The following is a 72,089-nucleotide window of genomic DNA, read 5'->3' as shown; positions in this document are numbered from 1 at the left end:
AAATAATTCTTTTTATTCATAAATAACACTTTAATCACGTTGAAATATCTAAAAATAAATTTAAGAAAATAAAATAAAGAAAATATAAAAAAATATTGAAAATTAATCCGAGACCAGGACCGAAACCCTGACCACCGAGTCAAAAAACTTCTTTACCCACAGCGCTAACAACCACACCACGACTCACACGTTGCTTCCACGAATATACTGCTTAAAGAACTTCCTTCCGGTTAATTAACAAAATCTGTTTTGGCCCTTTATGTGCCCCCTAATTAGTGTATAAAAATTCTCTTTGGTACGATTGTTTGGTATATAGCACTCTAATTTCTGGCAGAGTTTGAAAATTATAAGTTAATATTAGAGGGAGTTATGAAGTGAGTGGTGTGCGTAGCTCCGGAGTCGAAATTTATCCGTTTTTCAGCTATTAATCCCTCTTTCCCGAAGAAAAATAATTCTTTTTATTCATAAATAACACTTTAATCACGTTGAAATATCTAAAAATAAATTTTAAAAAATAAAATAATGTAAATAGAAAAAAAAAATTGAAAATTAATCCGAGACCAGGACCGAAACCCTGACCACACAGTCAAAAAACTTCGTTACCCACAGCGCTAACAACCACACCACGACTCACACGTTACTTCCACGAATATACTGCTTAAAGAACTTCCTTCCGGTGAATAACCAAAATCTGTTTTGGCCCTCTATGTGCCCCCTAATTAGTGTATAAAAATTCTCTTTGATACGATTGTTTGGAATATAACACTCTAATTTCTGGCAGAGTTTGAAAATTATAAGTTAATATTAGAGGGAGTTACGGAGTGAGTGGTGTGCGTAGCTCCGGAGTCGAAATTAATCCGTTTTTCAGCTATTAATCCCTCTTTCCCGAAGAAAAATAATTCTTTTTATATATGTATAACACTTTAATCACGTTGAAATATCTAAAAAAATTTTTTAAAAAACAAAATAAAGTAAATAGAAAAAAAAATTTAAAATTAATCCGAGACCAGGACCGAAACCCTGACCACCGAGTCAAAAAACTTCTTTACCCATGTAGCTAACAACCACATCACGACTCGCACGTTGCTTCCACGAATATATAGCTTAAAGCACTTCCTTCCGGTTAATTAACAATATCTATTTTGGCCCTTTATGTGCCCCCTAATTAGTGCATAAAAATTCTCTTTGGTACGATTGTTTGGAATATAACACTCTAATTTCTGGCAGAGTTTGAAAATTATAAGTTAATATTAAAGGGAGTTACGGAGTGAATGGTGCGCGTAGCTCCGGAGTCGAAATTTATCCGTTTTTCAGCTATTAATCCCTCTTTCCCGATGAAAAATAATTCTTTTTATGTATATATAACACTTTAATCACGTTGAAATATCGAAAAATAAATTTAAAAAAATAAAATAAGTAAAAAGAAAAAAAAATTAAAAAATAATCCGTGACCAGGACCGAACCCCTGACCACCGAATCTACAAACTTCTTTACCCATTGCGCTAACAACCACACTACGACTCACACGTTGCTTCCACGAATATATAGCTTAAAGAACTTCTTTCCGGTTAATTAACAAAATCTGTTTTGGCCCTTTATGTACCCCCTAATTAGTGTATAAAAATTCTCTTTGGTACGATTGTTTGGTATATAACACTCTAATTTCTGGCAGAGTTTGAAAATTATAAGTTAATATTAAAGGGAGTTACAGAGTGAATAGTGTGCGTAGCTCCGGAGTCGAAATTTATCCGTTTTTCAGCTATTAATCCCTCTTTCCCGAAGAAAAATAATTCTTTTTATTCATAAATAACACTTTAATCACGTTTAAATATCGAAAAATAAATTTAAAAAAATAAAATAAGTAAAAAGAAAAAAAAATTAAAAGTTAAACCGTGACCAGGACTGAACCCTGACCACCGAGTCTACAAACTTCTTTTCCCACAGCGCTAACAACCACACCACGACTCACACGTTGCTTCCACGAATATACTGCTTAAAGAACTTCCTTCCGGTTAATTAACAAAATTAGTTTTAGCCCTTTATGTGCCTCCTAATTAATGTATAAAAATTCTCTTTGGTACGATTGCTTGGTATATAGCACTCTAATTTCTGGCAGAGTTTGAAAATTATAAGTTAATATAAAAGGGAGTTACAGAGTGAATTGTGTGCGTAGCTCCGGAGTCGAAATTTATCCGTTTTTTCAGCTATTAATCCCTCTTTCCCGCTGAAAAATAATTCTTTTTATTCATAAATAACACTTTAATCACGTTTAAATATCGAAAAATAAATTTAAAAAAATAAAATAAGTAAAAAGAAAAAAAAATTAAAAATTAATCCGAGACCAGGACCGAAACCCTGACCACCGAGTCAAAAAACTTCTTTACCCACAGCGCTAACAACCACACCACGACTCACACGCTGCTTCCACGAATATACTGCTTAAAGAACTTCCTTCCGGTTAATTAACAAAATCTGTTTTGGCCCTTTATGTACCCCCTAATTAGTGTATAAAAATTCTCTTTGGTACGATTGTTTGGTATATAACACTCTAATTTCTGGCAGAGTTTGAAAATTATAAGTTAATATTAAAGGGAGTTAGGAGTGAATGGTGTGCGTAGCTCCGGAGTCGAAATTTATCCGTTTTTTAGCTATTAATCCCTCTTTCCCGATGGAAAATAATTCTTTTTATATATATATAACACTTTAATCACGTTGAAATATCGAAAAATAAATTTAAAAAAATAAAATAAGTAAAAAGAAAAAAAAATTAAAAATTAATCCGTTACCAGGACCGAACCCCTGACAACCGAATCTACAATCTTCTTTACCCATTGCGCTAACAACCACACCACGACTCACACGTTGCTTCCACGAATATATAGCTTAAAGAAATTCCTTCCGGTTAATTAACAAAATCTATTTTGGCCCTTTATGTGCCTCCTAATTAGTGTATAAAAATTCTCTTTGGTACGATTGTTTAGTATATAGCACTCTAATTTCTGGCAGAGTTTGAAAATTATAAGTTTATATTAGAGGGAGTTACGGAGTGTGTGGTGTGCGTAGCTCCGGAGACGAAATTTATCCATTTTTTAGCTATTAATCCCTCTTTCCCGAAGAAAAATAATTCTTTTTATTCATAAATAACACTTTAATCACGTTGAAATATCTAAAAATAAATTTAAAAAAATAAAATAAAGAAAATAGAAAAAAATATTGAAAATTAATCCGAGACCGGGACCGAAATCCTGACCACCGAGTCAAAAAACTTCTTTACCCACAGCGCTAACAACCACACCACGACTCACACGTTGCTTCCACGAATATACTGCTTAAAGAACTTCCTTCCGGTTAATTAACAAAATCTGTTTTGGCCCTTTATGTGCCTCCTAATTAGTGTATAAAAATTCTCTTTGGTACGATTGTTTGTTATATAGCACTCTAATTTCTGGCAGAGTTTGAAAATTATAAGTTAATATTAGAGGGAGTTACGGAGTGAGTGGTGTGCGTAGCTCCGGAGTCGAAATTTATCCATTTTTCAGCTATTAATCCCTCTTTCCCGAAGAAAAATAATTCTTTTTATTCATAAATAACACTTTAATCACGTTGAAATATCTAAAAATAAATTTAAAAAAATAAAATAAAGAAAATATAAAAAAATATTGAAAATTAATCCGAGACCAGGACCGAAACCCTGACCACACAGTCAAAAAACTTCTTTACCCACAGCGCTAACAACCACACCACGACTCACACGCTGCTTCCACGAATATACTGCTTAAAGAACTTCCTTCCGGTTAATTAATAAAATCTGTTTTGGCCCTTTATGTGCCCCCTAATTAGTGTATAAAAATTCTCTTTGGTACGATTGTTTGGTATATAACACTCTAATTTCTGGCAGAGTTTGAAAATTATAAGTTAATATTAGAGGGAGTTACGGAGTGAGTGGTGTGCGTAGCTCCGGAGTCGAAATTTATCCATTTTTCAGCTATTAATCCCTCTTTCCCGAAGAAAAATAATTCTTTTTATTCATAAATAACACTTTAATCGCGTTGAAATATCTAAAAATAAATTTAAAAAAATAAAATAAAGTAAGTAGGAAAAAATATTGAAAATTAATCCGAGACCAGGACCGAAACCCTGACCACCGAATCTACAATCTTCTTTACCCATTGCGCTAACAACCACACCACGACTCACACGTTGCTTCCACGAATATATAGCTTAAAGAACTTCCTTCCGGTTAATTAACAAAATCTATTTTGGCCCTTTATGTGCCTCCTAATTAGTGTATAAAATTTCTCTTTGGTACGATTGTTTAGTATATAGCACTCTAATTTCTGGCAGAGTTTGAAAATTATAAGTTTATATTAGAGGGAGTTACGGAGTGTGTGGTGTGCGTAGCTCCGGAAACGAAATTTATCCATTTTTTAGCTATTAATCCCTCTTTCCCGAAGAAAAATAATTCTTTTTATTCATAAATAACACTTTAATCACGTTGAAATATCTAAAAATAAATTTAAAAAAATAAAATAAAGAAAATAGAAAAAAATATTGAAAATTAATCCGAGACCGGGACCGAAACCCTGACCACCGAGTCAAAAAACTTCTTTACCCACAGCGCTAACAACCACACCACGACTCACACGTTGCTTCCACGAATATACTGCTTAAAGAACTTCCTTCCGGTTAAATAACAAAATCTGTTTTGGCCCTTTATGTACCCCCTAATTAGTGTATAAAAATTCTCTTTGGTACGATTGTTCGGTATATAACACTCTAATTTCTGGCAGAGTTTGAAAATTATAAGTTAATATTAAAGGGAGTTACGGAGTGAATGGTGCGCGTAGCTCCGGAGTCGAAATTTATCCGTTTTTCAGCTATTAATCCCTCTTTCCCGATGAAAAATAATTCTTTTTATGTATATATAACACTTTAATCACGTTGAAATATCGAAAAATAAATTTAAGAAAATAAAATAAAGAAAATATAAAAAAATATTGAAAATTAATCCGAGACCAGGACCGAAACCCTGACCACCGAGTCAAAAAACTTCTTTACCCATGTAGCTAACAACCACATCACGACTCGCACGTTGCTTCCACGAATATATAGCTTAAAGCACTTCCTTCCGGTTAATTAACAATATCTATTTTGGCCCTTTATGTGCCCCCTAATTAGTGCATAAAAATTCTCTTTGGTACGATTGTTTGGAATATAACACTCTAATTTCTGGCAGAGTTTGAAAATTATAAGTTAATATTAAAGGGAGTTACGGAGTGAATGGTGCGCGTAGCTCCGGAGTCGAAATTTATCCGTTTTTCAGCTATTAATCCCTCTTTCCCGATGAAAAATAATTCTTTTTATGTATATATAACACTTTAATCACGTTGAAATATCGAAAAATAAATTTAAAAAAATAAAATAAGTAAAAAGAAAAAAAAATTAAAAAATAATCCGTGACCAAGACCGAACCCCTGACCACCGAATCTACAAACTTCTTTACCCATTGCGCTAACAACCACACTACGACTCACACGTTGCTTCCACGAATATATAGCTTAAAGAACTTCCTTCCGGTTAATTAACAAAATCTGTTTTGGCCCTTTATGTACCCCCTAATTAGTGTATAAAAATTCTCTTTGGTACGATTGTTTGGTATATAACACTCTAATTTCTGGCAGAGTTTGAAAATTATAAGTTAATATTAAAGGGAGTTACAGAGTGAATAGTGTGCGTAGCTCCGGAGTCGAAATTTATCCGTTTTTCAGCTATTAATCCCTCTTTCCCGAAGAAAAATAATTCTTTTTATTCATAAATAACACTTTAATCACGTTTAAATATCGAAAAATAAATTTAAAAAAATAAAATAAGTAAAAAGAAAAAAAAATTAAAAGTTAAACCGTGACCAGGACTGAACCCTGACCACCGAGTCTACAAACTTCTTTTCCCACAGCGCTAACAACCACACCACGACTCACACGTTGCTTCCACGAATATACTGCTTAAAGAACTTCCTTCCGGTTAATTAACAAAATTAGTTTTAGCCCTTTATGTGCCTCCTAATTAATGTATAAAAATTCTCTTTGGTACGATTGCTTGGTATATAGCACTCTAATTTCTGGCAGAGTTTGAAAATTATAAGTTAATATAAAAGGGAGTTACAGAGTGAATTGTGTGCGTAGCTCCGGAGTCGAAATTTATCCGTTTTTTCAGCTATTAATCCCTCTTTCCCGCTGAAAAATAATTCTTTTTATTCATAAATAACACTTTAATCACGTTTAAATATCGAAAAATAAATTTAAAAAAATAAAATAAGTAAAAAGAAAAAAAAATTAAAAATTAATCCGAGACCAGGACCGAAACCCTGACCACCGAGTCAAAAAACTTCTTTACCCACAGCGCTAACAACCACACCACGACTCACACGCTGCTTCCACGAATATACTGCTTAAAGAACTTCCTTCCGGTTAATTAACAAAATCTGTTTTGGCCCTTTATGTACCCCCTAATTAGTGTATAAAAATTCTCTTTGGTACGATTGTTTGGTATATAACACTCTAATTTCTGGCAGAGTTTGAAAATTATAAGTTAATATTAAAGGGAGTTAGGAGTGAATGGTGTGCGTAGCTCCGGAGTCGAAATTTATCCGTTTTTTAGCTATTAATCCCTCTTTCCCGATGGAAAATAATTCTTTTTATATATATATAACACTTTAATCACGTTGAAATATCGAAAAATAAATTTAAAAAAATAAAATAAGTAAAAAGAAAAAAAAATTAAAAATTAATCCGTTACCAGGACCGAACCCCTGACAACCGAATCTACAATCTTCTTTACCCATTGCGCTAACAACCACACCACGACTCACACGTTGCTTCCACGAATATATAGCTTAAAGAAATTCCTTCCGGTTAATTAACAAAATCTATTTTGGCCCTTTATGTGCCTCCTAATTAGTGTATAAAAATTCTCTTTGGTACGATTGTTTAGTATATAGCACTCTAATTTCTGGCAGAGTTTGAAAATTATAAGTTTATATTAGAGGGAGTTACGGAGTGTGTGGTGTGCGTAGCTCCGGAGACGAAATTTATCCATTTTTTAGCTATTAATCCCTCTTTCCCGAAGAAAAATAATTCTTTTTATTCATAAATAACACTTTAATCACGTTGAAATATCTAAAAATAAATTTAAAAAAATAAAATAAAGAAAATAGAAAAAAATATTGAAAATTAATCCGAGACCGGGACCGAAATCCTGACCACCGAGTCAAAAAACTTCTTTACCCACAGCGCTAACAACCACACCACGACTCACACGTTGCTTCCACGAATATACTGCTTAAAGAACTTCCTTCCGGTTAATTAACAAAATCTGTTTTGGCCCTTTATGTGCCTCCTAATTAGTGTATAAAAATTCTCTTTGGTACGATTGTTTGTTATATAGCACTCTAATTTCTGGCAGAGTTTGAAAATTATAAGTTAATATTAAAGTGAGTTACGGAGTGAATGGTGTGCGTAGCTCCGGAGTCGAAATTTATCCGTTTTTCAGCTATTAATCCCTCTTTCCCGATGAAAAATAATTCTTTTTATATATATATATCACTTTAATCACGTTGAAATATCGAAAAATAAATTTAAAGAAATAAAATAAGTAAAAAGAAAAAAAAATTAAAAATTAATCCGTGACCAGGACCGAACCCCTGACCACCGAGTCTACAAACTTCTTTACCCACAGCGCTAACAACCATACCACGACTCACACGTTGCTTCCACGAATATACTGCTTAAAGAACTTCCTCCCGGTTAATTAACAAAATCTGTTTTGGCCCTTTATGTGCCTCCTAATTAGTGTATAAAAATTCTCTTTGGTACGATTGTTTGGTATATAGCACTCTAATTTCTGGCAGAGATTGAAAATTATAAGTTAATATTAGAGGGAGTTACGGAGTGAGTGGTGTGCGTAGCTCCGGAGTCGAAATTTATCCATTTTTCAGCTATTAATCCCTCTTTCCCGAAGAAAAATAATTCTTTTTATTCATAAATAACACTTTAATCACGTTGAAATATCTAAAAATAAATTTAAGAAAATAAAATAAAGAAAATATAAAAAAATATTGAAAATTAATCCGAGACCAGGACCGAAACCCTGACCACCGAGTCAAAAAACTTCTTTACCCACAGCGCTAACAACCACACCACGACTCACACGTTGCTTCCACGAATATACTGCTTAAAGAACTTCCTTCCGGTTAATTAACAAAATCTGTTTTGGCCCTTTATGTGCCCCCTAATTAGTGTATAAAAATTCTCTTTGGTACGATTGTTTGGTATATAGCACTCTAATTTCTGGCAGAGTTTGAAAATTATAAGTTAATATTAGAGGGAGTTATGAAGTGAGTGGTGTGCGTAGCTCCGGAGTCGAAATTTATCCGTTTTTCAGCTATTAATCCCTCTTTCCCGAAGAAAAATAATTCTTTTTATTCATAAATAACACTTTAATCACGTTGAAATATCTAAAAATAAATTTTAAAAAATAAAATAATGTAAATAGAAAAAAAAATTGAAAATTAATCCGAGACCAGGACCGAAACCCTGACCACACAGTCAAAAAACTTCGTTACCCACAGCGCTAACAACCACACCACGACTCACACGTTACTTCCACGAATATACTGCTTAAAGAACTTCCTTCCGGTGAATAACCAAAATCTGTTTTGGCCCTCTATGTGCCCCCTAATTAGTGTATAAAAATTCTCTTTGATACGATTGTTTGGAATATAACACTCTAATTTCTGGCAGAGTTTGAAAATTATAAGTTAATATTAGAGGGAGTTACGGAGTGAGTGGTGTGCGTAGCTCCGGAGTCGAAATTAATCCGTTTTTCAGCTATTAATCCCTCTTTCCCGAAGAAAAATAATTCTTTTTATATATGTATAACACTTTAATCACGTTGAAATATCTAAAAAAAATTTTTAAAAAACAAAATAAAGTAAATAGAAAAAAAAATTTAAAATTAATCCGAGACCAGGACCGAAACCCTGACCACCGAGTCAAAAAACTTCTTTACCCATGTAGCTAACAACCACATCACGACTCGCACGTTGCTTCCACGAATATATAGCTTAAAGCACTTCCTTCCGGTTAATTAACAATATCTATTTTTGCCCTTTATGTGCCCCCTAATTAGTGCATAAAAATTCTCTTTGGTACGATTGTTTGGAATATAACACTCTAATTTCTGGCAGAGTTTGAAAATTATAAGTTAATATTAAAGGGAGTTACGGAGTGAATGGTGCGCGTAGCTCCGGAGTCGAAATTTATCCGTTTTTCAGCTATTAATCCCTCTTTCCCGATGAAAAATAATTCTTTTTATGTATATATAACACTTTAATCACGTTGAAATATCGAAAAATAAATTTAAAAAAATAAAATAAGTAAAAAGAAAAAAAAAATTAAAAAATAATCCGTGACCAGGACCGAACCCCTGACCACCGAATCTACAAACTTCTTTACCCATTGCGCTAACAACCACACTACGACTCACACGTTGCTTCCACGAATATATAGCTTAAAGAACTTCCTTCCGGTTAATTAACAAAATCTGTTTTGGCCCTTTATGTACCCCCTAATTAGTGTATAAAAATTCTCTTTGGTACGATTGTTTGGTATATAACACTCTAATTTCTGGCAGAGTTTGAAAATTATAAGTTAATATAAAAGGGAGTTACAGAGTGAATTGTGTGCGTAGCTCCGGAGTCGAAATTTATCCGTTTTTTCAGCTATTAATCCCTCTTTCCCGCTGAAAAATAATTCTTTTTATTCATAAATAACACTTTAATCACGTTTAAATATCGAAAAATAAATTTAAAAAAATAAAATAAGTAAAAAGAAAAAAAAAATTAAAAATTAATCCGAGACCAGGACCGAAACCCTGACCACCGAGTCAAAAAACTTCTTTACCCATAGCGCTAACAACCACACCACGACTAACACGTTGCTTCCACGAATATACTGCTTAAAGAACTTACTTCCGGTTAATTAACAAAATCTGTTTTGGCCCTTTATGTGCCCCCTAATAAGTGTATAAAAATTCTCTTTGGTACGATTGTTTGGTATATAACACTCTAATTTCTGGCAGAGTTTGAAAATTATAAGTTAATATTAAAGGGAGTTACAGAGTGAATGGTGTGCGTAGCTCCGGAGTCGAAATTTATCCGTTTTTTCAGCTATTAATCCCTCTTTCCCGCTGAAAAATAATTCTTTTTATTCATAAATAACACTTTAATCACGTTTAAATATCGAAAAATAAATTTAAAAAAATAAAATAAGTAAAAAGAAAAAAAAATTAAAAATTAATCCGAGACCAGGACCGAAACCCTGACCACCGAGTCAAAAAACTTCTTTACCCACAGCGCTAACAACCACACCACGACTCACACGTTGCTTCCACGAATATACTGCTTAAAGAACTTCCTTCCGGTTAATTAACAAAATCTGTTTTGGCCCTTTATGTACCCCCTAATTAGTGTATAAAAATTCTCTTTGGTACGATTGTTCGGTATATAACACTCTAATTTCTGGCAGAGTTTGAAAATTATAAGTTAATATTAAAGTGAGTTACGGATTGAATGGTGTGCGTAGCTCCGGAGTCGAAATTTATCCGTTTTTCAGCTATTAATCCCTCTTTCCCGATGAAAAATAATTCTTTTTATATATATATATCACTTTAATCACGTTGAAATATCGAAAAATAAATTTAAAGAAATAAAATAAGTAAAAAGAAAAAAAATTAAAAATTAATCCGTGACCAGGACCGAACCCCTGACCACCAAGTCTACAAACTTCTTTACCCACAGCGCTAACAACCATACCACGACTCACACGTTGCTTCCACGAATATACTGCTTAAAGAACTTCCTCCCGGTTAATTAACAAAATCTGTTTTGGCCCTTTATGTGCCTCCTAATTAGTGTATAAAAATTCTCTTTGGTACGATTGTTTGGTATATAGCACTCTAATTTCTGGCAGAGATTGAAAATTATAAGTTAATATTAGAGGGAGTTACGGAGTGAGTGGTGTGCGTAGCTCCGGAGTCGAAATTTATCCATTTTTCAGCTATTAATCCCTCTTTCCCGAAGAAAAATAATTCTTTTTATTCATAAATAACACTTTAATCACGTTGAAATATCTAAAAATAAATTTAAGAAAATAAAATAAAGAAAATATAAAAAAATATTGAAAATTAATCCGAGACCAGGACCGAAACCCTGACCACCGAGTCAAAAAACTTCTTTACCCACAGCGCTAACAACCACACCACCACTCACACGTTGCTTCCACGAATATACTGCTTAAAGAACTTCCTTCCGGTTAATTAACAAAATCTGTTTTGGCCCTTTATGTGCCCCCTAATTAGTGTATAAAAATTCTCTTTGGTACGATTGTTTGGTATATAGCACTCTAATTTCTGGCAGAGTTTGAAAATTATAAGTTAATATTAGAGGGAGTTATGAAGTGAGTGGTGTGCGTAGCTCCGGAGTCGAAATGTATCCGTTTTTCAGCTATTAATCCCTCTTTCCCGAAGAAAAATAATTCTTTTTATTCATAAATAACACTTTAATCACGTTGAAATATCTAAAAATAAATTTTAAAAAATAAAATAATGTAAATAGAAAAAAAAAATTGAAAATTAATCCGAGACCAGGACCGAAACCCTGACCACACAGTCAAAAAACTTCGTTACCCACAGCGCTAACAACCACACCACGACTCACACGTTACTTCCACGAATATACTGCTTAAAGAACTTCCTTCCGGTGAATAACCAAAATCTGTTTTGGCCCTCTATGTGCCCCCTAATTAGTGTATAAAAATTCTCTTTGATACGATTGTTTGGAATATAACACTCTAATTTCTGGCAGAGTTTGAAAATTATAAGTTAATATTAGAGGGAGTTACGGAGTGAGTGGTGTGCGTAGCTCCGGAGTCGAAATTAATCCGTTTTTCAGCTATTAATCCCTCTTTCCCGAAGAAAAATAATTCTTTTTATATATGTATAACACTTTAATCACGTTGAAATATCTAAAAAAATTTTTTAAAAAACAAAATAAAGTAAATAGAAAAAAAAATTTAAAATTAATCCGAGACCAGGACCGAAACCCTGACCACCGAGTCAAAAAACTTCTTTACCCATGTAGCTAACAACCACATCACGACTCGCACGTTGCTTCCACGAATATATAGCTTAAAGCACTGCCTTCCGGTTAATTAACAATATCTATTTTGGCCCTTTATGTGCCCCCAAATTAGTGCATAAAAATTCTCTTTGGTACGATTGTTTGGAATATAACACTCTAATTTCTGGCAGAGTTTGAAAATTATAAGTTAATATTAAAGGGAGTTACGGAGTGAATGGTGCGCGTAGCTCCGGAGTCGAAATTTATCCGTTTTTCAGCTATTAATCCCTCTTTCCCGATGAAAAATAATTCTTTTTATGTATATATAACACTTTAATCACGTTGAAATATCGAAAAATAAATTTAAAAAAATAAAATAAGTAAAAAGAAAAAAAAATTAAAAAATAATCCGTGACCAGGACCGAACCCCTGACCACCGAATCTACAAACTTCTTTACCCATTGCGCTAACAACCACACTACGACTCACACGTTGCTTCCACGAATATATAGCTTAAAGAACTTCCTTCCGGTTAATTAACAAAATCTGTTTTGGCCCTTTATGTACCCCCTAATTAGTGTATAAAAATTCTCTTTGGTACGATTGTTTGGTATATAACACTCTAATTTCTGGCAGAGTTTGAAAATTATAAGTTAATATTAAAGGGAGTTACAGAGTGAATAGTGTGCGTAGCTCCGGAGTCGAAATTTATCCGTTTTTCAGCTATTAATCCCTCTTTCCCGAAGAAAAATAATTCTTTTTATTCATAAATAACACTTTAATCACGTTTAAATATCGAAAAATAAATTTAAAAAAATAAAATAAGTAAAAAGAAAAAAAAATTAAAAGTTAAACCGTGACCCGGACTGAACCCTGACCACCGAGTCTACAAACTTCTTTTCCCACAGCGCTAACAACCACACCACGACTCACACGTTGCTTCCACGAATATACTGCTTAAAGAACTTCCTTCCGGTTAATTAACAAAATTAGTTTTAGCCCTTTATGTGCCTCCTAATTAATGTATAAAAATTCTCTTTGGTACGATTGCTTGGTATATAGCACTCTAATTTCTGGCAGAGTTTGAAAATTATAAGTTAATATAAAAGGGAGTTACAGAGTGAATTGTGTGCGTAGCTCCGGAGTCGAAATTTATCCGTTTTTTCAGCTATTAATCCCTCTTTCCCGCTGAAAAATAATTCTTTTTATTCATAAATAACACTTTAATCACGTTTAAATATCGAAAAATAAATTTAAAAAAATAAAATAAGTAAAAAGAAAAAAAAATTAAAAATTAATCCGAGACCAGGACCGAAACCCTGACCACCGAGTCAAAAAACTTCTTTACCCATAGCGCTAACAACCACACCACGACTAACACGTTGCTTCCACGAATATACTGCTTAAAGAACTTACTTCCGGTTAATTAACAAAATCTGTTTTGGCCCTTTATGTGCCCCCTAATAAGTGTATAAAAATTCTCTTTGGTACGATTGTTTGGTATATAACACTCTAATTTCTGGCAGAGTTTGAAAATTATAAGTTAATATTAAAGGGAGTTACAGAGTGAATGGTGTGCGTAGCTCCGGAGTCGAAATTTATCCGTTTTTTCAGCTATTAATCCCTCTTTCCCGCTGAAAAATAATTCTTTTTATTCATAAATAACACTTTAATCACGTTTAAATATCGAAAAATAAATTTAAAAAAATAAAATAAGTAAAAAGAAAAAAAAATTAAAAATTAATCCGAGACCAGGACCGAAACCCTGACCACCGAGTCAAAAAACTTCTTTACCCATAGCGCTAACAACCACACGACGACTAACACGTTGCTTCCACGAATATACTGCTTAAAGAACTTCCTTCCGGTTAATTAACAAAATCTGTTTTGGCCCTTTATGTGCCCCCTAATACGTGTATAAAAATTCTCTTTGGTACGATTGTTTGGTATATAACACTCTAACTTCCGGCAGAGTTTGAAAATTATAAGTTAATATTAAAGGGAGTTACGGAGGGAATGGTGTGCGTAGCTCCGGAGTTGAAAGTTATCCGTTTTTCAGCTATTAATCCCTTTTTCCCGAAGAAAAATAATTCTTTTTATATATATATATAACACTTTAATCACGTTGAAATATCGAAAAATAAATTTAAAAAATAAAATAAGTAAAAAGAAAAAAAAAGAAAAAATTAATCCGTGACCAGGACCGAACCCCTGACCACCGAGTCTACAAACTTCTTAACCCACAGCGCTAACAACCTCACCGCGACTCACACGTTGCTTCCACGAATATTCTGCTTAAAGAACTTCCTTCCGGTTAATTAACAAAATCTATTTTGGCCCTTTATGAGCCGCCTAATTAGTGTATAAAAATTCTCTTTGGTACGATTGTTTGGTATATAACACTCTAATTTCTGGCAGAGTTTGAAAATTATAAGTTAATATTAGAGGGAGTTATGGAGTGAGTGGTGTGCGTAGCTCCGGAGTCGAAATTTATCCGTTTTTCAGCTATTAATCCCTCTTTCCCGAAGAAAGATAATTCTTTTTATTCATAAATAACACTTTAATCACGTTGAAATATCTAAAAATAAATTTAAAAAAATAAAATAAAGTGAATAGAAAAAAAAATTTAAAATTAATCCGAGACCAGGACCGAAACCCTGACCACCGAGTCAAAAAACTTCTTTACCCACAGCGCTAACAACCACACCACGACTCACACGTTGCTTCCACGAATATACTGCTTAAAGAACTTCCTTCCGGTTAATTAACAAAATCTGTTTTGGCCCTTTATGTGCCCCCTAATTAGTGTATAAAAATTCTCTTTGGTACGATTGTTTGGTATATAACACTCTAATTTCTGGCAGAGTTTGAAAATTATAAGTTAATATTAAAGAGAGTTAGGGAGTGAATGGTGTGCGTACCTCCGGAGTCGAAATTTATCCGTTTTTCAGCTATTAATCCCTCTTTCCCGATGAAAAATAATTCTTTTTATATATATATAACACTTTAATCACGTTGAAATATCGAAAAATAAATTTAAAAAAATAAAATAAGTAAAAAGAAAAAAAAATAAAAATTAATCCGTGACCAGGACCGAACCCCTGACCACCTAATCTACAAACTTCTTCACCCATTGCGCTAACAACCACACCACGACTCACACGTTGCTTCCACGAATATATAGCTTAAAGAACTTCCTTCCGGTTAATTAACAAAATCTATTTTGGCCCTTTATGTGCCTCCTAATTAGTGTATAAAAATTCTCTTTGGTACGAGTGTTTGGTATATAGCACTCTAATTTCTGGCAGAGTTTGAAAATTATAAGTTAATATTAGAGGGAGTTACGGAGTGTGTGGTGTGCGTAGCTCCGGAGACGAAATTTATCCATTTTTCAGCTATTAATCCCTCTTTCCCGATGAAAAATAATTCTTTTTATATATATATAACACTTTAATCACGTTGAAATATCGAAAAATAAATTTAAAGAAATAAAATAAGTAAAAAGAAAAAAAAATTAAAAATTAATCCGTGACCAGGACCGAACCCCTGACCACCGAGTCTACAAACTTCTTTACCCACAGCGCTAACAACCACACCACGACTCACACGTTGCTTCCACGAATATACTGCTTAAAGAACTTTCTCCCGGTTAATTAACAAAATCTGTTTTGGCCCTTTATGTGCCTCCTAATTAGTGTATAAAAATTCTCTTTGGTACGATTGTTTTGTATATAGCACTCTAATTTCTGGCAGAGTTTGAAAATTATAAGTTAATATTAGAGGGAGTTACGGAGTGAGTGGTGTGCGTAGCTCCGGAGTCCAAATTTATCCATTTTTCAGCTATTAATCCCTCTTTCCCGAAGAAAAATAATTCTTTTTATTCATAAATAACACTTTAATCACGTTGAAATATCTAAAAATAAATTTAAAAAAATAAAATAAAGAAAATATAAAAAAATATTGAAAATTAATCCGAGACCAGGACCGAAACCCTGACCACCGAGTCAAAAAACTTCTTTACCCACAGCGCTAACAACCACACCACGACTCACACGTTGCTTCCACGAATATACTGCTTAAAGAACTTCCTTCCGGTTCATTAACAAAATCTGTTTTGGCCCTTTATGTGCCCCCTAATTAGTGTATAAAAATTCTTTTTGGTACGATTGTTTGGTATATAACACTCTAATTTCTGGCAGAGTTTGAAAATTATAAGTTAATATTAGAGGGAGTTATGGAGTGAGTGGTGTGCGTAGCTCCGGAGTCGAAATTTATCCGTTTTTCAGCTATTAATCCCTCTTTCCCGAAGAAAGATAATTCTTTTTATTCATAAATAACACTTTAATCACGTTGAAATATCTAAAAATAAATTTAAAAAATAAAATAAAGTGAATAGAAAAAAAATTTAAAATTAGTCCGAGACCAGGACCGAAACCCTGACCACCGAGTCAAAAAACTTCTTTACCCACAGCGCTAACAACCACACCACGACTCACACGTTGCTTCCACGAATATACTGCTTAAAGAACTTTCTCCCGGTTAATTAACAAAATCTGTTTTGGCCCTTTATGTGCCTCCTAATTAGTGTATAAAAATTCTCTTTGGTACGATTGTTTGGTATATAGCACTCTAATTTCTGGCAGAGTATGAAAATTATAAGTTAATATTAGAGGGAGTTACGGAGTGAGTGGTGTGCGTAGCTCCGGAGTCGAAACTTATCCATTTTTCAGCTATTAATCCCTCTTTCCCGAAAAAAAATAATTCTTTTTATTCATAAATAACACTTTAATCACGTTGAAATATCTAAAAATAAATTTAAAAAAATAAAATAAAGAAAATATAAAAAAATATTGAAAATTAATCCGAGACCAGGACCGAAACCCTGACCACCGAGTCAAAAAACTTCTTTACCCACAGCGCTAACAACCACTCCACGACTCACACGTTGCTTCCACGAATATACTGCTTAAAGAACTTCCTTCCGGTTAATTAACAAAATCTGTTTTGGCCCTTTATGTGCCCCCTAATTAGTGTATAAAAATTCTTTTTGGTACGATTGTTTGGTATATAACACTCTAATTTTTGGCAGAGTTTGAAAATTATAAGTTAATATTAGAGGGAGTTATGGAGTGAGTGGTGTGCGTAGCTCCGGAGTCGAAATTTATCCGTTTTTCAGCTATTAATCCCTCTTTCCCGAAGAAAGATAATTCTTTTTATTCATAAATAACACTTTAATCACGTTGAAATATCTAAAAATAAATTTAAAAAAATAAAATAAAGTGAATAGAAAAAAAAATTTAAAATTAGTCCGAGACCAGGACCGAAACCCTGACCACCGAGTCAAAAAACTTCTTTACCCACAGCGCTAACAACCACACCACGACTCACACGTTGCTTCCACGAATATACTGCTTAAAGAACTTCCTTCCGGCTAATTAACAAAATCTGTTTTGGCCCTTTATGTGCCCCCTAATTAGTGTATAAAAATTCTCTTTGGTACGATTGTTTGGTATATAACACTCTAATTTCTGGCAGAGTTTGAAAATTATAAGTTAATATTAAAGAGAGTTAGGGAGTGAATGGTGTGCGTACCTCCGGAGTCGAAATTTATACGTTTTTCAGCTATTAATCCCTCTTTCCCGATGAAAAATAATTCTTTTTATATATATATAACACTTTAATCACGTTGAAATATCGAAAAATAAATTTAAAAAAATAAAATAAGTAAAAAGAAAAAAAAATTAAAAATTAATCCGTGACCAGGAACGAACCCCTGACCACCTAATCTACAAACTTCTTCACCCATTGCGCTAACAACCTCACCACGACTCACACGTTGCTTCCACGAATATATAGCTTAAAGAACTTCCTTCCGGTTAATTAACAAAATCTATTTTGGCCCTTTATGTGCCTCCTAATTAGTGTATAAAAATTCTCTTTGGTACGAGTGTTTGGTATATAGCACTCTAATTTCTGGCAGAGTTTGAAAATTATAAGTTAATATTAGAGGGAGTTACGGAGTGTGTGGTGTGCGTAGCTCCGGAGACGAAATTTATCCATTTTTCAGCTATTAATCCCTCTTTCCCGATGAAAAATAATTCTTTTTATATATATATATAACACTTTAATCACGTTGAAATATCGAAAAATAAATTTAAAGAAATAAAATAAGTAAAAAGAAAAAAAAATTAAAAATTAATCCGTGACCAGGACCGAACCCCTGACCACCGAGTCTACAAACTTCTTTACCCACAGCGCTAACAACCACACCACGACTCACACGTTGCTTTCACGAATATACTGCTTAAAGAACTTCCTTCCGGTTAATTAACAAAATCTGTTTTGGCCCTTTATGTGCCCCCTAATTAGTGTATAAAAATTCTCTTTGGTACGATTGTTTGGTATATAGCACTCTAATTTCTGGCAGAGTTTGAAAATTATAAGTTAATATTAAAGTGAGTTACGGAGTGAATGGTGTGCGTAGCTCCGGAGTCGAAATTTATCCGTTTTTCAGCTATTAATCCCTCTTTCCCGAAGAAAAATAATTCTTTTTATTCATAAATAACACTTTAATCACGTTGAAATATCTATAAATAAATTTAAAAAAATAAAATAAAGTAAATAGAAAAAAAATTGAAAATTAATCCGAGACCAGGACCGAAACCCTGACCACCGAGTCAAAAAACTTCGTTAACCACAGCGCTAACAACCACACCACGACTCACACGTTACTTCCACGAATATACTGCTTAAAGAACTTCCTTCCGGTTAATAACCAAAATCTGTTTTGGCCCTTTATGTGCCCCCTAATTAGTGTATAAAAATTCTCTTTGGTACGATTGTTTGGTATATAGCACTCTAATTTCCGGCAGAGTTTGAAAATTATAAGTTAATATTAGAGGGAGTTACGGAGTGAGTGGTGTGCGTAGCTCCGGAGTCGAAATTTATTCGTTTTTCAGCTATTAATCCCTCTTTCCCGAAGAAAAATAATTCTTTTTATTCATAAATAACACTTTAATCACGTTGAAATATCTAAAAATAAATTTAAAAAAATAAAATAATGTAAATAGAAAAAAAAATTGAAAATTATTACGAGACCAGGACCGAAACCTTGACCACACAGTCAAAAAACTTCGTTACCCACAGCGCTAACAACCACACCACGACTCACACGTTACTTCCACGAATATACTGCTTAAAGAACTTCCTTCCGGTGAATAACCAAAATCTGTTTTGGCCCTTTATGTGCCCCCTAATTAGTGTATAAAAATTCTCTTTGATACGATTGTTTGGAATATAACACTCTAATTTCTGGCAGAGTTTGAAAATTATAAGTTAATATTAGAGGGAGTTACGGAGTGAGTGGTGTGCGAAGCTCCGGAGTCGAAATGATTCCGTTTTTCAGCTATTAATCCCTCTTTCCCGAAGAAAAATAATTCTTTTTATATATGTATAACACTTTAATCACGTTGAAATATCTAAAAAATTTTTTTAAAAAACAAAATAAAGTAAATAGAAAAAAAAATTTAAAATTAATCCGAGACCAGGACCGAAACCCTGACCACCGAGTCAAAAAACTTCTTTACCCATGTAGCTAACAACCACATCACGACTCGCACGTTGCTTCCACGAATATATAGCTTAAAGCACTTCCTTCCGGTTAATTAACAAAATCTATTTTGGCCCTTTATGTGCCCCCTAATTATTGCATAAAAATTCTCTTTGGTACTATTGTTTGGAATATAACACTCTAATTTCTGGCAGAGTTTGAAAATTATAAGTTAATATTAAAGGGAGTTACGGAGTGAATGGTGCGCGTAGCTCCGGAGTCGAAATTTATCCGTTTTTCAGCTATTAATCCCTCTTTCCCGATGAAAAATAATTCTTTTTATTCATAAATAACACTTTAATCACGTTGAAATATCTATAAATAAATTTAAAAAAATAAAATAAAGTAAATAGAAAAAAAAATTGAAAATTAATCCGAGACCAGGACCGAAACCCTGACCACCGAGTCAAAAAACTTCGTTACCCACAGCGCTAACAACCACACCACGACTCACACGTTACTTCCACGAATATACTGCTTAAAGAACTTCCTTCCGGTTAATAACCAAAATCTGTTTTGACCTTTTATGTGCCCCCTAATTAGTGTATAAAAATTCTCTTTGATACGATTGTTTGGAATATAACACTCTAATTTCTGGCAGATTTTAAAAATTATAAGTTAATATTAAAGGGAGTTACGGAGTGAATGGTGCGCGTAGCTCCGGAGTCGAAATTTATCCGTTTTTCAGCTATTAATCCCTCTTTCCCGATGAAAAATAATTCTTTTTATATATATATAACACTTTAATCACGTTGAAATATCGAAAAATAAATTTAAAAAAATAAAATAAGTAAAAAGAAAAAAAAATTAAAAAACAATCCGTGACCAGGACCGAACCCCTGACCACCGAATCTACAAACTTCTTTACCCATTGCGCTAACAACCTCACTACGACTCACACGTTGCTTCCACGAATATATAGCTAAAAGAATTTCCTTCCGGTTAATTAACAAAATCTGTTTTGGCCCTTTATGTACCCCCTAATTAGTGTATAAAAATTCTCTTTGGTACGATTGTTTGGTATATAACACTCTAATTTCTGGCAGAGTTTGAAAATTATAAGTTAATATTAAAGGGAGTTACAGAGTGAATGGTATGCGTAGCTCCGGAGTCGAAATTTATCCGTTTTTCAGCTATTAATCCCTCTTTCTCGAAGAAAAATAATTCTTTTTATTCATAAATAACGCTTTAATCACGTTGAAATATCGAAAAATAAATTTAAAAAAATAAAATAAGAAAAAGGAAAAAAAATTAAAAATTAATCCGTGTCCAGGACCGAACCCCTGACCACCGAGTCTACAAACTTCTTTACCCACAGCGCTAACAACCACACCACGACTCACACGTAGCTTCCACGAATATACTGCTTAAAGAACTTCCTTCCGGTTAATTAACAAAATCTATTTTGGCCCTTTATGAGCCGCCTAATTAGTGTATAAAAATTCTCTTTGGTACGATTGTTTGGTATATAACACTCTAATTTCTGGCAGAGTTTGAAAATTATAAGTTAATATTAAAGGGAGTTACGGAGTGCATGGTGTGCGTAGCTCCGGAGTCGAAATTTATCCGTTTTTCAGCTATTAATCCCTCTTTCCCGATGAAAAATAATTCTTTATATATATATAACACTTTAATCACGTTGAAATATCGAAAAATAAATTTAAAAAAATAAAATAAGTAAAAAGAAAAAAAAATTAAAAATTAATCCGAGACCAGGACCGAAACCCTGACCACCGAGTCAAAAAACTTCTTTACCCATAGCGCTAACAACCACACCACGACTAACACGTTGCTTCCACGAATATACTGCTTAAAGAACTTACTTCCGGTTAATTAACAAAATCTGTTTTGGCCCTTTATGTGCCCCCTAATAAGTGTATAAAAATTCTCTTTGGTACGATTGTTTGGTATATAACACTCTAATTTCTGGGAGAGTTTGAAAATTATAAGTTAATATTAAAGGGAGTTACAGAGTGAATGGTGTGCGTAGCTCCGGAGTAGAAATTTATCCGTTTTTTCAGCTATTAATCCCTCTTTCCCGCTGAAAAATAATTCTTTTTATTCATAAATAACACTTTAATCACGTTTAAATATCGAAAAATAAATTTAAAAAAATAAAATAAGTAAAAAGAAAAAAAAATTAAGAATTAATCCGTGACCAGGACCGAACCCCTGACCACCGAGTCTACAAACTTCTTAACCCACAGCGCTAACAACCACACCGCGACTCACACGTTGCTTCCACGAATATACTGCTTAAAGCACTTCCTTCCGGTTAATTAACAAAATCTATTTTGGCCCTTTATGAGCCACCTAATTAGTGTATAAAAATTCTCTTTGGTACGATTGTTTGGTATATAACACTCTAATTTCTGGCAGAGTTTGAAAATTATAAGTTAATATTAAAGGGAGTTACGGACTGAATGGTGTGCGTAGCTCCGGAGTCGAAATTTATCCGTTTTTCAGCTATTAATCCCTCTTTCCCGAAGAAAAATAATTCTTTTTATATATGTATAACACTTTAATCACGTTGAATTATCTAAAAAAAATTTTTAAAAAATAAAATAAAGTAAATAGAAAAAAAAATTTTAAATTAATCCGAGACCAGGACCGAAACCCTGACCACCGAGTCAAAAAACTTCTTTACCCATGTAGCTAACAACCACATCACGACTCGCACGTTGCTTCCACGAATATATAGCTTAAAGCACTTCCTTCCGGTTAATTAACAAAATCTATTTTGGCCCTTTATGTGCCCCCTAATTAGTGTATAAAAATTCTCTTTGGTACGATTGTTTGGTATATAACACTCTAATTTCTGGCAGAGTTTGAAAATTATAAGTTAATATTAAAGGGAGTTACGGAGTGAATGGTGTGCGTAGCTCCGGAGTCGAAATTTATCCGTTTTTCAGCTATTAATCCCACTTTCCCGATGAAAAATAATTCTTTTTATATATATATAACACTTTAATCACGTTGAAATATCGAAAAATAAATTTAAAAAAATAAAATAAGTAAAAAGAAAAAAAAATTAAAAATTAATCCGTGACCAGGATCGAACCCCAGACCACCGAATCTACAAACTTCTTTACCCATTGCGCTAACAACCACACCACGACTAACACGTTGCTTCCACGAATATATAGCTTAAAGAACTTCCTTCCAGTTAATTAACAAAATCTATTTTGGCCCTTTATGTGCCGCCTAATTAGTGTATAAAAATTCTCTTTGGTACGATTGTTTGGTATATAACACTCTAATTTCTGGCAGAGTTTGAAAATTATAAGTTAATATTAAAGAGAGTTACGGAGTGAATGGTGTGCGTAGCTCCGGAGTCGAAATTTATCCGTTTTTCAGCTATTAATCCCTCTTTCCCGAAGAAAAATATTTCTTTTTATTCATAAATAACACTTTAATCACGTTTAAATATCGAAAAATAAATTTAAAAAAATAAAATAAGTAAAAAGAAAAAAAAATTAAAAATTAAACCGTGACCAGGACTGAACCCTGACCACCGAGTCTACAAACTTCTTTACCCACAGCGCTAACAACTACACCATGACTCACACGTTGCTTCCATGAATATACTGCTTAAAGAACTTCCTTCCGGTTAATTAACAAAATCTATTTTGGCCCTTTATGTGCCTCCTAATTAATGTATAAAAATTCTCTTTGGTACGATTGCTTGGTATATAGCACTCTAATTTCTGGCAGAGTTTGAAAATTATAAGTTAATATTAGAGGGAGTTACGGAGTGAGTGGTGTGCGTAGCTCCGGAGTCGAAATTTATCCGTTTTTCAGCTATTAATCCCTCTTTCTCGATGAAAAATAATTCTTTTTATTCATAAATAACACTTTAATCACGTTGAAATATCTAAAAATAAATTTAAAAAAATAAAATAAAGTAAATAGAAAAAAAAAATTGAAAATTAATCCGAGACCAGGACCGAAACCCTGACCACCGAGTCAAAAAACTTCTTTACCCATAGCGCTAACAACCACACCACGACTAACACGTTGCTTGCACGAATATACTGCTTAAAGAACTTCCTTCCGGTTAATTAACAAAATCTGTTTTGGCCCTTTATGTGCCCCCTAATTAGTGTATAAAAATTCTCTTTGGTACGATTGTTTGGTATATAACACTCTAACTTCTGGCAGAGTTTGAAAATTATCAGTTAATATTAAAGGGAGTTACGGAGGGGATGGTGTGCGTAGCTCCGGAGTTGAAATTTATTCGTTTTTCAGCTATTAATCCCTCTTTCCCGCAGAAAAATAATTCTTTTTATATATAACACTTTAATCACGTTGAAATATCGAAAAATAAATTTAAAAAAATAAAATAAGTAAAAAGAAAAAAAAATTAAAAATTAATCCGTGACCAGGACCGAACCCCTGACCACCGAGTCTACAAACTTCTTAACCCACAGCGCTAACAACCACACCGCGACTCACACGTTGCTTCCACGAATATACTGCTTAAAGAACTTCCTTCCGGTTAATTAACAAAATCTATTTTGGCCCTTTATGAGCCACCTAATTAGTGTATAAAAATTCTCTTTGGTACGATTGTTTGGTATATAACACTCTAATTTCTGGCAGAGTTTGAAAATTATAAGTTAATATTAAAGGGAGTTACGGACTGAATGGTGTGCGTAGCTCCGGAGTCGAAATTTATCCGTTTTTCAGCTATTAATCCCTCTTTCCCGAAGAAAAATAATTCTTTTTATATATGTATAACACTTTAATCACGTTGAAATATCTAAAAAAAATTTTTAAAAAATAAAATAAAGTAAATAGAAAAAAAAATTTAAAATTAATCCGAGACCAGGACCGAAACCCTGACCACCGAGTCAAAAAACTTCTTTACCCATGTAGCTAACAACCACATCACGACTCGCACGTTGCTTCCACGAATATATAGCTTAAAGCACTTCCTTCCGGTTAATTAACAAAATCTATTTTGGCCCTTTATGTGCCCCCTAATTAGTGTATAAAAATTCTCTTTGGTACGATTGTTTGGTATATAACACTCTAATTTCTGGCAGAGTTTGAAAATTATAAGTTAATATTAAAGGGAGTTACGGAGTGAATGGTGTGCGTAGCTCCGGAGTCGAAATTTATCCGTTTTTCAGCTATTAATCCCACTTTCCCGATGAAAAATAATTCTTTTTATATATATATAACACTTTAATCACGTTGAAATATCGAAAAATAAATTTAAAAAAATAAAATAAGTAAAAAGAAAAAAAAATTAAAAATTAATCCGTGACCAGGACCGAACCCCTGACCACCGAATCTACAAACTTCTTTACCCATTGCGCTAACAACCACACCACGACTCACACGTTGCTTCCACGAATATATAGCTTAAAGAACTTCCTTCCGGTTAATTAACAAAATCTATTTTGGCCCTTTATGTGCCGCCTAATTAGTGTATAAAAATTCTCTTTGGTACGATTGTTTGGTATATAACACTCTAATTTCTGGCAGAGTTTGAAAATTATAAGTTAATATTAAAGAGAGTTACGGAGTGAATGGTGTGCGTAGCTCCGGAGTCGAAATTTATCCGTTTTTCAGCTATTAATCCCTCTTTCCCGAAGAAAAATAATTCTTTTTATTCATAAATAACACTTTAATCACGTTTAAATATCGAAAAATAAAATTAAAAAAATAAAATAAGTAAAAAGAAAAAAAAATTAAAAATTAAACCGTGACCAGGACTGAACCCTGACCACCGAGTCTACAAATTTCTTTACCCACAGCGCTAACAACTACACCATGACTCACACGTTGCTTCCACGAATATACTGCTTAAAGAACTTCCTTCCGGTTAATTAACAAAATTAGTTTTAGCCCTTTATGTGCCTCCTAATTAATGTATAAAAATTCTCTTTGGTACGATTGCTTGGTATATAGCACTCTAATTTCTGGCAGAGTTTGAAAATTATAAGTTAATATTAGAGGGAGTTACGGAGTGAGTGGTGTGCGTAGCTCCGGAGTCGAAATTTATCCGTTTTTCAGCTATTAATCCCTCTTTCTCGATGAAAAATAATTCTTTTTATTCATAAATAACACTTTAATCACGTTGAAATATCTAAAAATAAATTTAAAAAAATAAAATAAAGTAAATAGAAAAAAAAATTGAAAATTAATCCGAGACTAGGTCCGAAACCCTGACCACCGAGTCAAAAAACTTCTTTACCCACAGCGCTAACAACCACACCACGACTCACACGTTGCTTCCACGAATATACTGCTTAAAGAACTTCCTTCCGGTTAATTAACAAAATCTATTTTGGCCCTTTATGAGCCGCCTAATTAGTGTATAAAAATTCTCTTTGGTACGATTGTTTGGTATATAACACTCTAATTTCTGGCAGAGTTTGAAAATTATAAGTTAATATTAAAGGGAGTTACGGAGTGCATGGTGTGCGTAGCTCCGGAGTCGAAATTTATCCGTTTTTCAGCTATTAATCCCTCTTTCCCGATGAAAAATAATTCTTTATATATATATATATAACACTTTAATCACGTTGAAATATCGGAAAATAAATTTAAAAAAATAAAATAAGTAAAAAGAAAAAAAAATTAAAAATTAATCCGTGACCAGGACCGAACCCCTGACCACCGAGTCTACAAACTTCTTAACCCACAGCGCTAACAACCACACCGCGACTCACACGTTGCTTCCACGAATATACTGCTTAAAGAACTTCCTTCCGGTTAATTAACAAAATCTATTTTGGCCCTTTATGAGCCACCTAATTAGTGTATAAAAATTCTCTTTGGTACGATTGTTTGGTATATAACACTCTAATTTCTGGCAGAGTTTGAAAATTATAAGTTAATATTAAAGGGAGTTACGGACTGAATGGTGTGCGTAGCTCCGGAGTCGAAATTTATCCGTTTTTCAGCTATTAATCCCTCTTTCCCGAAGAAAAATAATTCTTTTTATATATGTATAACACTTTAATCACGTTGAAATATCTAAAAAAAATTTTTAAAAAATAAAATAAAGTAAATAGAAAAAAAAATTTAAAATTAATCCGAGACCAGGACCGAAACCCTGACCACCGAGTCAAAAAACTTCTTTACCCATGTAGCTAACAACCACATCACGACTCGCACGTTGCTTCCACGAATATATAGCTTAAAGCACTTCCTTCCGGTTAATTAACAAAATCTATTTTGGCCCTTTATGTGCCCCCTAATTAGTGTATAAAAATTCTCTTTGGTACGATTGTTTGGTATATAACACTCTAATTTCTGGCAGAGTTTGAAAATTATAAGTTAATATTAAAGGGAGTTACGGAGTGAATGGTGTGCGTAGCTCCGGAGTCGAAATTTATCCGTTTTTCAGCTATTAATCCCACTTTCCCGATGAAAAATAATTCTTTTTATATATATATAACACTTTAATCACGTTGAAATATCGAAAAATAAATTTAAAAAAATAAAATAAGTAAAAAGAAAAAAAAATTAAAAATTAATCCGTGACCAGGACCGAACCCCTGACCACCGAATCTACAAACTTCTTTACCCATTGCGCTAACAACCACACCACGACTCACACGTTGCTTCCACGAATATATAGCTTAAAGAACTTCCTTCCGGTTAATTAACAAAATCTATTTTGGCCCTTTATGTGCCGCCTAATTAGTGTATAAAAATTCTCTTTGGTACGATTGTTTGGTATATAACACTCTAATTTCTGGCAGAGTTTGAAAATTATAAGTTAATATTAAAGAGAGTTACGGAGTGAATGGTGTGCGTAGCTCCGGAGTCGAAATTTATCCGTTTTTCAGCTATTAATCCCTCTTTCCCGAAGAAAAATAATTCTTTTTATTCATAAATAACACTTTAATCACGTTTAAATATCGAAAAATAAAATTAAAAAAATAAAATAAGTAAAAAGAAAAAAAAATTAAAAATTAAACCGTGACCAGGACTGAACCCTGACCACCGAGTCTACAAATTTCTTTACCCACAGCGCTAACAACTACACCATGACTCACACGTTGCTTCCACGAATATACTGCTTAAAGAACTTCCTTCCGGTTAATTAACAAAATTAGTTTTAGCCCTTTATGTGCCTCCTAATTAATGTATAAAAATTCTCTTTGGTACGATTGCTTGGTATATAGCACTCTAATTTCTGGCAGAGTTTGAAAATTATAAGTTAATATTAGAGGGAGTTACGGAGTGAGTGGTGTGCGTAGCTCCGGAGTCGAAATTTATCCGTTTTTCAGCTATTAATCCCTCTTTCTCGATGAAAAATAATTCTTTTTATTCATAAATAACACTTTAATCACGTTGAAATATCTAAAAATAAATTTAAAAAAATAAAATAAAGTAAATAGAAAAAAAAATTGAAAATTAATCCGAGACCAGGTCCGAAACCCTGACCACCGAGTCAAAAAACTTCTTTACCCACAGCGCTAACAACCACACCACGACTCACACGTTGCTTCCACGAATATACTGCTTAAAGAACTTCCTTCCGGTTAATTAACAAAATCTATTTTGGCCCTTTATGAGCCGCCTAATTAGTGTATAAAAATTCTCTTTGGTACGATTGTTTGGTATATAAAACTCTAATTTCTGGCAGAGTTTGAAAATTATAAGTTAATATTAAAGGGAGTTACGGAGTGCATGGTGTGCGTAGCTCCGGAGTCGAAATTTATCCGTTTTTCAGCTATTAATCCCTCTTTCCCGATGAAAAATAATTCTTTATATATATATATATAACACTTTAATCACGTTGAAATATCGGAAAATAAATTTAAAAAAATAAAATAAGTAAAAAGAAAAAAAAATTAAAAATTAATCCGTGACCAGGACCGAACCCCTGACCACCGAGTCTACAAACTTCTTAACCCACAGCGCTAACAACCACACCGCGACTCACACGTTGCTTCCACGAATATACTGCTTAAAGAACTTCCTTCCGGTTAATTTACAAAATCTATTTTGGCCCTTTATGAGCCACCTAATTAGTGTATAAAAATTCTCTTTAATACGATTGTTTGGTATATAACACTCTAATTTCTGGCAGAGTTTGAAAATTATAAGTTAATATTAAAGGGAGTTACGGACTGAATGGTGTGCGTAGCTCCGGAGTCGAAATTTATCCGTTTTTCAGCTATTAATCCCTCTTTCCCGAAGAAAAATAATTCTTTTTATATATGTATAACACTTTAATCACGTTGAAATATCTAAAAAAAATTTTTAAAAAATAAAATAAAGTAAATAGAAAAAAAAATTTAAAATTAATCTGAGACCAGGACCGAAACCCTGATCACCGAGTCAAAAAACTTCTTTACCCATGTAGCTAACAACCACATCACGACTCGCACGTTGCTTCCACGAATATATAGCTTAAAGCACTTCCTTCCGGTTAATTAACAAAATCTATTTTGGCCCTTTATGTGCCGCCTAATTAGTGTATAAAAATTCTCTTTGGTACGATTGTTTGGTATATAACACTCTAATTTCTGGCAGAGTTTGAAAATTATAAGTTAATATTAAAGAGAGTTACGGAGTGAATGGTGTGCGTAGCTCCGGAGTCGAAATTTATCCGTTTTTCAGCTATTAATCCCTCTTTCCCGAAGAAAAATAATTCTTTTTATTCATAAATAACACTTTAATCACGTTTAAATATCGAAAAATAAAATTAAAAAAATAAAATAAGTAAAAAGAAAAAAAAATTAAAAATTAAACCGTGACCAGGACTGAACCCTGACCACCGAGTCTACAAATTTCTTTACCCACAGCGCTAACAACTACACCATGACTCACACGTTGCTTCCACGAATATACTGCTTAAAGAACTTCCTTCCGGTTAATTAACAAAATTAGTTTTAGCCCTTTATGTGCCTCCTAATTAATGTATAAAAATTCTCTTTGGTACGATTGCTTGGTATATAGCACTCTAATTTCTGGCAGAGTTTGAAAATTATAAGTTAATATTAGAGGGAGTTACGGAGTGAGTGGTGTGCGTAGCTCCGGAGTCGAAATTTATCCGTTTTTCAGCTATTAATCCCTCTTTCTCGATGAAAAATAATTCTTTTTATTCATAAATAACACTTTAATCACGTTGAAATATCTAAAAATAAATTTAAAAAAATAAAATAAAGTAAATAGAAAAAAAAATTGAAAATTAATCCGAGACCAGGTCCGAAACCCTGACCACCGAGTCAAAAAACTTCTTTACCCACAGCGCTAACAACCACACCACGACTCACACGTTGCTTCCACGAATATACTGCTTAAAGAACTTCCTTCCGGTTAATTAACAAAATCTATTTTGGCCCTTTATGAGCCGCCTAATTAGTGTATAAAAATTCTCTTTGGTACGATTGTTTGGTATATAACACTCTAATTTCTGGCAGAGTTTGAAAATTATAAGTTAATATTAAAGGGAGTTACGGAGTGCATGGTGTGCGTAGCTCCGGAGTCGAAATTTATCCGTTTTTCAGCTATTAATCCCTCTTTCCCGAAGAAAAATAATTCTTTTTATATATGTATAACACTTTAATCACGTTGAAATATCTAAAAAAAATTTTTAAAAAATAAAATAAAGTAAATAGAAAAAAAAATTTAAAATTAATCTGAGACCAGGACCGAAACCCTGATCACCGAGTCAAAAAACTTCTTTACCCATGTAGCTAACAACCACATCACGACTCGCACGTTGCTTCCACGAATATATAGCTTAAAGCACTTCCTTCCGGTTAATTAACAAAATCTATTTTGGCCCTTTATGTGCCGCCTAATTAGTGTATAAAAATTCTCTTTGGTACGATTGTTTGGTATATAACACTCTAATTTCTGGCAGAGTTTGAAAATTATAAGTTAATATTAAAGAGAGTTACGGAGTGAATGGTGTGCGTAGCTCCGGAGTCGAAATTTATCCGTTTTTCAGCTATTAATCCCTCTTTCCCGAAGAAAAATAATTCTTTTTATTCATAAATAACACTTTAATCACGTTTAAATATCGAAAAATAAAATTAAAAAAATAAAATAAGTAAAAAGAAAAAAAAATTAAAAATTAAACCGTGACCAGGACTGAACCCTGACCACCGAGTCTACAAATTTCTTTACCCACAGCGCTAACAACTACACCATGACTCACACGTTGCTTCCACGAATATACTGCTTAAAGAACTTCCTTCCGGTTAATTAACAAAATTAGTTTTAGCCCTTTATGTGCCTCCTAATTAATGTATAAAAATTCTCTTTGGTACGATTGCTTGGTATATAGCACTCTAATTTCTGGCAGAGTTTGAAAATTATAAGTTAATATTAGAGGGAGTTACGGAGTGAGTGGTGTGCGTAGCTCCGGAGTCGAAATTTATCCGTTTTTCAGCTATTAATCCCTCTTTCTCGATGAAAAATAATTCTTTTTATTCATAAATAACACTTTAATCACGTTGAAATATCTAAAAATAAATTTAAAAAAATAAAATAAAGTAAATAGAAAAAAAAATTGAAAATTAATCCGAGACCAGGTCCGAAACCCTGACCACCGAGTCAAAAAACTTCTTTACCCACAGCGCTAACAACCACACCACGACTCACACGTTGCTTCCACGAATATACTGCTTAAAGAACTTCCTTCCGGTTAATTAACAAAATCTATTTTGGCCCTTTATGAGCCGCCTAATTAGTGTATAAAAATTCTCTTTGGTACGATTGTTTGGTATATAACACTCTAATTTCTGGCAGAGTTTGAAAATTATAAGTTAATATTAAAGGGAGTTACGGAGTGCATGGTGTGCGTAGCTCCGGAGTCGAAATTTATCCGTTTTTCAGCTATTAATCCCTCTTTCCCGATGAAAAATAATTCTTTATATATATATATATAACACTTTAATCACGTTGAAATATCGGAAAATAAATTTAAAAAAATAAAATAAGTAAAAAGAAAAAAAAATTAAAAATTAATCCGTGACCAGGACCGAACCCCTGACCACCGAGTCTACAAACTTCTTAACCCACAGCGCTAACAACCACACCGCGACTCACACGTTGCTTCCACGAATATACTGCTTAAAGAACTTCCTTCCGGTTAATTTACAAAATCTATTTTGGCCCTTTATGAGCCACCTAATTAGTGTATAAAAATTCTCTTTAATACGATTGTTTGGTATATAACACTCTAATTTCTGGCAGAGTTTGAAAATTATAAGTTAATATTAAAGGGAGTTACGGACTGAATGGTGTGCGTAGCTCCGGAGTCGAAATTTATCCGTTTTTCAGCTATTAATCCCTCTTTCCCGAAGAAAAATAATTCTTTTTATATATGTATAACACTTTAATCACGTTGAAATATCTAAAAAAAATTTTTAAAAAATAAAATAAAGTAAATAGAAAAAAAAATTTAAAATTAATCTGAGACCAGGACCGAAACCCTGATCACCGAGTCAAAAAACTTCTTTACCCATGTAGCTAACAACCACATCACGACTCGCACGTTGCTTCCACGAATATATAGCTTAAAGCACTTCCTTCCGGTTAATTAACAAAATCTATTTTGGCCCTTTATGTGCCCCCTAATTAGTGTATAAAAATTCTCTTTGGTACGATTGTTTGGTATATAACACTCTAATCTCTGGCAGAGTTTGAAAATTATAAGTTAATATTAAAGGGAGTTACGGAGTGAATGGTGTGCGTAGCTCCGGAGTCGAAATTTATCCGTTTTTCAGCTATTAATCCATCTTTCCCGAAGAAAAATAATTCTTTTTATTTATAAATAACACTTTAATCACGTTGAAATATCTAAAAATAAATTTAAAAAAATAAAATAAAGTAAATAGAAAAAAAAATTTAAAATTAATCCGAGACCATTACCGAAACCCTGACCACCGAGTCAAAAAACTTCTTTACCCACAGCGCTAACAACCACACCCCGACTCACACGTTGCTTCCACGAATATATAGCTTAAAGCACTTCCTTCCGGTTAATTAACAAAATCTATTTTGGCCCTTTATGTGCCCCCTAATTAGTGTATAAAAATTCTCTTTGGTACGATTGTTTGGTATATAACACTCTACGTTCTGGCAGAGTTTGAAAATTATAAGTTAATATTAAGCTCTATATTCGCGGGCCTGGAATGTGAAGCATGTGTCAATTGGTAGGTCTGTGGGAAAGTTAGATTTGAAGGCACAGAGGTCCCGGGTTCGACACCCTGCAAGGGTCGACTTTTAATTTTTTTCATTTATTTTATATTATGTTTTTTAATATACTTTTCAACAATTTAACGTGAAGCAAGTGTTGTGTATAAAGAAATAACTATTTTTCTTTTCTTAAATAGCGAATAATAGCTAATAAACGGTTAAATTTTGATAATTTTTAATTATTTATTTTATTTTATGTTATTTTTTAACTTCTTTTTCAATATTTTTAAGTGAATAAAGTGTTCTATATATGAAAAGAATAATTTTTCTTTGTTAAAGAGCGAATAATGGCTGAAATAGTGACAAAAGTCGTATCAGGAGCCACGCACACATCACACCCCGTAACTCCCTATAATATTAACCTATAAATATCAAACTCTGCCTGAAATTAGAGTTTAATGTAGCAAACAATTGTTACAAAGTAATTTGTATAGACCAATTAGTGGGCCCACAATGGGTTAAAATATGTTTTGTTGGCCATCTGGGAAAATGCGTGAATAAGGTGTTCTATATATGAAAAGAATTATTTTTTTGTTAAAGAGCGAATAATGACTGAAAAAGGGACAAAAGTCGTATCAGGAGGCACGCACACATCACACCCCGCTACTTCCTATGATATTTACCTATAAATTTCCAACTCTGCCCGAAATTGGAGTTTATGGTTACAAACAATTGTAGTAAAGGATTTTTTTATAGTCCAATTAATGGGAACTTAATGGGCCGAAATAAGTTTTGTTGACTAACCGGGAGGAGGTGCTTTAAGCTAAATATTCCGCGCGATGTGCCCACTTAAAACTTGGGGGGGGGGGGAATTTAGACGAGAGAATTTTTTTTTAAGTACATAAATAAAAGAACCATTGTCATATTATGAGCAAGCAATGTAGCACTATTTAGAACAAGCTATTATGGAAGGGGGAAGTTAGCAAATTTTTTTTTTGGGGGGGGGGGATGAACGCGTCCAAGTGCTTGGGGGGGATGGGGACCACTGCCGCATGCTAGTGTACCCAACCAGAGGAAATAATTATAGGCTTACTAAGGGGTAAACAATATGACACTCAAGTTTAATATGTATGTATATATATAATAGAGTGTTTATTATACTACGTTTCACCTTAAGTTGGCACTGCCGGGAAGGGTAGGAAATGTAATAAAAAAGTATATTTTTCTTTTTAACGTTATTTAATTTTCTTATTTAAAATAAATTATTTGTGATACTGAAAAGTGAAATAAGTTCTCTCTATCTCTTTATTACATAAGTATCATTCCTCTATGCTTTGTTTTAAAAAAATTAAATAAATTTTTTTTTTTTTTACATTTTATAAAGAAAACTAAATAAAAAGATCATAAATAAATAAATTTCTCATTTAAAAAAGAGGATTGGAACGTGTGCGGGGAGACTGTTTCATTTATTGTGAAGAAAGGGAGAGCTCTATCCCCTGAGTCATTTTACCACCTGGAGTAAAATTATTCTTCCTGGATTATTCCTTACTGCCATATTCTCAGTTTGGAGAGGAAAACCACCCACGGTTAGCCTAACGTCAAGTAGACTCTAACCAGTGATCTGTCTATCACTGAGGATATTTTTTATCAGCACTGTGGTCGGTGCAAGTCGGATGCGGAACTTGTATTGACCAGTCATCGCTGGGATTCGAACCCGGTTCACCCCATTGGAAGGTGAACGCTCTATCCCTTGAGCCATCACGGCTCTAGGTAAGTGATATTGGTGAACGCCTTATAAAGCCACTCAGCTTCTTGAAGCTGGGTATATACTTTAGCTGCGAGCTGTCAATTTCTTGACCAACTAAACAGGGGTTCGAATCCCAGCGTTGACACCACACTATTTACTTCATTCCTTCAGCACATCAGGAGTTTCTACTGCCTATCACTTCTCATATACACGGTAAGGTGAAATGCAATAATATTCATATTTACAAAAAATACGTTTACACAGACCCAGAACCGAAGCAATCAATCCGGAGCTCTCATATAGCTCCCCACGTCACTCTTAGTTGTTTTTTTAATTTTTTTTTTATAATAACCTATTATCAGTCTTTTAAATTTTTCAGGCTTAACATTAAAAAAGAAAGATTCTCGCGTTTTTAATGCATATTTTATTTAAACACAGATAATTTGTGTCGGGTCGAAATATTTAATTTTCGATTGGATTATGCAACATTAGTTTTTCTTCTGATGTTTAATAATTATGACATACAAATCCTAATACTATCTAAAATTCCTTAAATATCATGGTCCATTTTATAAAATAAATTTTAAATTAAAATCTAAAACTTAAGAGCGCGCATAAATAAATAGTAAAAATGCTTAGCAGAGTTTAGCTCATTATCCAGGTGCGGAACTGCAGCATCAAAAACTGTTCGGCTCCCCTGATCATTTGCTATGAAAGCATTATCTCATTCTAAAATAGTCTGACAATAAATTCTTTTGTTCACCAGATTTTTTATTTAAAATAAATACTTTAGGCTAGGCTTGAATAAACAACGTGAAGGTATCTAAAAAAGAAAATTAATGGCAAAACGTTTTTTAATATATAGAAGATTAGCATTATTTGGTCCTTATCCATGTTTAGCTTTATTTATGATTACATAAAACGTGTCTCATATAAGACGATTAAAAAAATAATTCACTGAATGATAAACTGAACAATCGTGTGTCTTTTTTTTTTTGCCCTCAGTTTGGCTTTTAAAATAGTGATTTTGTATTTTGATTTTAGACATTCTGTGAAACTGGCGTAAAAGGAGTCTCGTAATATCGGAAATGACAGAAGGCAATTACATTGGCAAACACCACTCTTTTTGAAAACAACAAATTTTCAAATGTAATTGGGGTTTTCATTTTTCTTTTTCAGACTCTTATGATTTTGCTTCAAAATATTCTGCATTCCAAGAAACCTTTTAACTGTGAATCTTTTATAATAATAAAATAAAAACACTCGAGTGTTCAATATTTGCATCATAATCACCGTTTGTAATTAGTTTTCTTTTTTTTAATTGATTAAAATACTGTATCAATCATTCATTTTATTTATGAAGATTAAGCAAAGAATCATGTGAAATTTTCAAGAAAAAAAATAAGATAAAATTAATTTACATTTTAAATAGTCTTCTAGATCAATTTTAAAATTTTCCAGTTTTCAATTCTTGAATAAAAACGTCAGTAAATTTAAAAAAAAATTAACTTTGATATCCAGTTAACGGAGATCTGTCTAAGTGAGATCTCTCTGACAAAAACTTATATTATATATCAGGGCTCGAAAAACCACTCGTCCTCGGCGGTCAAAAATTCCCCGCGGACAACGAATTTCTCGAATCCGACGTCCGCGCGGACGGCCATTTTCCCGTTATACATTTCAATGAGTGGTGATATATTTTCAATTTTTGTTATCTTACAAGAGTCTAGCGCCTCACTTCTAAAATGACCCTCTAATCTAGAAATACAGCAACATACTGAGCATGGTGGAATTGAGAAGAATCGAAGATTGCAAGAATCAAGCAAGCTGATCATGAGACTCTAAACCAGTAATTTTGTCGCTTTTAACGATCTCCAAATTTGACTGCAGACAAAGAAAAAAATAAAATTTAAAAAAATGTTGTTTACTTACCTTTAATACACTGTGAAAAATTACAGGTCAATGAAAATAGGGAAAAAGATAATAATAAAAATCTGGAGAAAAAAAATATATATGATTCACACTATTGTATTGATATATTTTGCTTTGGCTATATTTATACAATATTAGAAAGCACTCCTTTTTGCAGACATAATCGTGTGAGCTGATGAAAAGATTATATCTTTCATTTTCCGGATTTTTCTTAATTTTTTTCCTTCAGATTTTTATTATTATTTTTTTCCCCTTTTTTCATTGTTCTGTAATTTTTTTTCATGTTTTCTCCAGATTTTGAACTTATTTTATGAGTTCTATTTACTTGCAGCTTAAGCGCATCAAATAAAACTTATTGTTTTTCTTCCTTTTGTATTTATTTATTATGCTATATATATATATATACCTTGTAACTATTCACATAAAGTGCTGGTCAAAATCTTTTTAATCCAAATGTTGAAACAGAAATTCTGTTACCCCTATAAATATTTAAGAAAAATCTCTGACTAAAAGCCAGAGAAGTTGACAGGTCTATGTTTGTCATGAGATTGCGGAGCCCTAACCTTCATCACCCTCTTGGCATACAATGGGCTGTTGTAAGAATGCTTTGCTCTTATACTTGAACTATAATGCAGTGAAGAACAATGCTTGGTGCTAATTTTCAAATAAATCTCTTGGCATGATTCATTTATTTTTATTCCTTCATTATTCATTCTGCTTATTTTCTTGATGAATGTAGCAAGGAAAAAGTTATTTTCACAATTTTAAAGTAATATTAAAAAAAATGAAAAAAGATAACTTGTAAAGCCAAACTAAAAATTCTTTATTTAAACTATTAGCAAATGTTGATACATGCCTTCAAATCATATTTAGTACAAAACATTTGAGTTCATTTGAACACTTGCGATAAAAAGTTTTTTATTTTAAATTCTACACATGCAGCAGCCTATGAAGGGTTAAAGCCTACTGAGCCCACACAAGTTTTTGTGGCTCTAGGCTCTGGAGTGCCAGAGCAAATATTGGGTGATCAAACAAGTGGGGAAATCCCCAATGTTTGGTACTCATTCAAGGTTCCCACTCAATTTCAGAAGGAAAAAAATTCCCTGACTTTTCCAGGTATTTCAGGAAAAATTCAGTGAAAAATAAAAAATCAGTGAAAATTTTTCATCAGAAGTGATTTTACTTTTTATTTGTAGTGCCAAGTACTAGATTTTGTGACCAAAACAATATCATTGGAAGAGGAATAAAACATGCAAGTTTGGCTAAAATGTTAAATTTTTGCAACAAATATCTGTAATAGATATCAGAATTATTTAACTCAAAAGTTTACATGAAAACTGTGGTCTACCAGTAAAAAACTTTTTAAGAGAGGGGGAAAAAACTAATTATTGCGAGTAAAAACTTTTTATTTTTTAACATAAATGATACTATCTTGTGATTTTTTTCTATTTTTTGAACATAATTAAACCTATTTTGCAGCAGGCCTCCCACTCAATTTCTGAAGAAAAAAAATTCCCTGACTTTTCCAAGTATACTAAGTAAATTTCAATGGAAATCCAAACCATATTTTATCATACTATGCAATTTTTCATCCGAAAATTTTAAATTTTTTATTTGTAATGTCAAATATTAGATTATGTGAGCAAAAACATATAATAGAATGAGAATGGAAATATAGAAAAGTTTCTCTAAAAAAGGAATTCCAGTTTAGACATACTTTAATATAGTCCTTTTAATATAGACATACTTTATAAAATGACTCTACTAGATGCTAAAATTAACTCGAATCTCGATAACTGATTACTGTTACTGACAATTCTAAAACTGATCTATTACCAGGTATGTTAAAGAATTTTTCCGGGTATTTTGTAAAAAATTACAACTTTCCCTGACAATTAGAGTCAAAATAAAATTCCCTGAAAATTTTAGGTTTTTCGTGTTCTCCCTGCCATTTTATTGACCCACTGAATGGATGAAAGGCTGTGTCAACCTTGCCTGGTCCGAAGCAAGAACTCTGGACCTAAGAATAAGAGTGCAACTTTACCACTGAGCCACCGGGACTCTCTACAGTTAAAACAAAGGCAAAAGGTATAACAGACAGAAATTTTTTTTAAATACAGGGTATCTGCTACATTTTAGATTTTCAAATCCATGACTTTCCAAGAATTTTTCTTTACTTACAATTGAAGTTACAATTTTCGCCAACAAAAACACAACCATAAATTTGAAAAAGCATTGTAATAACATTAATTGAAATGATAGGTATAACTAAAACTGTTATACTCTGCATTTTCATATTAATAGATATTAAACTTAAAAAACAGAGTAAAGAAAGAGTTGCAGCAATAAAATAGCTGAAAAAAAATACAAAAGCAAATAACTAAATACAGTCAGATATATGTTGTTATTTAAAGTTGTTTTATTTCTTCTTAAAAATGTTATCTAAAAAGCTTAAACTAGAATTTTAAATTGATAAAATAAAAATAATAAATAAAAAAAAAATTCTGAAATCACATAAGTTTAAAAGTTAATTAATTCACTCTAGAAATGATGTTCTTTCCTTTATTTTTTGAAAGAACACTATACTTTTTAAAGAATAGGTTAAAAACATTTTATATTTTAATAAAATATGACTGTGAGTGGGGATTTTGCTACAAATTTAGATATTCGTTTTATTGGAACACTGTGAAATTGGGAAAATTCTATTTTAAAAATTACATTTGTCGGCGACCTAAATCCATGACGTATCATGCTTTTTTTTTTAAATAGTTAAAATCATAAGATTTTATCACAAATTTTGTTCATTACCGAAATCTATGACTTTCCATGATTTCTCATGACTTTCCAGGTGCGCAGTAGAGATTTTTTTCCTTTGAGGCACAGTAAAAAGTAGCTGCTATTTTTTAATTATTCAAAACTATTATAAGCTCTCGAGTTTTAGTAATATTTCTTATGATAGTTAGAGCCTATAATATATTAGTAAAATTATTATAAGCTCTCAAGTTTAGCAATAGTCAAGTTTAGATTATCAGTGTTTATAGAAATATTTATCTGTATCAACGAACATTTATAAATGTATTCTTAAAAAATGCAACGTTGTTTTTAAACGAATATTTAAAACTAAAATGAAACAATATTTATTTTTTTATTAACAGGAAAACCATTCAGAAAATATTTTGATTATTTACAGTATTATGGGCTTTAAGACAGCTTTGGAAGAAAATCTCAAGTGATACTGTCAAAAACCAGTTTACGACATCCAAAAATTTCAACCTCCACGGTATAAAATCCTCTTTTTTTAAAATCCAGACACAAATCATCACTTTTGTTCTCTTTTTTTTACAATAAAAATACTGTATTTCTTTACTTAAAAGGATTAATTAAAATGAGCACTGCATAACACTCATATAAACAAACTGCAATTAGATTAAATGTTAAAAAAAAATTATCTCTCGTTTGCAATTAAATTGACACTTAGTCATTAATATAAAGTGACTTTAATTCAAGTTAAAAAGAAATCAAAAATTTAATAAATATCTTCATTATAGAAATATTTCACAAAAAACAATCTGTGTTCAAAAGTCGTATTCTTCTATCTCTCATCAAGCAATATCTTGACATTTTCATCCGACTTGTTTGCATTGTTTCCTTCATCAATTGTGATACTCGCTCTCTTCCGCTTCAAAACAAATAGTTAAAAATTTAACATTTTACAAGAATAAAAGTAAGAAATCAATAATGATGAAAATGGGTATCAATAATGGTGAAAATAAAGATCGAAAGATACGGAAATGAGTTTTCCCTACCTTTTAAAAAGATATAGAATAATTTTCAATTAAAAAAAAAAACATCCTTAAACATATGTTTGTATCTCATTAAATTTAAAAAACTGAATTGACAGAATACTACAAAGTATAAAAAAGTCATTAGTATAAACCAAAGTCAAAAAAAATTTTCTGATAATTCAATATACCTTGCACTTTAATGCTGCTTCAAATTTATGTTACAAAATTAAAAAAGAGTAAAAAGAGTAATATTTTTGGAGGGAGAGATGAAATTATTTGCGGTAAGAGTTATTTTCTAAGCATATCTGAAGATTTTCTTAAAGCAAACACAGATTTCTTTTTTAATATTAAAATCAGCAGACAGAAAACTCTATGTTGAAAATTTTAATTACTTTTCGTTAATTCTTTTAAAGATATCAAATTAAATAAAATATTTATTTACAGAATTTCAGAAATTTACATAAAATATGACTTAGTGCTACATTTTTTTAATTTATGTACAATTTTCGCTTGATATATGTTAGACTATGCCTAATTTTTGGAATATGAAGAAATGGAATTCTTGAATAAAAGAATATGAAGATTGCACTTCAGATTAACTCTGTAAATTCTGCTGCTTGGTCTATAAGTTGTACAGAGCCAGCATCAAAAATACAAAAGTAATAACCAATCAGAATTTTTAAATGAAGGAATACATTGCATAAAACAGATTGCATAAAACAGTTTGCAATAAAGCATTTAGCATTGATTTAAAATAGTTCTTAAGTATCAAGAACAAAATGCAGCTTTCCAAACTAGCTAACATTTGGTGAATGAAATAATCACCAAGTTACATTAGAAATAATCATACCTGCCAGCATTGGAGAAATGAAATCATTGAGATTTTACTAGCGAAATTTTTTAGGCTACTAGTAAAGTTTTACATCATGCATAACTAAAGTCAAAAAGAGAAATTTCAAATTGGATATAATGAAAGCAGTTACATTTAGCGAGGTAAAAAATATGCGTATAAATCTTAATCTAAAAAATACTTTTTTAAAGCATTATTAATAATTACTTCAAACTATTTTAATTTATAATTGTCGTCTAACAGTCGACCCAATTTTTTGGGTTTACGACTACTTACACTCAATTCCGTAGAATTATAATTTTGAACCATATCCAGAAGACAAAGGAACTCCTGGATCAAGTATTGGGAGAAATTTGTCTTTTTGGAGGACTTTTTGATGGAACTAACCCGCATTTGCGTTACATGGAGAGGAAAACCACAAAACACTGCCACGGTTAGACGGCAAGGGGACTCTACCCTATGATCTGTCAACCACTGAAGATATTTTTACTTAAACTATTCACAATCATTATACTGTAGTACCGGCATTAGTACTATCTGTTGAGGAATAAGAAGTATTTTTGCCATCAAAAAATATTTTATTGCCAAATTTTTTAAAAAATTTCTTCAACAAATACGGAAAAATTTGAGAATATGCAGGTAAACAGGAGATAGTCGTAAAATACAAGAGTTTTGGTTAAAAAAAACAGGAGACTTGTGAGGTATGAATAATGTAACTCCAGAGAAAAAGATCAGAAAGTCTTTTCTTGAGTTAAGATGCGCATTGAAATAAAGATAATAATATTTGTTTTCTTAGAAAGAAAGATGTGTAATTTATGAAAGAGCAAAATGCTTTGCATTTATTTAATTTGCAAAAAAACAATACAGTATAACTGTACAACAACAAAGATTTCAATAAAAGTTAGCGTTCACAAATAGTGGAATTCTACAATGCACATATTACTTAATTCTATATATGTATAGAAAAATTTATTTAGGTATATATTTAGAAAAAAAAATCAATACCTAGGCAAATATACAAAATTAAAAAATATATGACACTTAAATTTTACATTTCAATGTCATTTCATTTAAAATGAAAGAGCTGTGCTTGAAAAAAAACTAGATAACTATATTTAAAAAAAACTATATAAATTTTTAATTGAACATGGAATAATTATTTATTCTAATATTATGGGTTATATTCTTGCATTTTGTTGGGGGGGTTGAATTATTTCCTTCTTCGCATTCTGTAAATTATCATCATAACAAAAAAAAACAACAACAAAAAAAAAAAAAAAAAACAATTAGAAATCATAAAATCCGTAGAAGTATAATTGCAAAAAAAAGATCAGTCACGAAATCACGCAAATCGGACTCCTCAAATGCATGCTTCGTTTCAAGATCAGGCTGTTGTAATAAATATTGTATGAAAAATATCAGATTTAAAAATCATGGTGAAATTAATAGTAATAACTGCCAAACATTTGATAGAATTATTTCCTTAAAAAGTAAATACTCTAATGCACAATTCGAATTTTCCATACTGAAATATATAGGAATACTTAAAATCCAAGTGAAAATCAATATCAACATCTGCTGAAAATACAAACAAAACATTATTTACACACCGACACATCGAATTACGATACTACCAGCATAAATTAAGCAAGTCAAAAAGTGATTATATAAATGCAGGATTCAAATATTACATGTAAATTGTTGTAAAAAAGAAATTTTTTTTTCAAAAGAAAACTCATTCTGCAAGAGAATTGAATAAAAATTAAAAACAGTATAGATACATATGAAAACAGTATACATATTTTTTTTAGTGCATATCTTACCATGTTTAAACCTTTTTTTTCATAAATAAATATTTCTGATAAAAAAAAATTTAATAAATTAACTTTTTAAATAATACATAACTTTATATATAATACTTAACTTTTTAAATAATACATAAATTTTAACACTTAAAAAAATATAAAATGCAGCAAGAATATTTCATTGCACATGTTTTTAATCCATAACTAATAAACAGAGAAAAATCAACATGCTATTTACATGTACGTTTTGTTTTAAAAGTTAATTAATTGTATTCCAGAAAAGTTCATTAGTTTTCTATTTTAATTATTATTATATTATCATTGAAAAAGTTACTGATTACTTTAAAACAGTTTGAAATATATTTTTGAAATTACAAAATATTTACAATTATGAATCTAGATATATTTTAGCCAATAGTGATATCTCTAAATATTTTCAATGAAATTGAAGATATATAAAGATTATGATATATAGACTTGTTTAAAAATGTTTCATGTGTTTTGAAAAATTTACGAGGGTTGTAAATTAAATAGTGGCAACTTAACCTTGAAACTCACAGAAGGGCTGGCATGCGCAAATAGGATATGGGAGTGGTGAGGTGGCGCTGTTGTCGATGTGTAGAGTGCAAAATACAGTCAATCTGCTTAGAAGGGTAGTTGTTGTGTGTTGTTAAAGTGAGGAGTTTCGTTTCCATCGCTCTAAAGCATGTTTTAAAAAGGAGATCAGCTGTCGTCGCTTAAAATCGAGGTTGCCCGTGGCAAAAATGCGTCAGAATGCTATCGAGGATAAGTGGAAGCTTGTGTCGCAAATTCTTTACTGTATTGGACAGTAGCACGATGGGTTCAAGCATCTCGTCTTTTTCGTCATTAAGCCTTTTGAAAACATGCTTTAGAGCGATGGAAACGAAACTCCTCACTTTAACGACACACAACAACTACCCTTCTAAGCAGATCAACTGCATTTTGCACTCTACACATCGACAACAGCGCCACCTCACCGCTCTCATATCCTATTTGCGCATGCCAGCCCTTCTGTGAGTTTCAAGGTTAAGTTGCCACTATTTAATTTACAACCTTCGTATATTTTTTCACACAAAATACCTGTATATAAGTATAATTCAAGGAGTTTACTTTTGCAAATTTTATGATGCTTTTTTTTCTTCACAAAACTAAGAAATAAAATATATATATATATATATAACATAAAAAGACACATTTTGGAGTAGATAGGGGCTTTTCCTTGTTATTTCAAAGTAAACCAAAAATGAGTTCAAAAATGTTTCACAGTAAACCACAATTCTGACAATATTAAAATTCCAACAGCACTAAGTGGAATTTTAAATCTGTTGCTTCAAAAATTTATCTGAATGCTGGATTAAATAAAAAAAAAATCAAACAATAAAAAAAAAAATCAAATACACAGTTAAAACATTTACTAAAATTCAACTGAATTAAAATGTAACATAGTATTTGAAGTAATATTTTTAAAAAAAATTTGAATTCTCCAATCTTTTCATGAAAGCTGACAGCTACGCATTCTAAATAATTTTTTTATATCTAGAGTTACAACGAAACATACAATGACTATTACTTTAATTTCATAGATATCAGAATAGATTTCTGTTTTTTTCTATTCAGCCATTCTCTAGCACTAAGTGATGGGGTAGGCGCAGCAGTGTCAGGAACAAATCTTCTTGAAATTGTTCTGACTAATAAAAATAAGTTTTTAATATAATACATAAATAAATATATAAAGCCAGTTATGATATATTTTTGTTACTTAGTGTATAAAATCAAGAAATACCATCAAGTTAAGCGACAATTACAATAAGACATCATGACGAATACATTGTCAGGCAGAGGGTAAAACAGTAACTAGAACCAAAAAAGGAATTCTCTGTTTTAAAGTAGAACTTAAGAGAATTTCCAAGGGTAGTTACGAAATTAGTTGTAAATATGTTAATTACAATATCTTTTATTCCTTTGTGTTTATCATTTTCCATATGAACGAAAAAGGTAAAAATATAAAAGTTTTTTCATATGAAAAAAAAAAGAAACACAGTCAAACCTCACTAATGCGAAATCACTTAGGGTGAAATATCGCTTTATATGAAAAATATGTTTGGTCCCATTAGTCAGCAATCAATTATTACTGCATTTAGCATATTTAACATGAAAATTTCAAGCTGACATGAAAGGTCACAACACAGATCAGAAGCATGTGCATAATGTGTCAATTATTCATTTTGAGGAATGCTATTTCTATTATCCACCTTTGTTAGGAGTAGCAGATGGGCAAATAAATAAAATAGTTAAATAAAATTATTAAAATTTTTAAGTTTATTTTAATTTGTTTGGGACATAAGTGTAGTAGACGATATGTATTAATAGTATGAAATAAATTGTTTTCATAATGTATCGGATAAGATGAAATCTGGCTAACATAAATAATTATGATATTAAATTTTTTGTTGTCAATTTCAAGTTCAAGAGGTTCGGCTGCATTAAAAAAAAATTTTGGTACCAGTTTTTAAAATTATTAAATGTTTTCTCTTAAGAAACAAAAGCATCCTTAGTAGTTAATGTGATATTTCACTAAAGGTATAGATAGTAAGGTATACATTACGTAAGGATAAGGTATTTCAACACTTCTACCTTCTAAGCACTACAGCCTGTTGTACATCAAGCCTTTCATTTTCTTCATGTGGCATTAATCGAACACTATGAATCTCCATCTGTTTTAGATCTGGCTATCATGTGGCTAACTTTTGTTTCTCTTCACTGTTTTCTCAACCAAGTAGTTAGGGAAATTTGTTTTGGCAAAGTGATCAACCTTGTGCTAAACCCCCAATCAAAGTTATCTTTGTACAGTATCTTTCCTCTGACCTGGGTTACTCTGTCTAAGCGACTGTATGATAACGCCTCAGTAACCCCAAAAACAATTTATAGTGAAATTAAGCCCAAGAAACATGCGAAATTTCAATGATTTTATAATATGCAGTAAATTAGACATCATATGCAGTAAATTAGACATCATATGCATATTTTTTAAAGCAAATCTATTTTTAGATTAATGAATTTTCTTTTCCAAAAAGAGTAATAAAATGCCCTTTCGTTAAAATCTGTTAATGCATTTTTCTATTTATCTTCATTTACATATTTTTAGTCCAAATCATATTAGGTACTAGTTAAAGATGTAAAAAAAAAATAAATAAATACAGTAATTCTAATAGATAATACTTTTTAATTTTTTCAAGAAAGTTTAATTTCCAAATAGTTACGTTCTCAATAATAAGTAAATCATTATAAAGCATACTATCCATATTTGGTCAAAAGTTATTAAATTTTAAAGCTTCTTATAATTTTAAAACTGATACACTTTTATATGAATTTTATAAGGATATTGTATCATAAATGGAAATAAATAATTTAATTAATATGACTTATTAACAACTTACTTTTCTCGGCACAATCATAGAAATAGTTTCAGAGTGGTTTGACAGCATGCAGCTTGTAGAAACAAAATTCTTCACATCGCAAAACATCCAGACCTCTTTTGGGCATGATTCAGAGGCCCTGCAGAGGAAAGCCAGTTAAAAATTGACTCAAATAATAACACCAGGGTGGTTCACAAACTATTTTGTAGTAATGTATGTTTCTGTCACCCTAAAATAAGAAAGACTTTGTTTCGTAATTGTAAAAACAATCAGTTTAAATGTTATTTGTAACAAATTTATATAAACAGATAAAATTCAATATTATTCATAAAAATTATTAATGTATTGCTGCACTTATGCCAAATCAAATCCATACAAAGCTATAATAAGCATTCTTCTCATGCACAATGTGTTATAAATATTCCTTAACTTTTTTTTCTGTTCCTAAAAGATTTAATTTAAATTAATAACTTAATGCTATTACAGAATTTATATTGTTATTACAGAAAACCAAACTTTTCTTCTTTTTAAAATGAATGTTACAAGTCTTTATTTTCATTTTTTTTAATGATCTATTTTTTAAATACGTAAAATAAAATTAATTAAAAACATGGTCAATATTTATGGCACTCAATATTCCACTAATTAATTTATAAAATTCATTTTTCAGTAATCTAAAGTTAGTCTATAAGAAAGAAAGAAATAATAATAAATAGCAAATAAAATGTATGCTTTTTAACAAAGAAATTTTCAAATAAAAAAGGAATTATTAACAGAAAATTTGAGAAACTTCACAATAAAAAGGAAATTTTTTATAAAAATGAAAAAAAAAATCCAATTCTTTAACCATTGTAGCAGGCTTTAAGTTCATCAAAATATTATGAACAAAACAGTAATTTGGTAGAGAAAACAGTTACACAGTTGGTAGAGAAAATAATTTTAACAAATCATAAATGAATTCATATTTCTAAAATATGTTTAAAAACTTAGTTAATTATATTATTTAAACTAAACCTTTTCAGAAATTAAATATTTTCAATTTATAATTGATAATTAATGAAGCTTTTTTAATTCTTTAATAGACTAAATGACAAACATTAGGCACAGTCATTAAAGGCAGCAACAGCTACTTCATAAAATTTATTTGATAAGCTTAAAAAGATTATCCACAATTGTAAAGGTATTGTAAATTTCAAGAGCATATGGTCTACTTTTGGCCCACAACATATTGTAGTTAAAATAAAGATTTTGATGGCATTTGCATTTTTGGATACTTATGCAATATTAGAATAAGTTTTTCAATTTATGGGGCATATTATTAGTTTTTGGGAGGTAATTTTTTCTTTTTAGAGCAATTGTATTTTTTTTTTTAAATTTTGGAGGTACAAATCTGATTTTTACACGTTCCACAGAATTTAACCCCAGTAGACTATTCTAGTTAGAAATAACTTCAAAGAGCTTAGGTTAATTTACAGTTGACACAAAAGTACAGTCTATTTATATACGAATCTGAATTATCTAAATCTAGACTGCGGAAGTTTATTCATGAACTATAATGTCACAGTGATGTGTGACGATTTTTTATTTTATTAATTCAATCTCTCTTTTCTTGCGCAATTTATTTTTTCTTTCTTTTTTAGTGTATTTAATTTTTAAATACTCCATCCATCTTTAAAAATAAATTTAATCAAATTTTTCTTGCATTGGAATATTTTTGTCATCGTTCCTCTTTTTGTGAGTCAAGGTCACTTTTACTCTTTCAAGGTTAGTTTTCTCCCCGTCTCATTTTTTTTTTTTTTTTTTTTTTACCATGACTAGGAATCATCTTCATGTCTTGGGTGACACATTCAATTGGCTCAATCCAGTTTGTTGTCATTCCCCACAACATTCTGACACTGCCTTCAGTCCTGAAATTTTTTCTCCTTCACCAAATTTGGTATGATGTTGGGTTCCAGAGTCCCTGACTACCTCTTCTCATTAGCATGTCAGACTTTCTCTCAAAGAATCACTGTTCTTTTGGAGGGCTTGATAGTTCTCGCCTCTTGGGGACGCAGCACACTTCCTTTGGAGCCTGCTGAATTTTTAAACTGAAATTTTCATTAATGCATTTTTATTTATTGAAACTTCATTGAAAGCAAATCTTGTAGCATTCTTACATAAGTTTAGTATAAAACACATTGTTTAATGTGAAAGATGATGGATGAATCTGATGCTTTATATTTATTAAAGCTTTAATATTCGACTTAAAGTGAATCAGGCTTTACCATAAATTTTCTCAACTAGTATTTAATGTGCTGTTTTATGAAAAATGTTGGCAGCTGCACTGAAACCCTTTTCGAGAGACATGAAAATTTAAAATATTTTAAAGACTATTATTATGATAATCAATAACTGTTATAGATAAGTATCTCTCTCTAAATTTAGAATCCCTCGGCAAACCTTTTAAGACTATACCTTTTTTTAGCACTTATCCCAAGAAGTTCTTGGATTGGTAAACCACTGTTTTATTTCTAGAGTCAAAATCTCCTAAAGACTGGTTTGAGAGGCTGTATAAAAGTTTTTTAAATAAAAGAACAATACAACATGCTCAAGAAGTTAAAACAATATTAATAGGACTTTAAACATTATCATAATCTTTGTGTAATCAATGAATTCTAAAAGAAAAACTAACATAAATGAATTTTTTGTCAAATAAAAAATATATTACTTTCGTTCGCAATTTACATAAATATTTTATACCTTCCCATAAATATAGACAATAAATTTTAATATGCTTTTATAACCACTGGCAAGTTCAATATTGATATGAAGTAACTTAAATAAACCTTCATTGTTGTAATTGTAAAAGCAAAATTAAAACAAAAAAAATTAAAAGAGTTTGTTTTTTCTGCTTTAGTTAATTTCTAGGTAATAAAGCCAGAATTTTTTAACTCTCGGAATCTTATCACATAATTTATAAAATATTATTAAAAATATTTTTTATTTTATAAATTAAACAACTTCCAATTCTTCTGCAAAATCTTATTCCTTGGGTGGAACTTGTAATAGAGAATTTATATCTAAATTCCCTTCCTGCTTAGGAAGCATTCCCACTGCAAGCGATTGCCCACACGACACATGTCATGTGAGAGTTTAAGAACTATGTGTAAGATGCTATATGCAAATGTTTGCCAAGATGCAAATTGCACTGATTTAAGACCACGTATGCGAATCGCATGCAGTGAGAATGTTAGATTCTTCTATCTGCTTATGTTCTTCCTAGTGCAATGACTAACCAGTTACAATAAGAAACAACAAATTATAAACTATTTATACTAGACAATATCTATTTTCGGTGATAACAACATTTCAAGTAATTAAATAAATGGATTAGTTTAAGACAAAAATTTGGAAATATTTGACTAGAAATAACAACAGAAACAAAATATATTTCAAGAAAATGTGTACCTTTTGTACTTCCAAATTTCAGGCTCCGTATTTCCTTTGTGAACTCATTGAGGCTAGATATATAAAAAAGGAACTATGAACACCAAATAATTATTTACATTTACAGAAACAAATACTATTAAAGACTTAATTATAAATATTTGTGAAAATAAATGTAGAAACCAAATTGTTCATTTTTTGAAAATATTTTTAAGAAAGCATGAGAATCAAAGATTCTTTTAGGTATGTTTTAAGAAAGACATTTTCAATACATAAGTATTCCAAACTTGAAGTTTGAGAGGACAAAATATATTTTGTGGTGTGCTATATATAAATGTTTTTTTAATAATGATTTCTCAAATGACTTTTTCTATGACTAATATTCAATGAAAACCCTGCATCACTTGAATTTGAATAAAACTGTATGTATAAAGTTTTAAGAAGAATTTCCTTATAAGAATAAGGTATTTTAAAAACTACAGGGACCACAGAAGGGGTGGGGTAGAGAGTTCCTTAGCCCCCTCTCATTTCGTAGATGAGATGCAAGCTCATTAAAGATTACAACTTTTCAATAAATGTATTTCGTATAACTAAATAGATAATTTTTGTCGTAATTCTAGAAAAATGACTAATTTCAAGAGAGTTTTCAAATCATCCCCCACAGAGGTGATCCACAACATCATGCTGAATGGTGGAAAAATTCTTAGTTTTAAATATCACAGCAGAAAAAAAACAGTGCTATAAAGAGCAGTGTTTGAAGGATGGAACAAGGTCTCCCATTATAGATGAGTTCGAGCTCACTTATGGAGGTCCTGACCTCAATTATATTCCAAAACCACTAGAGCCTGAGATACATAGGATTATTTAGGGCTAGAGATTATATCAGGTCTTACCATTCGACCTTTGATGCCTAAATAAAGAAATTAGCAATTAAAACCTTTTTCACCACTAATCAATAAAATAAAACACAAAGAGGAAAACTGAATCAACTGAAACTCCAAGACAACTAAAACAAAAGTTATAAAAGAAGATCAAAAGAAACAGAGAAAAGCATGGGAAGAAGAGGACATGGAACAAGGTTTCTGTTGAAGGACTTATTCAAGCTCACTTTTGAAGATTGGAACCAGCTCAAGCAAACCAAAACCTGAGATAAATATGATTGCTTGGAGCCTGGGATATATGTCAGATGAAGGTATAAAAAGAAATTAGTATAAAATTTCTTCATCTATTCTTTTTGCATTGTAAATATTTTGATTTTCAAAGTTCAAATAAATGTGTAAATAAGTTTACATAATTATTTCTATGTGATTGTTCTAAAAACATTCTCAACAATTGTCATTCTAAAAAAAATTTATGGAGTTATTAATGTACCCTTCCTGTAAATGGACAACCCTTGTAAGCAGACAATTCTTTCCCTTTGGACAATTTTGTCCCAAGAGTGTTCACTTAACCAAGGTTTCCTTACATATCATAAATTAACTATACATTGAAAATTTGAACAATTGCCAGAAGACAAGTGATAAGTTAACTGCTGGATCAAACATAGGTACAAATATGCCTTCAGAGAAGACATTTTAAATTAAATTTGTGTAATATATGGAAAGGAATCCACAAAAAATTCTAAAGCTTAGCTTGAGGGCAACTCTAAATCATAATTTGTCTATCACTAAAAATATTTTAAACCAGTACTGTGAACAGCTTTGAACCAGTCATTACCGGGATTAGGATTTGCCAATGGTTTTCCTCTCTTTGTCATTTTCTTATTTCTTGTCACTTTACAATATTTAATATTTTTGAGATTACTAAAAAATTACTGCATGCCAAAAACTTTTTACAATATGAAGTAAAAGTTATTTATATTTATTGAAGTAAAAGTTAGTTATTTTTAATACAAAAAGAATTTAGAGGGATATAATTTTAAAGAAATGAATATGTATGATAAAGATTTTGATAATTTATATGATAAGACTGACAACTCAGTTTTTTTTAACTGGATTACTAAGGAATGATTTACTTTTTTATTCTATTTTATTTACTATTCAACAGAGATTATTTTCCTCAAGTGTCTGAAACTAAGAAATAATAAATTTCTTTAAATGTTTCCTACAATTTTTATAAATTAAAAGCAACTTTATCAAAGAAAAAGCGTTATTATTAATGAAAATTTTAAAAATTCAAATATTGTCTGGTATACAATTTTTTTATATGATAAAATCAAAATGAAATTATTTTTCAATAATAATGCAAAATATAGAATAAAATAATTTTTGAAAAAAGGATAGTTATTTATTTATTATTTTTATTTCACAAAAAGTAAAAAGAGTATAGTTAAAAAAAAATTATAAAATAAAATTTGTGACAATTAGATAAAATAGGTATTATTTTCATTTTAAACCAACGTACTAGTTTTGGTTCATAAAATTAATTAATAACTAAATTAATTAGTTTTGAAACTAACAAATTTCAATTTCATACATTTATTATGTTTATCCTAATCTCATTTCAACCAAGATGGTGAAAATTATTACTGAGGTAGATTTATAGCTTAATTTAATTTTAATTAGTACATCTTCTGTGTTTTAAATTACTAGAGCAGTGCTTCCCAAAGTGTGGTGCGTGTACCCCAAGCAATAAGCAATAGTAAAATACATTTTAACATACAAATTAAGTTGCATATAATTTGCAAACTCGTATTAACTTAACTCTTAAAGAAAACACAAAGGTTTTAAAGAATTTAAAATTAAAAGAAAGCATCTTTAATTAATAAAATTAAGAAATTTCGCGCAGACTAAAACAAAATATATGAGTAGTACGCACTTGACTTTTGCTGCCAGCCGAACATGATGAATATCTTCTCCAAGTTTTAAAACGTCTTTAAACTGTAAAAAAAATTTATTTTAATTGTTAAAAGGTTTCACAAATTTTGGGGGAATATTTCTTCCTTAATACTATTTCTTTTGCTAATTACATGAAAAAAACTTTCTAACACAAAGAAGACTACAGATTAAAACTTAAAAGGCTAATAAATAAATTAATTAAATAAAAAGTTTACTTTAATTTGACTATGATATCAAACCAATCAGTTGGAAACAAAAGTTTCGATAGAGTTCTATTTGTTATTATTAAAAAAATGTATCTTACATTCTTATTAAGCAGACACTGAAAAAATTTGTTACTTTTATCTCTGCCTATTGCCTGAAAATTCGATCATTAGATCAAAAATTATTAATGTATTATCTCTCTTTTTTTTTTTTTTAGCTCTGTACCCCACAAGTAATTTTAGATTTAAACATAAGAATATCTAAGGTTTCATTAAATTTAATCTACCTAATTGTTTAAGATTTTATAATTTAATAAATAGAAAACTAAGAACAAAAATAAAGACTTCCAATTGAAAGAATAAACTCTAAATGGTGGTAAATTCATGGAAAGATATATTAAACAGACAAGATTTTTTTTTTTAAATTAAAAGAAAGATTTCTTAAAAATAAAAGTAATAAAAAAATTATAAGCATTATTGCTGTTTTGAACAAAGAATAAAAACGTATTTAATAACAAATATTTTTTTAAATTGTGTTTCACCAAAAGATAATAGAGATGTTTATGTAAAAGGATAATGGTAAAAATATATTGCTTTTATAATTGGATGAAGTTTATTTTTTAGTATGTTTAGTTTTGAAATTAAATAGTTATTTATTGAAATAGTTGTAATGTTTATCATGATTTTTTTTATTCTTATTCATTGTTAACTCAAATAAGAATTTAAAAATTCAGAAAAAAATAAGGTCAAGTATTTATTCAGCAACTTTGCAATAAATTTTTAGAATAATAGAAAAAGTGGGTTGGCAGATATGTGAGCATTGATGAAACTTTATAAGATATAATGTTGAAAAAACTTCATAGTACTTAGTTTCCTCCTTATGAAACTGTTGAATGTATTTAAAATTTGGTTTCTTTTAATTTTTCATGAATTTTCTTTTATCGTTAATAAATGATAAGTCTTTTGTGTAAATTAATTTGTTCTTGGCATTTGTTTTCTTCTCTTATATAAAGGTCACCATTCATTAATAGATTTGTTACAAAATGTTTTGTATTCGTTTAATTGCATTAAAATGTAAAGATATGATATTAGAAGCAATTTTCTTTTAGCACTGACAATAAACAATATTTTAAGTTTGAGAGCATTTATATTATCAGAATTGTGTTTATTACTTTAATTTTGAATTATTTGACTGAAATTTGAGACAAGTATGTACATTTTTTATTTTCATTATGTTTAAAATAATATAACAGTAAAATAATGATAATAGCAAAAAATTCTTTGATTGATTTAATGTTTAAAATTTAGCTGAAAAACATCTACATTATAGTAAAAGGAAGAAAAAAATATTGAAATCACAGTAGAAAATTATTTAGGTAGAATTTCAAAAACTGAAAGAATATGACCATTGAAAAAAGTGAAAGAAAATTTTTGGAAGAAAGTAACTTAAAAAATTTTAAAATAGTTTTCTTTATCGACATAATCATTACAGAAAACGATAAATTAAATTATTGCATATATAAATCAATTATTGTTTTTCTTAGAGAGCATTTCAAAATTTACTTCCATGGCAAGGAAGACAAAATAAAAGGCTTTATAGGAACAAAGAAATACATAATTAAAAATGATGAGAATTTTTGTCACTGACGGACTGAAGGGCGAAAGTCCCCAGCCATTTTAAATAATTTGGTTTCAGCTTTATCACCCAAAAGACCATGAGAATTAATATAACCCTGTAACTGAAAAATTTTTGTGGTAAGAGAAATAAAATAGTTAAAGGAATAAAGAGTTAAAAATAGATTTTGATATTCAATTCAGCCACAACAGTGAGTGAATTAATGAGTTATACATTTGTATTGAATTAAAACATTAACTGTTACATTGATTGTTAAGAAGAGAATAAAATATTTATATTAGCTTTATATAAAATGTAATAAAAATGAAATAATTGGTTGAATTTAATTAAAATTGAATTAAAAATGATTAAAAAAATTAAATTTAAGAAATTTTAAAACCTAAGAAATATGCAATGCCATCTCATCATTCACAAAAAACCAGCTGGACACAAAGTATAATTTGCAGGAAGAGGAAGAAAACTGAATGATAGCAGAATTAATTATTATTTAGTATGTACTGCTAAGTAAACAATTAGTAAATGACAAAGCTACTGATCCATGTTTTACTGCTTCACAACAATACAGAAAATTAAGTAAATTTATATTGCTTAAATATTATACTACCATCCAAATTATCCTCTTGTTTATTCCAAAAATATTAATTAATGCAAGATAATAACAGAAAATATAAAATTAGATAGCATCAAAACTTATGCAAAATATTACAGCAAACTCTAAATAATATTATTTTGTATAGAACCTAACATTACATGATGCAGAGAAAACAGTGACCGTTTTGAAAGTCGTGAAAAAGATTTTCTGGCTTTCTAATGTTCAAAGTGACATATAAAAGTTAAGACGGTAGTTCAAAGTGACATATAATACCATATTCCACATAACTTTAAACAAATTTTTGAGTTTGGTAAACATAAATTGAAAATTTATAATAGACTATTTGTTATTGATCAAAACCTTTTGAACCTTATGATGAAACTTTATAAGATATAATGTTGAAAAAACTTCATAGCACAGTAGAGAACCATTTATCCGGTATCCAGATAACCGGGAAACCAGAAAACCGGGGAAAATTTTGATCGGCTTTGCCACCACTTTAAACTAGAACGATTATGAAAAAAAGCGGAAATGAACTCATCCTTGAAGTTGAGTAGAGGAAAATGTAAGGAAGGGGAGAATTTTCCCCCCCGTTTACCTCGAGAAACGTCATTTCCTCCGTTACCTTGAAGGCAGGGAAGGAAGGAATGTTTTATTTTCTCCTTTAGGCCGTCAATCAAGCTCAAGGGTGTGGCATGCTGATTTCGTTTTCTGTTTAATTTACGAGGGGGGTGGGGAAAATGCATTGCATGCATATCAGTGAACAGAAGATGAAAGAGAAAAATATATTTATCTATTTGACATCGATTAATAAAAATAAAATCTTTTTCTTCTGAATAAATTCAAGTGCGGTATCATTTGCAAGTTTTTATTGATGTGGAATCACATCTGCTGTAATTAAATATTGTGTTTTTATCAACAAAAAAGAAATAAATAAAAGGAGAATTGTTTTTTAATTTAAACATAGGATTATTTTATGAAGCAGATTGCAGTTTTGTTTTTCTGATTCCACTACGTTTGATTTTTTTTTTCTTTTCACGATAAATTTCGGACTTTATAAATTATCTCTTTTTTTTCATAAATTTTATCATTAGGTTTTTTTTTAAAATTCCGTTGATCTTGCCTTGTTCCGGGTTTCAATATTTACACTAGTGCCTTTTTTAACTATCGTTTCGGTTCGATAATTTTCAAGTGTGTTTATTTAGATTAATAAGTTTTCCTTTTATTTTATCGTTTCCCCCGTATAATTAGGTATGAAATATATTGCGTTATTTGACCATTGGTTTTGTTTATATTAGTTAATTTAGGAATTATAATTATTCTTAAAAAATAAATACGAGAATTTTGTATTTTTTAATCTTAATTTTCTTGTCTAAACTTGCAAATTTTTTTATTCTTTTAAATGTAATTTTTCTACCATTTTTTTTTTTCTTTTTAAAGTTAGGAGTACCTTTCTTTTTTCTCTTACTTTATGCATTACACTTTTTCCTTGTAATTTGGGTTCGATAAAACATCGATTAACGAGACTTTTTGGTCGATCCAGAAAACCGGGAAATTCAGACATCCGGGATAGCGATGGTCCCGAGCATCCCGAATAATTGGTTCTCTACTGTACTTAGTTTCCTCCTTATGCTTGAACTTTATATATAGACATATTATGTCTATGAAAATCTGAATCTAATTTTTCCTTTAGTTCCATTCTAAAAAATATCTATTCCAAAGCAGGGTTTGAATGAGAAAATTTAAACATCATAAAAAATGAGTATTGAGAATAAAATTAGAATTATATCTGATGCTCACTTATTCCACCAACAAGTATAAAAATTAAAGTTATGTATATTTTTATAAAAAAGATGTATTGTTAATGACCTAATATAAAATATTTAATGTTGAAGAATTTTTTTTATAACTTCAAATGGAAAAAAAATATCCTTATCATTAAAAAAATAACTTTGAACACTAAAATTAGAAAAACGTTCTTTAAAAAAAAATAAAACCATTGTAAAAATGATGGGAATAATTTTAAATACAAATTTTTCATTTTTTGACAATAAATTATAATAAGAAAATACCTCTATTTTTGCTTTTGAGTCACTCATTCTTTCTTGCAATTTATTTTTTTGTAGAATAAAGTTTTAATTCTTTGTTCATAATGAACAATTCTGAAAAAGAAAAATATTTAAAGTGAATGAAATTAGTTATTGCTATTTATTTATTAGAAAAATAACAGCATTACTCAGTCAAACACTCAAAGACTGACAAAGGCAGGGGCATGACGGGCAGTTGCCCCGGTCCCCACCTCAGAGGGGCTCCCTAAACCGAATTAAAACTTTATTTTAGGTTTCCTTCATAAATGAACTTTTTTTTAACAAAATATGTGTACAGTGTAGAATCAGTCAGTTTCATGTTAACTCCTTCATAAATCTATCATATGAACACAAAAAAAAAATCTATATTTTGTAAACTCATGGCTTTCTAGTGCGGAATTCAGTTAAATTTTCGCAAATACGATGGAAAAATTTGGTCAATCAAAAGCCTGTATTTTTGCGTATAGCAAAATGCGATATAATTACAAAATTACAGGCTTCTGATTGGCTTGAGTGAGCCATTGTAATTGCGAAAATTTAGCTCAATTCCGCCCTAATGTCAGCAAGGATATGAATTTTTTGCAGCCAGATGACAAAGTTAACAATCAAAAGTATTTTATTTTAATTAATTCAACATGATTTTACCTTTTCAATTTTGTTTCATAAAGCTACGGAAATATTTTAAAACAAAGACAACTAATTGACAATTTAAATCAGTGTTTCCCAAAGTGTGGTATGCGTACCCCCAGGGGTACGGGAACAGTTCAGCGGGGGTACACAAAGGCTGAAAGCCCTTATATAGTAAGACGGAAAAGAGCAAAAACTGCTACGAAATACATTTTATTTTAGCATTTTTTCGAGAAAAATAATATATCTGTAACTATCAATATTTCTTCTATAGTTTTAAGATATAGTAAAACTGCTTCTTTTCCAAGATAAAGAAGAAATTGTTGAATAGTTTTAAAGTAAACTCTTGTCGAAAACTAGCAATAACTGAAATGGTTTTTCTACCAGCCTTTCCTCTTTTCCGTCTCGCTTTCACCCCTGGGGTACACGTTCTTATGCAAAATATCTTGCAACAAACGAAGATTTCAAAAAATTTTACTTAAAAATAAAACTAGCCATGAAACTTTATGATTAAGTATTTTTCTATTGACTATTTTTTGCAGAGATAACAGTTAATAATTAGTGGTATCAACAGCCAGATGTGATTTTTAACTTTAGTGCCATTTTTTTATAGTAAAAAAATCCATTCATTTTTTTATCAGTGGTAGACAGCGTTACGAGAAATTTAAAAAAGGTACACAAAAGTCATAAGTTTGGGAAACACTGATTTAAATAATTACAAATATTTCAAGTACATTTAATTTAAATAAACTATAACTTCAATAATAACATTAAAAAAGTTAAAAAAGAAGATTTCGATTTGAAATATATAAAGGACCTGTGAATTGTAATAAACTAAAAAAATAGCATTTTCTATTTAAAAATCTAAGGTCACACTTTTTTAAAAATATATACAATTTTATTGTGATGGCAAAATGAAAACTTTATTTGGCAAGGAGCCACAATAAAACAATTTATATACTTTATCACCCTCAAATGAACTGTACATTTAAAATATTTATATAACATATTTTTAATAAAAAAATTTCCTGAATAAAAAAATACAAACAAGATACTATAATTTTTTCATTTAAATTAATTTTTAAATTCCTTATTAAAAATTTTTGATGAAATCCAAACTGCTCTGATATATTTTTAAAAGCTGCTTAGATGTAAAAGTTAAATTTAGCTATTATTTTCATTTGTCTTAAGCGATTAATATGTATTTCTTACAAACTTTATTTTTATATACAGTAAAGCATTATTTTTATGTTCCTCACTTATCCTTTTCCCTTATTAACATTTATTATTACCATTATCATCATTTATTTTATTATAACTTTTATTTATCTCTTTCATTTATTTGTCATTTCATAGTATTTCCAGTTTATTCTTAATCTATGCATCTTAATTTTCTTTTATGTTAAAAAAACAATTGGTTACATGTCTCATTTTTTTGAAGTATATAATTTTTTCGCCTGGATTCATAAAGTTCTAAGCAAGGCTCAGAAAAGGAATCCTCCCCCCCCCTCCTAATTTGAACTAAGTAAGTCCCATAAAAAAGTAGTAGTTAAGAATAGGGAGTAGGGATTAAATTATTTGCTGAAAAAGAATGAGATATGCATAAAAGATCAGTACTCACAAAAAACTTTGTATAGAAACTTTAAAAAGAACTTCATTATTGAAATCTCATATCTCTGAGCACGGTTTTCAGAAACATTCCTACAAATCAAAAAAATTTTTAAAGGCACAAAACAATTTCACTGACAGATAATTGTAACAGGTGTTTTGTTAACTATATTAATAACCATGTTGATTGTTTTCTACATAATTAATATTAGGTTGAAAACAAGTCATTATTAAAATTTTTATTTCAATGGTGAATTTGCATTTTGTTTCCTTTTAAGTTATACGTCCGTTGGTTTATACACTGATAATATATCGGTCCCCTGACAGACATAAAGAATATGCTTTACTGTACTATAATTTTTTTTTATTTTGCCCTTTTTAAAAAATGGTGGTTTAATGCAGCAAAAAAGTTAAAAAAGTTTTTCTTAACAAGGAACTTTGATTATTAACTGAGACTACCAAAAGAAATTATTTTCTAATATTAAGTCACTTTGGATTTAATATTAAATTGGGGAACGGCGGGATAAATTAATTCAATATAAGACTGGTAATTTTCAGTAAAAAAATTTCATTTTGGCGAACAGTTGGATTTTTATGATATTTCAAGCTTTATTGTATTACAATTCAATTTTAAATATTGCGGAAATAATTTAATTAAATTTTTATTTTCAGTAGAAAAAGATATACCTTCAGCTTTTAACAAAATCACTTAATAGAAAAAAATAAGGCATACTTGCTTATTTCAAATAAAAATCTATCAGATCTAGCCATATTATCAATTTCTATGCTATGTTCTTCCAAAAGGACTTTTTCCTCATGACTAGGCATAAACTTCAAAGCTTTAAAACAAGAATAATGATATTAAATAAAAAATTACAAGAAAAAGAGTAACATACAGGTTGCTACGTAATTTCTGTACTTTATAAATAGTTTTAAAATCCTTGCAAAAATGAAGTAAAAAAAATATATGCAATATGAGTTGCAACTTAAAATTTACAGTGAGGTAAAATTACAGTGAGGTAACTTAAGTGGGGAAAAAAATCAGTATTGCTTGAGAAATTTTTTGAGGGAGATAGCTGAATTAAACAACATTCTGAAAAGGATCCTTGGCATCAAGCAATGTACTGTAAAAAAAATTTTTCTTCTGGCGCGTTATTATACAAAATGGCCACCATACAGTTTTTTTTTTGTACTGAAGACTTACTTCTTGAAGGGTGTATGGCTGGACAAGTAGCACAGCGAATTTTTAAGTTAGAATGAAAAAACCGTTTTAATTTACCACAGTGTAAGAAAACATTCCCTAGAACAATCACTAAAAAAACAGTTTCTAGCAAGAAAACAATGCAATAAAATAATTTGAATTTTTAAAAAAAAAATCTATTGTCTCAATTATTACAAAAATAACAATTCATAAACTCTAAATATAATTTTATTTTAATATTTTTGGAAATGACTGACATAGTTACATTTCACGAGAAAAAAAAATTAAGATAAATTTTCAACTAATTCAAATGTAAATTTAACTTTGTAATTATATAGGGTGGTTTTTTATTATGTAGTTTCAGAATCTAAATAATGAATGATAATTATCAAATTGCAAATGGCTTAAATTACGACTTTTTTAAAGCATGTTTTACAAACATTGCAAGAAGAATAAGATTATGTATGAAGAATAAAAGTTGTATGAAGAAATGTATGAAAAATAAAAGTTGAGATATAGTATTATTTCTTAAATAAATTTGAAATATTAAAAAAAAAATCATAATATAACATAAGAACAAAAGATATACTTTGGAGTAGGAAAATGGATGGTAATGGGATTCGCTAATATAATTTTATTTAGTATTTCTGTATTGCTAAGTAAATAATACATGGAATGACATTATAAAAACTATTGTTCTATGTTTTACTGCTTCACAGCAATACAGAAAATTAATTAAAACTATATCACCTAATAATTCTACTACCATCCAAATCTTCCTCTGGCTTACTCCAAAAAATAAAAAGCAATACAAGATAATATCAAAATGCAAAATCTAACATCATATAGCATCAAAACTAATGCAAACAGTGACTCTTTGTATCTTTTTAATATTAGAAGTTATGCAAGATAACGTTAGATTTTATTGATTTTCTGATGATATCTAATATTAGTTGCTACTTTGGTAATGTTGTGTTTAAAAAAAAAGAGGACAGCATCAATGGTCAAAAGAACCAGTAGCTGATTGGTAACCAGGGGTCTCAATCATTAGAAATTAATTTAAATTGATTATTTATTTAGTTACCATGCAAAAAATTATTACAATATTCAAATTCCAAGTAAACTTAATTTGCAGAAACATTAAAAAAAGAACATTTAAGAAAAGAAGCTTATTGTTATAAACCTAAAAACAGTCAGACTGATTAGAAAATATCAGAGAATCCATAGCAAATAATTGAATTTTTTGACTGACCAATGACATATGAAACCTACAAGGGAAGAACAGTTTAAGCGAAATGAGAAAGCTGATACAAAGAAAGATGATTTTGTGTGTGGAAAGGTAGGGTTTTAGCATAGTACCGTCCTTCTTCACTGTGTAATAACACCCAGAAAGAGACTATTTCTCACATGATTACTTTGTCAAAACTTAGCAATGCTCAAAATGCAACAGATGGAGATCCAAGTATCCTTTTTGGAGAAAAATTGACTTAAACTGTTCTTCCCCCTTAATATACATACTTATATATAAAGATCAATTATCTGCTCAACCATATCTTTTGGTAACTGTTCCTTATTATCCATACGCATTTGTATATAGCATACAAATTTCTTCATTTGAGAGTCTTAATTTTGATAACAATATTGTACAATTTTGAACATGCCTACCATCAATGACAGAGAGTTCTCTTGATTTGGCTTCAGTCACCACTGCTGGTATATCTTCTATAACTGAACCAATGCACTACAAATTAATAACAAGTACTTAAGAAAAGCATAATAGGCATTCATTTAAAATATGCAAAATGTACACTTATATAATATAAATGTATACGTTTATAATAGCTTTTAATTTTCTGTAATGCAAGGATAGATCAAAGAGACTGATATTTTTTTAAGAAAAGGTTGAGACTTGTTAATTAGGGTGTGTTTAAATTTTTTTTTTTAATTTTGAAACCTAACTAATATAGAAAAGCTGCTTCAACATTTTCAGAAAATTCACTATTTATCAACAATTTTATATGCCTCGATATATTTGTGGTTTTATATCATAGTCAACAACTTGGGGTTAAGAGATTGTTACCGTTGTGCATCATCACCAAGAGAAATTTTAGCTTGGATTATTATTTAAGTGTAGGATTGACAAAGAGCATAATTTTAAAAATTGTCTGCTTTATAATGGAAGTTCCTGAAAATTGAAAAAGTTTTAGTTAATATATGCAAAGGTTTCACCTCAAAACTGTACTGTCTTTTTTCTTACATGTCATTCTAACAAAATTCAATATTTTCAAACAATCCTATTTTCCCTAATGTACTGATGGTTGTATATAAAACCATTTCAAAGAATAAATACTTTATAAATTTTCATATAACTCCTAAAAAGTGTGACAGAATTTTGTGTCTTGACTGGATAACAGTGATAACAGAATATTATATTGAAATTGAATGCATTAACACATATTGTATTTATGTGAAATAAAAGCTGTTTTACCAATACGAAATGGAGGTGGTGGTGGAGGACATGGTACTATTCCAGGTGCTGGGGTTATTCCAGCTTTAGCATCATCATATAAACATCCAGCTTTTGCCAAATTTTCAACTTGAGTCCTTTGTTGTTTTTCCATCTCAAGCTACATTAAAAAAATTATAAATTAAATAAAGGGGTCCAATAGTAAGGCAAAGTCCATGTATATGTTTAATATTATATACATGATCTTTGCCTTACTTACCTTAATTTATCTCAAGTAATCATAATTTTCAGAATTCACACACATTCTGGCTAATCAAGCTTTTACTATGTATTTATTGTATTCACAAAAGACATTTTAATTTGAGAACAAATTATAAATTGTAAGCAGAAAAAATTTAATGAAATTAATTTAAATCCATGTGGGAGCAAATTAAGAATGTGCTACAACCCATAAAATTTCAAATTTAGAACAGAATTACTAAAGAGGTCAAACACCCTTTTGGGATTTATTGTAGATGCCCTAGTTAATCACTAAAATACTTATTATACTTTAATTAGTGGTATTATATTATATATTATACCATTAAATATCACTACAGTACTTGTGCAAAAAGGATTTTAACTTTTACCTATTTGGTTGCATCCTTAGTGCAGTTTTTAAGTTGTCTAAAAGTTTTGCATGGGCTATTATTTCATCCTCTTCACGTGGAAACAATAACTGAAACATACAATAGTAAAAATTTTATTCTGTTAACTGAAGAATAGGGATAAATATTTCAAAAATTAACTACAATGTTAATTTTGTGAATAAAACAAAAACATTTATTTCAAAACTTACTTCAAATAGTGTAGGGTGATTCCAATAGAGATGTGCCAAGTGTTTTTAAAAATACTGTCTTAAACATGAATTTTAAGTGCAACTAAATAGATGATATGGTTGGTAATGTTTCTGATACAAGTACCAGAAGTCATCTAATTTAGCATTTTTATAAAAAGAAAACCCCATGATTTTTTTTTAATAAAACTTGCAATAGGAGAATCACCAAATGAAATAGAGGTAAATGGAATGTACTTAATTCATGTAAACTAAGAAATATGAAAAAAACTTTTGATTGTTCAATTTTTGCATTAACATAACTAGTAATAGTTCATGTTTAATAAGTTTTGTATTTCCTAAATAGGGTTGATGTTTGTTGCAAGTACATAACAGAATTTATTATAAACTGTTCAGTATGAAGACAGATTTTATACTTATAGTTTTCAACCTAATCACTAAAATCCTGACAAGTATTTTAACATTTACATACCCTGATGGAATGAGTAGTTCATGTTATGAAGAATAAAAAACATAAACTAAATTTAATATTCACTTTTACTTAAATTAATAGCATATAAAGGTTTGAGTGATGGGCATCATTCACAGAAATTTTAGTCATGATTAAATTTAGCCAGAATAAATTTATTCTGAATGATTATTCTATAGCAATTAAAAAATAATTCAATGTACTAGCAGTAAACTCCTTACTCTATTTTACAAATAGATCTGTAAGCTAACAAATATCACTACTGATGTCATATTTAAAATAGTTGAAAACTGAACTGTCAAAAGTTAAATTCAAAACAATGGGTACTGCTTAACTAGTCAGAATTTCCTTGTTTGCCTATCCCGCTTGAACAATTCGTCATAGAATGCTATAACACTGACAATGATCTTCTTAGTGCTTTGAATTATATATATGCCCAATTTCATTGCATTTGGCACACAGACTTAACCCAAAGACATTCATTTATATATATATGTATAATAACAAATTTAGAATAACTTTTATGTTTGGAAAAATTAGTACTTACATCATATTTACTCCTTTAATCACAAAACTAAGGAACTAGTAAAACTATGAGCCTTTATTACTTAGAATTTTTAAAAAAAATTATAGAAACATTCTATCAAAATAAGTGAACAGTAAAATATTTAGAGGAAAGCTGTTAATTGTTTAAGTTATAGTTTAAGAAGAAAGAAGTTATAGTTTAAAAAGGTTAGAAGTTACAGTTTAAAGCAAAATGTCGATATTTTAAGTTCAAAGTGAGTTTTTGCAGCTATCTTAAATTTACAGAAGAGGTCAGAGTGGTGCAAAACTTAAACTTTGATATCTAAACAGGGAGGTGCTGTCTCTGATGAATTTGTACATGTAAATAGAACTAAGAGTTTAAAACTTAATGTGATTTAATGAAACAAAAAAAAAAAAAAATTACAAATTTAGACTAACAAATATTCAAGCATCTGACACTGCTGTCTGAGCTAGTGAGGTAATGTTTCATAAGTTTCATTTTCATTTAATTTTCAGTTTTATGTGAAATATTGATTATTAATATTGCTAAGAATTTTCAATTAAATTTATAACATTAAGTTATAATTAAATATTTCTTTAAATTAAACTCTTTGGTGAATAAAAATACGCATTGTGGATACATAAGGGAGAATATCAAAAATTAAATGAGTTTTTAAAGATAACTCTTTCTTTAATGTTTGTTTATAGAATTATGGAAGCCAGGGTGGCACTTTATAGACGGTGTCATGTGATGTGTATATATTTATGTATTATTTTAATGTGTATTTATATCACTACATAGGATTTATGCAGAGTTTTCCTTAAACAACTTTAGAAGCCCTGTCTACCCTTTGATCCCTATAAATGTACCCTCTTTGCCCTTTCTGTAAAAATAGCCACCATCTTTTAGAAACACTGCCTATTTATTCATATTCCATTTTTAAGAAAAATAAATGATAATTACACAATGGTAAAATTATCTGTGTTCATAGATTTAATTTTCAATATTATTACAAATATTTACTTTGTTAGAATTATTTTTATATGGTAAAATTTGCATAAGTATCTCTTTCTCCGAAAAGGGAATATTAATGACTTTTTTTAACCAATTTTAAAGTTATTTTTTAAATAAATACTTTATTTTAAAAAATACACCATTAAATGCTTATTTTCTAATAATTTTCTGTTTGAGTTATACAAAAAAGCTTTCAAGCTGTTTATTGAAAAACAGTTTTTTTGTTTTACTTTTTCTTTTACAACTAAATATAGATCAGAGTTAGATTGCATAGTATTCACATAAAGAGAAATTTTTGTATGATGAATTTTCTAAAATAAATTACCTAAAATCTGAAAAATATTTTACATTTTAAAAATATATTTCTAAGATGAGAAGCCAATAAATATTTGGAATTAGGAATCAAACTGTGAACTTCAGGATGATTAAACCATAGCCATTCTCAAATAAAATCTAAAATACAATGATTTTAATCATTTATGAAGGAATTTTTCTTCTTAGTTAAGAACTAATTAACTTCTGACCATGTAAGTAAAACTTAATTGTACCTTAAATACATATAATTTTTTAACACCCAAAAGAACATGATCATAAAAGTTTCAATAAAACTCATAAATACCCAGGTATTTATGAATTTTAAGTATTTACCCGGATAAATACCCAGGGTATTATATAATATAATATAATATCTAAATAGTGAAATACAAATTTTACAGTATCTTATCTGCTGTAGCGTATTTTACAGACATGACTTAATATTCTATTAAATTAACAGTAGATAAATATGCATTTTACAGTGCTGACACCCTACTTACAACAATGCTCATAGTAATTTTCTTATTCCTGTTATAAAGAAATAGACTAGAAGAATTTAACACTAAGTAAAATTAATGATAGGATTATTTTAAACTTTCAACAAACGATAATTGATCATTATATAACTATACCATTTAAAAAGTGTTTACATAATAGAATGTTAAAAATATAAAAGGTAATGCAAGGTAGTTAAAGGTAGGTAGTAAATGAAACATTTAGGTAGCAAAAGTGAAAACCAGCACCTTAGTTACATTTAGCAGATCTATTATGTTACAAAAATAAATTAATAAATGACCGACATGTTAAAAATTCACATTGTAGGCTCGTCATATAAGAACTCATTCATTATCAATTAGTAAATTTAAAGTTTGGTTTCAGTAGTTATTATAAATTTTAAAACACACAAGAAAGAGAATTATTGGCTTAAGTTATTTTTTAATTATGTAAATATTTTATTATGTAAATGCCTTTAACTACCTACTGTAAATTCTTGTGAGTCTTTTTTTCTAAGCATTTACCTCAGAAGGAAACTTTAAAATACAAGGGGAAAATCAGTACTTTTTCCGGAGCACAATCATCTCTCTAATATAATCAAAGTTCATAAATTGTATGTAAAAATTAAGTTTATTGTTAATTACTAACTAACCATTAGATCAGCTGATAGCCTCTAGTTTTTGACTACCAATGATACCACCATCAATTCTTTCTTGTTTGCAATCTTCAGCTTCCAAAAGAATTTCAAGGATGTCCAACAATTTCATCATCTAGATAAGAAAGAAAAAATATTTTAAATTAAGTACATAAATAAGCATAGCTATCAACATGAAAAAAAAAAAACAATCTGAGGATTTTGCAAAACTGGAAATTTTACACCAACCAACTCTCAAACCATATCGATATTTTTTTATGAGCTTCGAAATTTGATAATAAGCTCAATTTAAAACCAATTTCTAGAAAGTACCAATTTAACTAAGGAACTATTTTTTTTTTTAATTTAAACTAATTATCGCTAAAAAAAAGTTTTTTTGTGATAAACTTTGTATATTTTGAGTGTCTTAAAAGTCAAGAAAATATTTGTACATAATGCTTTTTTTTATGATGGGTGCCCTTTTTAAGGGGCTCTTTCCAGTTTCTAATGCCCTTTTTAAGGTCTAGAATGAACACCATAGACTTTGTATCTTAATATAACAGTTACAAAACAATGAAATAAAGATAATATTTCAATTAAAAATAGCAATTGGAATACTGAGAAGTAATGTTTAAAAACATTAGAACATTTCAGATTAACAAAGCTAAGTATTACACAATACACACAAATTTATCAAGAAAATAAATAAACAAATAAACTGGTTCCTCGAATGTTAAGCACTGTTTTAAACTAGCAAATGAATTATTTCAGTTTTGTTATCTCTTACTAATGAGTAAATTTCTTGTTCACTTCGTTACAGAACGATATAATATATATATATACCACACCAAATAGGTTTACACCATTCATAATATCCTACACAATTCAATAATTTTTCTCCAAATAAAACTTCAAAATAAAAGAGAGCACTTATAATAAATTTGAAACTAAAACTAGCTCAAAAATAACAAGTAAAATATCGACCTAAATAAAGCAAAAATTGAAATACTAGTGCTATTTTGATCTTATGATATATATATGCCCCATCCCTGCAGATAATTTCGTTTCTGAATATAATATTTATATAAAAATTACTATAACATAAAATACTCAAGCAACCTATCACTAGTCAACATGCAGAGTAAGTATTAAAAAAGGTTGTGCACCCCGAAATTTGTAGTTTCAAAGAATTCTTTTATTTTAGTCGATTTTTTTTTAATTTAAAAATTATCTTTTTGTTATTATTTCAATTAATTAATGCTAAAAGCAATTCAAATGCTAATCAAATAAAATTGTTGACATTAAATCAGTTTCGAAGGACTGTGTGAAAATATTTTTACGCTTTTAGCTTACTAATTTTCTATCCGTTATTAATAGTTTTTTTGGAATTCAAATTTTATAAAAGGTAAGATAGCAGTGCGCGGCAGACTATTTCGTAAACATCTTAAAAAAAAGAGCAGAAATTAGAATAAATAATCTAATTCTAAGAGTAGAGTTAGCGTGTTTGAATCCCGCCTTTACCCTGGATTTATCCTCGGACTGTCCTTCTCAGTATTTTATTTTATTACTGTCGTTGAACAGCCGATCCAATTTCACGGTTTACAACTACTAATGTTCAACTCTGTTGTCTTGTAATTTTGAACCCTATCCAGAAGATAAGGGGACTCCTTGATCAAGTATTGGGGACAATTATACCTTCGTGGAGGATTTTTTTGCAGTAAATAACCTACATTTGTGTTACATGGAAAGGAAAACCTTCCACGGTTAGTCTGACGGCATATGATTAGTCTAACCCATGACCCGTCTACAACTGAGGATATTTTTCATTTGTACTGTGGTCGGTGTGAGCTGGGTGCCGAGTTCGAATCTACCAGCTATCATTGGGATCGAATTCAGGTCACCTCATTTAGAGGCAAGTGCTCTATTCTCTCAGCCACCCTTCTCTGTATTATAGCAATCGTTGAACAGCCGACCCAATTTTTTTCGTGGTGTTTACGAATGTGGATGTTCAACTCCGTAGCCTTGTAATTTTGAACCCAATACAGATGACAAGGGAACCCCTGGATCAAATATTCGGAGAAATTTTGCCTCCATGACGGACTTTTTCGATGAAACTAACCCGCATTATAGTTGCATGGAGAATAAAACAGCAAAAACCTCCCACGGTTAGCCTGACTGCAAAGGAACCCATGATCCGTCTACCCCTGAGGACACTCTCTATATTTAATTTTATTTTATTTAACAACCGATCCGATTTTTTGTGTTCACGACTACTCATGTCCAACTCAGTAGTCTTGTAATTTTTAACCAAATCCAGAAGACAAGGGAACACCTAGGCCTAGTATTGGAAGAAATTTGCCTACGTGGAGGACTTTATGATGGAACTAACCCGCATTTGAGTTACATGGAAAGGAAATCCACGAAAAACTCCCACAGTTTGGTTTTGCCTGACGACGAGCTGAATCTAACCCATGGTCCGTCTACTACTAAGGATACGTTACATCAACACTATGGTTGGTGCGGGCCGGGTGCAGATCTCGAATCAATAAGCCATTGTCGGAATTCGAACCCGGTTCACCGTATTAGAAGTCAAAAACTCTATTCCCTGAGCCACCGTGCTCCAAGTTCTCTGTATTGAGCTATCTGTCTCTCTATTTGACAAAGGTATAATAAGAATAAAGGGGATATTTCCGTATCGTGATCTAAAACGCCAACTACGATCTCCAAGGAGCCAAATTGATTTTAATGGGAAAAATTATTAAGAAAAACATGTAAATGTTTGCTTGGGAGTGGCTATGAGTTACACCCTTCGAGTTAGTCTCATTTTACGACGTTTCTTTTAGTTTCTCGCAGTCCGCTGCCCTGCTGAAGTGGCCAAGACATAGCGATTATTCGATCACGGTACGGAAATCTTCCCAGCCTAAATTGAGCACACAAACCTGCAGATGTAATAAATAATAACCGAATTCTTCAGCAAGTTTGAGTCAATCTTATATGACTTTAAATGTTGCTACAGTTATCAAAGTGCCCTCGAATGATGATCTGTTAAATATTTTCTTTTTCTTGATTAAATTTTCTTTGAGGAATTTGCTTATTATTTTATTAAAGGCATAATAGAGCATGAATTCATTTTTTTTATTATCTATTACTAGCTAAGTACCCGTTTTTGCGTTTTTTCAAATTTTTTTCCATATTTATCAGTAATTAATTCAACTAAAAAAAGTATAATATATCGATATTTTAATATTGGGGAAAAGGAATAGAAATTCTATGAAAAAAATTGTAATGCTCACTGAAAGAAGAGTAAAATATATATATATATATACAAATGTATTTTAATGAGTAATATAAAATCAAATTAAATATCTTTATTGAAGAAAATTTATAGAGTTTAAACAAAAAGCAAAACTTAAAAGCAAAATTTATTATCGCAATAATTGAACAAAAAATGCATTAATTTACGATAAAATTAGCACGAATAAGTAACTATGAGTAATTATTTGAATGTATGATTTATAATTCCCATGATGTAATAAATATCGGAATTTTTAAAATCATTTGGGATTGCATTATAAAAACTGCCAAAAATTAGAGAATAACATGGATTTTCAATAAAAACGGACAAAACACAGTACATTAAAAAGAGATTATTTAAATGTGTGATTTAAAACTCGCGTGTTGTAATGAAACTGAGATTTTTCACACTAAAAGCATGGCAATTACTTAGCATTATTCACGTAGTAACAAAGTATATTAAATTAAAATAAGTTTACGCGATATTAAAATAAGTTTTACGTAAGATTGGAAAGAAGCTTTGGCTCTTAATTTGAAAAAATAATAACTTATAACTTGTCGCAACTTTCTTTTTTAAAAAAATCGTGACTTTCCTCTCCACATAACGCAAATGCTGGTTAGTTTCACAAAAAGTGATGAGGAAAAGATACTTGATCCAGGAGTTCCCTTGTCTTCTGGATCGGGTTCAACTTAGGAATATAGTGAAGTTAATAAATTTTATCTGAAAAAGAGATGTAGTTATTATAGTTAGAAACAGTAATAAAAGTAATAATAGAAAAGCAATAGTTGTTTTAACTTTTCATATAAGAAGTTCAGTGCTATAGCGTAGGTGGAGAGTCCAAAAGCGAGAGTAAAATCTGTAAATTTGCATGAATCGACCACAGTGCTGACTTGAAATATCTTCAGTGGTAGATAGATCATGGTTTGGAGTCCCTTTGCAGTCGGGCTAATCGATAGAGGTTTTCATGGTTTTCCTCTCCAAGTAACGCAAATGCTGGTTAGTTCCACCAAATGTCCTCCACGAAGTCAAAATTTCGCCCTATACTTGATCTTAGTTTTCCCTTTTCTTCTGGATTGACTTCAAAATTTGAAGACTACGGAGTTGAAAAATAATAGTCCTAAACTCTAAATCTGGGTCGGCTGTTCAACGACGGTTGTTAAATAAAATAATTTAAAAATGAACCTTTAGTTTAAAGAAAGACCTAAACTAAATGACTAGCACAATTGATTAGTATGTTATTGAAAATATAATTTGCGTGGTTGCGTACATAATAAGATCTTGAAAAATGTGAAAATACAACTAAATAGTTGGTAAAATAGTCACAACACACTGTTCACAACTTGAAAAGTTATTTATTTCA

The 72,089-nt window shown here is 30.4% G+C and overlaps 1 long non-coding RNA gene across 20 annotated transcripts; it reads right to left on the bottom strand.

Annotated features, from left to right (window-relative positions):
• Window positions 1-37,384: 37,384 nt before the first annotated feature.
• LOC147816834 (uncharacterized) lies at window positions 37,385-71,873 on the bottom strand. Of its 20 annotated transcripts, none has more exons than XR_015429190.1 (12): window positions 68,554-70,598; window positions 67,453-67,570; window positions 63,776-63,864; window positions 63,168-63,306; window positions 62,345-62,420; window positions 60,212-60,317; window positions 59,492-59,571; window positions 57,229-57,318; window positions 49,910-49,962; window positions 48,272-48,549; window positions 46,484-46,691; window positions 37,385-40,264 (listed from the first exon to the last, which is right to left on the bottom strand). It is a non-coding gene; the product is annotated as an uncharacterized LOC147816834 (long non-coding RNA). The 20 variants fall into 20 exon arrangements; XR_015429185.1 differs by lacking the exon at window positions 59,492-59,571 and adding an exon at window positions 52,706-52,767; XR_015429166.1 differs by lacking the exon at window positions 59,492-59,571 and adding an exon at window positions 52,706-52,767 and having other exon boundaries at window positions 48,272-48,536; window positions 68,601-70,598.
• Window positions 71,874-72,089: the final 216 nt, after the last annotated feature.

This window comes from Parasteatoda tepidariorum, chromosome 1 (genome assembly GCF_982258835.1).
Source record: "Parasteatoda tepidariorum strain Cologne lab strain chromosome 1, Ptep-v5.0, whole genome shotgun sequence".
NCBI classification, from domain to species: Eukaryota; Metazoa; Arthropoda; class Arachnida; order Araneae; family Theridiidae; genus Parasteatoda; species Parasteatoda tepidariorum.
Note: the sequence above shows the minus strand (reverse complement) of the source record. Positions and strands in the feature narration are given on the sequence as shown.